This window comes from Monodelphis domestica, chromosome 1 (genome assembly GCF_027887165.1).
Source record: "Monodelphis domestica isolate mMonDom1 chromosome 1, mMonDom1.pri, whole genome shotgun sequence".
NCBI classification, from domain to species: Eukaryota; Metazoa; Chordata; class Mammalia; order Didelphimorphia; family Didelphidae; genus Monodelphis; species Monodelphis domestica.
In genome coordinates, this window is record NC_077227.1 from 157,986,684 (window position 1) to 158,058,185 (window position 71,502).

General features: G+C 41.4%; 1 long non-coding RNA gene across 1 annotated transcript; it reads right to left on the reverse strand.

Moving 5' to 3' along the window:
- Positions 1 to 28,676: 28,676 nt before the first annotated feature.
- Positions 28,677 to 57,357, reverse strand: LOC103106124 (uncharacterized). Its single transcript, XR_008914339.1, has 2 exons — positions 56,976 to 57,357; positions 28,677 to 28,836 (listed from the first exon to the last, which is right to left on the reverse strand). It is a non-coding gene; the product is annotated as an uncharacterized LOC103106124 (long non-coding RNA).
- Positions 57,358 to 71,502: the final 14,145 nt, after the last annotated feature.

The window sequence follows — 71,502 nt, forward strand, 5'->3', positions numbered from 1 at the left end:
CAAGATTTTCTGAACTCATCTTGTTCATCATTTCTTATGGCACAATAGTTTTTCATTCCAATAATATACCACAGCTTGTTCAGCCATTTCCCAGTTGATGGACACCCCTCAGTTTCTAATTCTTTGCCACTACAAAAAAGAGCTGCTAACAACATTTTCGTACTGGCAGGTCCTTTTATGCTTATCTCTGATATCTTTGAGACATAGACCCATTAGTGGTTTTGCTGGGTCAAAGGGTATGCATGGCTTTATGACCTTTTGGACACGGTTCCAGATTGCTTTCCAGATTGGTTGTATCAGTTCATAATTCTACCAACAGTGAGTTAGTGTTTCAGTTTTCTCACATCCCCTCCAACACTTATCATTTTGGGGGGGTCATATTAACCACTCTGATAGGTGTGAGGTACTAGGTTATATAAGAAAAAGAAAAGTCCTTTGTCCTCAAGAGGCTTCCTATCAATTTAGAAAGATGAGATATACACGAAACAATTTGAAAGCAATACAAGGTCATCAAGAAGAGTACAGACAAGAAGTTTAATGAGCCATCGGTGGAGAGAGGGATCACAGGTGGCCCTTAGGCATTATGTCACAGAGGAAGTGGAATGGAAAGCAGAACTTGAGGTATCAGTGATAGGTAGGATTTGGGTAGGGGTAGAAGAGAGAGGGCAGAATTCCAGTCATGTGTCATATGAGTAAAAGAGGTAGAAATGTCTATGGCACCTTCAAGAGACAGTGAGTAAGCAAAACTAATTTTGGCTTAAGACCTGGTTCAAGTCTCACCTTTTGAAGAAATTCTTCCCCAGAAATTCCAGCCCACATTGACCTCTCCCATGCCTGAAAGACTCCAGACCGTTTTCTGTACCTCCCATGAAGATATTGATCATGCACTAGGTATTGTTCATCCACTAGAAACCTTTCCCATTCAATGTTGGGGCCACTGAGTCTTCTCTGGGCTTTTCCTGAAGCATAATGTGCTTTGATGGCTCATTTGGGCCAGTTAGGAAGAGCAGTAGATAGAGGAGGGCCATATGCTCATGACTTCATGTGGACCCGAGTGGGAAGATGAATGCCGCTGATACCACCTCTCTCAGCAACAGCAGGGCCATGAGGTTGTGGTTTCACACTTTCAGGCTTCGAGAAAGGGTCCAAAGCCTCTCCCCTACAGGAGGACCATAATACTCCATCCTCCTTCCTGGACACCAGGGGAGCAAGAGGGCCTGAGGTATGCTACCCCCCCTCCCCCAACGTTTTGTATGTACTTCTAGTTCTGACTTAGTAATTAATCACAGATTTATTTTTTCACAACATAATCAGAGGACCAGAAGTAGTTACATCTGTATATGTACAATGAAGTAGACTTCATCACATGCCTAGGTAGAAGAACTCTGTTACACGTCATTATCATTATCAATGGACGTCCAGAAACAGGGTCTTGAAGCCTCTCCCCTATTTTGGTAGCAGGCAGAACATGGCGCAAAGGCTCTGAGGACTCTGTTGCCATTGTCCCTCTTGCATTATACTGTTATTCTTTGGTCCCAAGATCCTGTTCCAGCCTAGGTATGGCAAATGGTTCTCAAGAAAGCAATGGTCATCAAATTAAATAAAAGCTAAGTAGTGGGGGCTTGTATATCGTTCTCATAATTTTCCTCTTTCCACTCCTCCCTGAATTTCTTTTTTTCTTCTTTAACTCTTAGTTTCTGTTTTAGAATTGATACTGTGTCAATTCTAAGGCAGAAGAGTGGTAAGGACTAGGCCACTGGGGTTAAGTGACTTGTCCAGGGTCACCCAGCTAGGAAGTATCTGAGGCTGCATTTGAACCCAAACCCTCCCAACTCCAGGCCTGGATCTCTCTCCACTGTGTTACCTAGCTAGCTCTTCTCTCTGATTTCCAAGGAACTATGTTTATGAAGAATTACCTTTATGAATTATGAAGAAATACCTTTTTTTCTCTGGGTACAAAAATCAGAAGTCAGCAACGTGGCACAGGAGATAGAGTGCCTATCCTGAAGTCAGGAAGACCCATCTTCTTGAGTACAAATCCAGCCCCAGACAGTAATCAGCTATGTGACTCCAGGTAAGTTGCTTCACCCTATTGGCCTCAGTTTCCTTATTTATAAAATGAGCTGGAGAAGAAAAAAACAAACCACTCTTCTATCTTCTTTGCCAAGAAAATCCCAAATGGGGTCAGGAAGAGTCAGACATAACTGAAAACAACTCTAAAACCAAGGTCTGGGGAAGAGAAAAGATTTGAAGTCAAATGGCTACTTGAGGATAGAGCTGGGACTGGAAGTAGGGATTCTGGCATTTTTTTACAGTTTGTGCACATTCCATGGGCCAAGGGATGTTGGGAAATTATTCATAATGCTGCTGTATCCCAAGTTCTGGCAGATCTTACCAATCAGGAAAGGCTCTGAGGATGGGCTCAGGAATAGACCAAACACCTGCCATCTGAGCACTAGCCTGGCTCCATTTAAAGAGGCGAATCACCAGGCTGGCCACAGTGATGAAAGACTCTGGACACAGCAGCTCTCAAAGGCAGTCGCCAAGCCAAAGGGAGGTGGTGAGCTGCGCTGGTAGAGGGAGCGCCCATGCTAATTATATGACAGATGCTTGAAATAGTGGAATATAAAGCAACGCTGATTCAGGAATGACATCTGAAAAGTCAAGGGGCCTCCGCTGCGTAGCTCTTAGCTGGAGGACACTGCATATCCCTTCCTACCTGCTCATCTACTCTTTCTCCTGATCATAGGGGAGACTGGATGGTAGGAGAATGGGATGGTCCAATGCTTAGGGAGCCATGGAAGGCTGCAGGTCAGAGTGCTGGTAAGGGTCGCTCAATCAACCAATATTTTTAGTTCTTTGAACAGTAGTTCTTTACCTTTTGGGGTCACCTCTTTGGAAGTTTGGTGAAATCTATAAGATTCTGGTCGATTAAGAAGTGATTCCATGATTAATCCAGGATATGTATCCAACAGATAGCCTGATCAGATAAATTTAGGGTTAGGAATGCAAGTTTGTTGTTATTTAGTCACTTCAGTCATGTCCAACTTTTCTTGATGCCATTTGGGGGTTTTCCTGGAAAAATACCAGAGTGGTTTGCTACTTCCTTTTCCAGCTTATTTACAGATGAGGAAACTGAGGCAAACAAGGTTAAGTGACTTACTCAGGGTCACATAACTAGTAAATGTCTGAGGCTAGGTTTGAACTTAAATCTTCCTAGTTCTAGGCTTGGCATCCAGTGTGCCAGCTAGCAGTTCCCAGAATGCAATTTTAGCAAACTTCATCTAATCCAGGCATGCAATATTAGGCAACTATTCTTTACAATGACCTGTGATAGGTAAGGGGAGAGGTGGGCATGAGAGGGTCACAGACCAGCCAGACCACCTACAGACTGACTATCCCTGAGGCTCTCCTTTCCACTGAGCCCCTATGAATCTGCTTAGCCACAAGAGCCAGGTATAAGGGAGACCCCGGAGTCCTGAGCTCTCAGATGGGGTCCGCATGTCCCCCGTATGTGTGAGCCGCTGTCGTGTAGGACGTGGGAGCCACATCTATGCATTCCTGACTCATCATCCTTTGAGTGCTTCTGTTCCTTCTTGGCACCTCCTCACCCACAGGACCCCACCCCCACCCCCCCATACTGTAGGCATTGCTATTCTCATTTACAGAAGAGGTTTGGGCTGAGACAGACGTGCTCATGATCACACAGCTAGTAAGTGTTGGAGTTGGGATCAGAACCCAAGTATGGAGAAGCTATAAAAAGGAGATGAACTCCCTAACTCTATTGTCCAAAAGTGTAATGGGCTACTTTGTGAAATAATGAGTTTTCCACAACAAGGACAAATGATCCCTTGGCGGGGATGTTGTAGAAAGTATTCCTATAAATTGGCTAGACTAGGATGACCCTGTAATCTGTTATAGCTCCGAGAGTCTAGGTTGCCATCATTCTAGGATTCTACGTAAATTTTAAAACATATGACATATACATGCATGCATTTATGAATAACACAATGCATATGTGTCTCTTTACTCACACCACACACACAAACATAGATACAGCTTAGTTGAGAAAAAAATGAATTTACTTGTTTTCAAGTCATTTTTATGGAAGATTCTCCTCTGGGAGATCTGAAAAGCATTAACCGGTAGTTGGATTTGAATTTGCTTCCTGCAAAGAGTAGAAATGACTTAGAGGCATCTGGATTCCAAAATACCTTAGTCACTTATATTCTTCAATGAAACCTCAATTATTCCTAGAGTTTTGTATATGAGGAGCTAATATGGAAAGATCACTGGATATGAAGCTCACAGAAAGAATTCAAGTCATTTCTTCCATTCACTCAATTGTTGAGTCTGTTTTCTAATCTACAAAATGGAGCTGCTAATATTTGAACTCTGTGTGAGTGTGTTTTAAAATAAAGGTCTTTACGCTAGAGAGCAGCTTAGTATCATAAAAAGAATTGTACAATGTTTCAACTACAATCCAAGGACAATTCAGCCCACTTGCTTTCTCTGATTAAACTCAGAGTCTAGATCACTTCCTATCTGCAGTGACTGAATCTAGATTTTGATATATCAGGCCAATAGACTGACCCTCCAACTGTATGTTAGTCTGGACAATTGGCCTCTTTTCATCCATTTAGTTTGTCCTATATGGACTTTTAGGTTTTTCTCTTTCCAGGAATATTTTCTGGGGCCTGATATAATCAACATAATGTCTTCCACCAGTAAGAACATCTGCAGGGATCTCTCTTCCATTTGTCCTCTGCACAGCCTGTCCTTTAAGTGAAAGTCTTTGGTAAGCACATGCTTTCCTACTTTATTCTTCATTTGATGTTAAAAGTCATTGACTAGTGATATATCTGTGGTTGAATCTTATAGCATCTTGGCATATAACTTGCCAGTAGATATTCTTCAAAGCTTTATTTTATCCTATTGAGTAAAAAAAATTTTGGTAGACATCCAACAGGCCAGCTAAGGGCTCAGGAGATAGAATGCCAGGCCTGGAATCAGGAACATTCATCCTACTGAGTTCAAATCTGGCCTCAGAAATTTGTTATCTGGGTGGCTCTGGTCAAGTCACTTAACCCTGTTTGCCTCAGTTTCCTCATTTGGAAAATAAGTTGGAGAAGGAAATATCAAACCACTCAACAAACACTTATTTAATCAATCAACAAGCAAGAATCAAGTCACCTTCTCTCTATCCCAGTTTTCACTTACATAAAATAAGAAATTGAACCTCGAGCATCCTTTCTACTTCTCTGTAGTATAATCTTTGTTTTATGGAAAGCTTCTTATGGCTTCCAGTGTCATATGTTGACTCCTCAGAATAATTACTTTTTGGATCGGATAGACTTGGATTTCTTGCCTGAATTGGGGTGGGGGGAGGAGTCACATTCACTTTGAGTTTTGAAAGAAACTGTATAAGGTTAATTCTTAAAATATCATGACTAAGAAGTCTGTAGCCTAGGAAACACTGCCTGGCTCTCTCTCTCCCTGCTTTTCTCTCCATAACTTTGCCATTCGGAGCCCCTTGTGCATCCTTTCCCTCAGCCCTACCTCTGCCCCATACACAAACCCCCAAACATTTGTACTAAGGGAGCCAGGCTATTAGAGTAATTTACATAGTAATTAACAAGGTTCCACTTGCTTCCTCCCGCAGCCAAAAAATAAATCTGTCTGCATCCCTTAAGATTTTTCCAGTCCCCCAGGCCTTGCTTCAAAGAGTGGGAAGGGGAGGCATTTTGGGGCCCTTCCCCTTCCAAAGTCTCAGTTATGCTTCCTCAGGGCATGGGAAAACAACAAACATCTCTACAATCCCAGCTGGGAAGTATAATGAGGTTTGGGGGCAGGAGGATGCTTTTTGTGTGGTGTTGAGATCCTAGATCCAGGGATGGAAGGAATCTGAGTCTTAGGGGTGTTCAGCCTGGTCACCCTGGGCACAAAGAGGGGAGAGTTAGGGAACTAGGGAAATGTGTTCAGTCTGCCATCCTTGAGTCCAAAGCTCACAAGAGCCTTTCTTAGAGGAAGCTCCGAAAGAAGGCTTTGATACCTTTTGATGCTACTAAAAAGGGGTACCAGTGTCACATCCATCATCATTATCGAAGTCTGACAGATTTTTGCCCTTGATCTTCTTACCTGGACTTGGTAAAAAATAAAGTTGTGCCTTCTTCTCTAGGCCCTGGTCCAAGGGGTTCCATTGTACCTTCAGGATCCCGGGGACTCTCCATCTGACTCCTTGCTAAAACCGTTCTGAGTTGTTTTCCCCATTAAAATATGAGCTCCTACAGAGCAGAAACCCTCATTTTTCTATGCTAGCACTTAGTATATATATAGTGATATACTGATATACAGTAAGAGCTTAATTAAGTAATTTTTCATTCATTTATTTCATTCTACTTGGATCTCAGCTTGGACATGGAATTTGACCTCTTACAAGTTCAAGAAGAGGCCAAGAAGACAAAGAAAGCATCTATCCCAGTCTGTCTGGAACTGCCCAGTGGCTTCCCCAGTCATGTCTCCCAACCATGGTTCCCATATCCCTCCTCATGGTTCTTTGGCAATGTACTCTGGTTCCTAAAGTTTTAGATGCATCACCTTTTAGAACTGGAAAGAGCCTCCAGATTGCCCAGTCCAACACCCTCCCATTGTTGGTGAAGAAAGAGAACAGAGGAGGAGAGTGACTTCTTTAAGATAACATAACCAATGGAATAGGATTATGCTACGAGAAATGACAAAGGGGATGGGTTCAGAGAAACCAGGAAGCCCTATCTGAACTGATGCAAAGTGAGATGTGCAGAACCAGGAGAACAATGCATTCAATTGCAATTATATGAATCGCATGCTAAAAACTAACATTAAAAAACTTAAGACTTTGGATAAATGCAATGACCAATCAAGATTTGGGGGGACACAGGATGAAGCATGCTGCCAACCTGTTGACAGAAGAGTTGATGGATTCAAGGTATAGAAGGAGATATGCATTTTTGGACATGGACAATTTAGAAATGTGTCTAATTTCTTCTTTTTTATCTTTTATATAAAGGGTAGGTAAGAGAAAGAGAAAAATGCTTATTAATTGAAAAATAAAATAAACTTAAAATAAGTGCATAGTTATTTGAAGAGCAAGGATAAAAATTCCAGGATTCCTCTTTCATTTGGTGTCTTTCTTCCATTCCACCATATGCTGTATAAGACCTGAAATCCTCTGCTTGATACTTCTACAAAGCACTCCAACACTAATTAGCAAAACTTTGCTACTACTCTCTAGTATATATTTTCCACTACAGTTAGACTCCACATACAGTAATCAATTAACAAACATTTATTAAATAGCTAAGTGGTACAGTGGCACACTGGGCCTGGAGTCAAGAGGACTCATCTTGGTGAGTTCAAATCTGCCTACTAGTTGTATGATCCTGGGCAAGTCACTTAACCTTCTTTGCCTTAATTTTCTCATCTGAAAAATGAGTGGAGAAGGAAATGGTGAACCACTTCAGTATCTTTGCCAAGAAAACCTCAAATGGGGTCACAAAGAGTCAGACATGATTGGAATGACTGATCAATAATAACGAGCATCTACTATCTCCTCGGCACAACATGCTAACTGCTATTCCTCTCCTTTGGGAGGCATTGTGGTAAAATGATTAAAGTTATAGCTTTGACATCAAGAAGAGAAAAGAGCAACAAATGTTGGCAGGGATGTGGTAAAATGATGACATTAATACGCTGTTGGCTGAACTATGGAACTGATCCAACCATTTTGAAGAGCAATCTGGAATTTTGCCCCAAATGTTATAAAACTGTGTAATGCTTTTGACCCATCAATACCACTATTGGGTTTATTTCCTAAAATGATTAGGGAAAAAAGAAAAGAACTCGTATGTTCTAAAATATTTATATAAATTTTGGCGGCAAAGAAGTGGAAATTGAGGGGATGCCCATCAGTTGGGAAATGGCTAAACATGTTATGGCATATGATTGTGAAGGGATTCTATTGCACCACAAGAAATGACAAGTAGGTTAATTTTGGAAAAAACATGAAAAGACCTACATGAAATTATGAAGAACAAAACATGCAAAACCAAGAGAACATTATACAAATATTGTTTAATATTGTAATATTGTTTAAATAATGATATATGTCCATCTCCAGAGAATGAACTGATAAGTGGAAATAAGCAAGACATAGTTTTATAGATACATATATCTTTTTGTCAGATGATGTTTTCTGTAGGATGAAGAGGGGAGGGAAGGAGAGTTTCCTGGGAATTTTAATGTAACAAACAAATTAATTTATATACTACAACAACATTTCTATCACCTTTCAGACTAAGAACACTTGAAAGAAGGTCCTTGTAATTTTTTATTTAATAAACCAATGTTGACTCAAAAAAAAAAAAAGACCTGTGTTCCAAGTTTACTTCTAATACCTACTAGGCTGGGAAGATAGACAAGTCACTGCCTCTCTAAACATCACTTCCCTCGTGTAAAATGGAAATGATATTATGAGGCAGCAAATGGTTCAAAGTACATAAAATAGATAAGGAGACCAGAGATAAAACTGGGCTTTCACAGGGATGAGGAACTCCTACATTAGAAAATTCCCCTTCTTACCATTGTGGGTCAGCTACTTCTTACCAACTTATAGTCTCAGAGAGATACCTGAGACATTGAGTGAAATGTCCAGATCACACAGCCAGAATGTGATTGATGTAGGACTTGACCCCAGATCTTCCTGATTCCAGGGTTGGCTTTCCATCCATTGGCATTTATATAGTAGTTTAGGAGAGGTGGAGAGGTAAGATGGATAGAGGGTGATCCCAATTGCCAGAAAAACTTGAGTTCAAGTCTGTCCTCTGACACATAGTAGCTGTGTGACCCTGGACAAGTCACTTGACTATTCAGTGCCCTTGGCACTTCTCTAAGACTATAAGATGCATCTGCAGATTGGGTATATATGTATATGCAGATGTTGTTTTTTTCTTTCATTCTGTTTTTCTTTAACTTCTGAGTGAGGCTTGGGATGGAGGAAATGCTGGGAGAAGAAAAAGAGTGTGCAAAGTGATTATCTTGGGCACAGTACACATACATATGTGTGACAAAAATTCTGAAAGATTCAGTTCTGGGTAAAAAATCAGTTTTTTGAACAGGCTAGCAATAACCAATACATTAATTGGTCAGTGATCTCTTGGTGATCAATGACAAAGACATACAGCACCATGAGTCATTAAATACAATTTATTCCATTATATGAAAAATAATTAGCCTCCTCATAGATAGCCCAGGACATCTCTAATTGGTGAATGTCTAATGAGGAGGAAGAATACTTTTCTCTCAGCCCCTCACTGATTCCTGTATCGGTAGTGGGGGAGTCATACCTGGTCATAAAAGTCTTTGCTTTTTTTTTTAAACTTTACCTTCTGTCTTAGAATCACTACTAAGGATTGGTTCCAAGCAGAAGAGCAATAAAGGCTAGGCAATGGGGGTTAAGTGACTTGGACAGGATCATACAGCTAAGAAGTGTCTGATGCCAGATCTGAACCAAGCATCTCCCATCTCTAGACTGGCTTTCTATCCACTGAGCCACCATTTGCCCCACTGGTCATAAGATTCTAATAGCCCTTTGTGACCTGGATGGGAATTGAGTTAGGTCTGGTTAAGTTTTGACCCCAGTGGGCAACCCAAGGATGCTGTCCTGCTGCCCACAGACATACTCAGCTTGCGCCAGTTCTTACTTCCTGGACAAGAGAGAACTCACAATCTCTATCCCAGTGCAGAAGATGCTCTGGGGTAGAGAATGAGAAGAACATCCTCTGGATTTATTAGGAACAAAAGAATGAGGTTTGAAAGAGAAACCTGAGCCTCAATTTGAAACTTCAAAATAAAAACAATACAATATTAGAAATATCTTTGGATCTAGGACAAGTCACTGGACCCCCATTGCCCAGACCTCACCACTCTTCTTTTATATATATATATATATATATATATATATATATATATATATATATATATATATATATATATATATATATATATATATATACACACACACATACATACACACATATGCCACCCCTATGTGTGTAATATGTATTTTATATTTAAACTGACCTGGAATGGCTAACTTCATATGTATTCTCTTATTGTATACTTACCACAAGCCTGGGATGTATCATCCCCATTTTGTAGACAAGGTAATAGTTGAGTGACTTGCCCAAGATCACACAGCTACGAGGGGCCAACTCTGAAACTGATTTTTCTCTTAGATATTCCTGACCTCAAGCCTACGACTCCCTTCACCACACCAACCATCTAGTGGAATACTATGTCCTCCCCAACCGGTTATGCTCTGCCTTTCGATTTGTCTGGAAGGGGATAGTTCATATGAATAAAACAAAAGTATAATAAGCATGCCCTGTGAGCAGACCAGGCCATACTAGAAAGCAGAGAGGAGATGGACATGCTTCTGAGATAGATCTCAATAGTACGATTCATCCCAACGGATTCATTCCCTTCAGAATCACCAAAGGTCAGAAATGGAAAGCGCCTTATGGATGGATCACTTAGTCCCTTGGTGGCCCATTGGGTAAGAGCACTGGACCTGGAGGCAAGAAGACATGAGTTCAAATCCATCCTCAGACACTTCTGGGATGTGTGATTCCCAGAAAAACCAATCAATCTCTGCCTACCTCATCTTCCTCAACTATAAGACAGGGATAATTATAGTACTTCCCTTCCAGCGTTGTTATGAGGCTCAAATAAGATGATAGTTGTAAAGCATTTAGCACTGTGCCTGGAATAGAGTAGGTGCTTAATAAATGCTTGTTTCCTTCTTTCCATTCCTTTTTACAGTAAGGAGAAACTGAACCCAAACAGGGGAAATGCCTTGCCAAGGTTACATAGCTACTAGAAGACAGTCATGACTCAAACCCACCTCTTATAGCTCCAGGCTCAGAATTCTTTCTACTGTATCATGGAGATTTCAAGCATTAAAATAGTATTTCTGGGAAAGAGAAGAGAAGATAGACCACAGAGAAGACACTGACCCTCCTTTCCAGCTAAATTTAAGTAGAATAATACATATGATGGTACCTACTATTTCTCCTCACACACTTTTTTGCTCTCCTTCAAGTAACTCATAGAATCCTTGATCATAATATCTTTGAAATCCACTAATTCAAGTCAACCATTTTATAGCTAAGAAAACTGAGTCCCAGAGAAGTACAATGAGTTGCCCAAAGGCACAAAGCTAGTCACTAGTGCAACTGAGAATAGAAACCAGGATTTATGACTTCCAGCCCCATGCATGGTAAGGTTACTTGCCTAGCTCAAAGTGCTATTGTAAGAAAAATGAAACAATGGATGCAAAAGTGCTTTGAAAAAGAAGGAATTACCAAGCCAGGGGTAATTATTATGAGGAAGGTGTAGCAACTTCTCTGGGGTTCTTAAATCGGGATTTCACTTCATCCTTTTAAATGGGATCTACATCCCCAGTGTTCATGAGTCATGCTTTCCAGCTCCTGCTATTTCAACATATCACTTTCAGCCAACCTATTTTGCAGACCAAACTCCATAATGACAGATTATTTTCTTCCAGCCCTCAACTTGCAAAACCAAGAAAAGTATTTTAAACACGTAGCTCAGAATTATTCACAAGCTTAAACGTGTGGTTGCTTGGCAGAGAAAGTGGATTTCTCAGCCAAGACTTGGGACTGAGATTTCTTCTGCTCTAGTTTCTGCCAAGCTTTGTTAGCTGAAGTTTTCCAACAGTATTAATATCCTTAAAAAAAATAATCGCTCCAAAACTCATTTCTGGGTCATGCAATTCCCCATAATTCCACTTCTTTGGCTGTTAGAAGATGGTCGTTTATCTGGCAGATTCAGTAGTGTTTACATTGTGTCTCCTGCTTAGCAGGGTTTTTTCAATGTGCCAAGAGATCTCAGAAATAAGGATTTCTCAGCTGAAAGGGTCTTTCAAAGGCCATCTAGAGAATTTCCAAGCTTTCAGAAAAATACTTTTTTAATGACTACTTTTATTCTGAATTTAACAGACACCAAATAGAATGAATATTCATAAGTATATAAGCATTGAAAAAGAGAATTATATATATAGAAATGGCAGGTTTCTATTGTATACAGTTTGCTTTTCTTTTAAAGTATATAAAAATCAACCTTTAGCTTTCAAAGCTATCCTGCTTGTCTATTCTTAATTCTTATCTCCCTTCTCTTCTGCTCTGCATTGAAAAAAGATACCTCAATGATGTTTTTCCCTTTGCTCTCCTTTGCTCTCCTTTGCTCTCCTTTGCTCTCCTTTCCTTTGCTCTCCTTTCCTTTGCTCTCCTTTGCTCTCCTTTGCTCTCCTTTGCTCTCCTTTGCTCTCCTTTGCTCTCCTTTGCTCTCCTTTCCTTTCCTTTCCTTTCCTTTCCTTTCCTTTCCTTTCCTTTCCTTTCCTTTCCTTTCCTTTCCTTTCCTTTCCTTTCCTTTCCTTTCCTTTCCTTTCCTTTCCTTTCCTTTCCTTTCCTTTCCTTTCCTTTCCTGTCCTTTCCTTTCCTTTCCTTTCCTTTCCTTTCCTTTCCTTTCCTTTCTTTTCCTTTCCTTTCTTTTCTTCTCTTCTCTTTTCTTTACTTTCCTCCTCTCTCTTTCTTTCCTTCCTTCCTTACACTGGAAGTTCCATTTAAAAAAAAGAAGGAAAGAAAGAAAGATCATAAAAAATATTGTAACAAATATACACAGACAAGCAAAACAAGTTCCCATATTGACCATGCCCAAAAGGGTATGTCTGGTTCCTTATCTTGAGTCCATCACTTCTCTGTCAAGTGGTCTTCTGGGAAGACCTAAGTTTAACCCACTCCAGGTTAGTCAGAACTTTCCCATTTTTAAATATTTTCTCACAGAACAGACTATTCCCTCATCTGTCTTAGTCATCTATTTCAAAATCTCAATAGTCCTTTTCACAAGAAGAAAATGTTCCTTATTTCAACTGGAATCCCTCTTGCACTTACTTAAGCTCATTCCTTCTGGGTTTTTTTCTTCTCTAGAGATCAAGTAGTCACCTATTCTCCTCTATATCAACCATAAGTATAGATACAATATCCTATGTACAAGACCTGAAACAACCCAGGGAGCAGGCTTAATGGAGATCAGGCAACAAGCCTGAAATGAACCAAATTTTCTATATTTTTCCTTTCACTCTATTTTTCTAAAACTTCCATATGATGCTGGGAATGAAGGAAGCAGAAGGGCTTCTGAGTGAGCAATGCGATTATCTTGGAATGATGGGTGGTACCAGGGGAAAAAGTATGACTGTACTTGGAGTGAGAAACTGAGTTTGCTGGTGAACCTAACAGCTGATGTTTCTTTCTTTATTTGAAGATATTTTATTTTCCCAATTATATGTCATAACAATTTTCAACATAGGTTTTCCAAAAATATAAAATCCAAATCATCTCCCTCTCTTTCTTCCTTCCCCCTCTTAGAGATGGTAAGCAATTGGATCTGGGTTATTCATGCGAAGCATACTTCCATGTTGGTCATTATTGTAAGAGAATACTCATATAAAGCCAAAACCCCAAAATAAAACCTTAAATAAACTAATGTGAAAGACAGGATGCTTTGATATGCATCTGATTCCATTGATTCTTTCCCTGGAGGTAGATAGCATTCTTTGTCATAAGGCCTTGGGGGGAACAGCTGAGTGGCTCAGTGGATTGAGAGCCAGGCCCAGAGATAGGAGGTCCTAGGTTCAAATTTGGCCTCAGACACTTCCCAGCTATGTGACCCTGGGCAAGTCACACAACCTCCACTGCCTAACCCTTACCACTCTTGTGCCTTGGAACCAATGCACAGTATTGGTTCTATGGTGGAAGATAAGGGTAAGAAAAGAAAAGAAAGGAAAGGAAAAGAAAAGAAAAAAGGAAAGAAAAGAAAAGGAAAAAGGAAAGGAAAAGAAAAGAAAAAAGGAAAGGAAAGGATCTTTCAGAATTGTCCTAGATTGTTGTATTAACAGCTGACATTTATATAATGTTTTAGTATTTCTCTCTGGGCTCACTTTCTCAATCCTACCTTCCACTAGTTCAACATCCCAGACATCTGCCTACTTCTTCCCTCAGAATTCTAGGCATAAGTAACCCTGAGTGATTAGGGATGGTATTCCAGTACTCCCACCCCTGAGCCCCCATCTGGCGTGCTTTCCCACTCATACACGTTGATTATCACTTATCCAGTCAGAGTTAACTAGCTTTTGGATGGTGATATTTACTTGGATGGTATAGTAAGGCCAATTGGTATAAAGCATTTTCCCCAAACCAGGATGTACCCTCCTATGAACAAGATCCCTGGGAAAGATGGGCTCAACATTAGCCTATCTGGCCAAAAGGAAACTTGTGGGTCCTGATAACTGGATAGAGGTTCTCGTTTTCTAACCCTTCCCCCCTCCTTCTAGTCCTATACAGACCTATCTTTTCTTTTCAAAGGTTTTGGAAAGACTCCATTAACTCTAGGGATTAAAGACTTGAGCTACTGACATTCCTTCCTGGTTGGCTGAGTACAAAATAGCCACAAGGAGTTTCCAGGTGCTGTCTGCTGCTCAGTCATCTTTTACAGCTCAGAGCTGGGGGTGGGCTTTGCTCAGCTCAGTCGACTTGTGGTATCCTCAGCACATAACAAGCACATATAGGTATTAAATGTCCTCCTACTTTGGCTAAGTAGATTTTCTTTATAAACTGCTGAGTGACCCAGAAGTTTCTCATTTCTTTCTCCCGGTGCTGAGGGTTGGTGCCATAGCTGTACTTTTTCTAACCCAAAGAGGCTATACTCTCTGAAGTTGCCTGTCTAGCCTGTCATCAGCCCACTGCTTCCCTTGGGATACTGCCACAAGTCCAGCTCTTTTGGCTTCTTGAATTGTACAAGATTATCCTCTAGTTGGGGCAGCTAAGTATTAGAGTGGATAGAGCACCCTGGAGCCAGGGAGTCAGGAAGGTGTCAACATCTTTCAAATCTGGCCTCAGACACTTTCTAGCTGTGTGACCCTGGGCAAGTCACTTAACCCCCATTGCCTAGCCCTTAATGCTCTTCTGCCTTGGAATCAACATCCAGTATTGATTGTTTCTAAGATGGAAGGTAAGGGTTTGTTGGTTTGGTGCTTTTTTTTTTTTAAGTTCCTGCTCAAATCTCTTCTCTGATATACATAAATCCAAGAGGATTTCTAATTCTTTGAACTAATCCCAATACATTTCTAGTATGTCATCACCTGATTTCGTCTAATGCCTCAAAAGTACTTCACTGCTCCCAAATGATTAAGGACTTTTTCACTCATGCCTAGTGTATACTTCTGATTGATTGGATGATTCAATAGTGGTGTCTAGGAATTGTTCACAGCTAATTAATATCTTTGATTTCAAAATTCAGTTAAAGAGGTGTTCTCCCAGGAGAACCTTATACACAGAGACGGATACACTGTGGCACAATCGAATGTAGTGGACTTCTCTACTAGCAGCAGTGCAGTGATCCAGGACAATTCTGAGGGACTGATGAGAAAGAGCACCATCCACATCCAGAGAAAGAACTGTGGGAGCAGAAACACAGAAGAAAAACAGCTGCTTGATCACATGAGTCGAAGGGGATATGATTGGGGATGTAGACTCTAACTGATCACTCTATTGCAAATATTAATAATATGGAAATAGGGCTTGATCAATGTCACATGTAAAACCCAGTGGAATTGCTCATTGGCTATGGGGGTGGGATGGAAAGGAGGGGAGGGAAAGAAATAAATCATGTAACTATGGAAAAAATAGTCTAAATTAATTAATTAAATAAAAATTTTCAATAAAAAAATAAAGAGGTGTTCTTACCTAATAAAAGTATCTGGGCATAAAGGGTCTTCTTAGTTACTTTCATCGTGGTTGTAGGGGTAGAATAGTTCATATCTGTATGTTTATAATTCCATTTGATCTACATTTGATTTGTGAGATAAGTGCTACTTTCAAATCTGCCACTTGCTTCCTATGCCATTTATCTGTTTTTCCTCTTAAATTTTGTATTGTCGGTTCAGTCACAACTAACTCTTCGCAACCCCATTTGGGTTTTCTTGGCAAAGATACTAGAATGGTTTGCCATTTCCTTTTCCAGTTCATTTGACAGATAAGAATCTGAGATAGAGAAGGTTAAGTGACTTGCCCAGAGACACGTAACTAGCTAATAACTAGCTAATAAGTGTCTGAGACTGGATTTGAACTCAGCTCTTACTGACTCCAGATCCACTGTGCTACCTAGCTGCCCTGCAGGGTTTGTGAAGATCAAGTAAAACAGCAACCCAGAAGAGGAATAGGATGCCTCAAAAGGTGGCTAGTCTCCACTTTGGAGAGCTCTAAACAGAGGATGGATGCTCACTTGAGGGGGAAACTGCAGAACAGATTCTGTTTTGTTGCATTTTGTTTTGTTTTAAATAAAACCCTTACCTTCCATCTTAGAATCAATGCTGCATATAGGTTCCAAGGCAGAAGAGAAGTAAGGGATTGGAGATGGAGGTTAAGTGACTTGCCCAGGGTCACACAGCTAGGAAGTGTCTGTGGCCATAGTTGAACCCAAGAGCTCCCATCTCTGGGCCTGACCCTCAATTAACTGAGCCATCTAGTTGTCTCCCCCTGCAGAAAGGATTCTTAGGCAGGTACAGGTCGGACTGGCTGGTCACCCTTCCAGCTCTGATTCTATGAAGATAATGAATCTGATCTTTGTTTCTGAGAATGCTTCTAAAGGGGAGGGAAGAAGAAGGGAAATGTTTGGAAATAATGGTGACATCAAGAGAAAAGATATTTCGTTTTTACCAAATTTACAAAAAAAATATGTAACTGCTACATAAAAATCATCTTAAACTTGCAGGATTGAGATCATCATGAAATGTCAAGAAACATGGAAGAAAAGAGGCATCTAGAGGCAGTTAGATGGCTCAGGGCTGGATCCAGCATCAGGAAGTCCCAAGTTTAAATCTGGCCTCGGACATTTACTAGTTGTGTGACTCTGGGCAAGTCACTTGCGTTCTGTTTGCCTGTAATCCACTGGAGAAGGAAATGGCGACCCACTCCAGTGTCTGCCAAGAAAACTCCATGGACAACACCGGTGTGGCTGTGCTCTCATCCACAGGGTCACAAAGCTGACCTAATGAAACAACAATAGAATAAAAAGGGGTTTTAGTTTGGGTTTGGGTTTTGTTTTTGGTTTTTTTGCTGTTGTTTTTTAATGGAACTTTTGAAAAAGAAAACATGGAATCCTTTCCTTCTTCAAGATTTATCTTAGCTGCCACCTCCTACAGGAAGAAGTCCCCCCTGCCTTGTGAGAGCCCTCGATTTCTTGAAATTATAACTTGCTTATTTGTCTGTGCAGAAGTTTTATCTACCCTACAAGACTGTAAACCCCCTAAGGGCAGAGACTTTTTTTTTCACTGCCTTTGTATCTCCACAACTAGCTCAGTACCTTGTGTCTGGCAGGAACTTAGCAGGAGTTTATTGAATTAAATATTAAAGCCCTTTGGAAACTGTAAAGTGCTAAGCAAATATAGAAGATTATTAAGGTATTCATCAGGTCTTCATGTTGGGGCAGCTGGGTGGGGCAGTGGATAGAGCACTGGGTCTGGCTCATCAAATCTGGCCTCAGACATTTACTAGCTGTGTGACCTTGGGCGAGTCACTTAATCTTGTTTGCCTCAATTTCCTCATCTGTCAAATGAGCTGGAGAAGGAAATGGCAAACCACTCTCGTATCTTTGCCAAGAAAACCCTAAATGGGATCACAAAGAGTCTGACACAGCTAAAATGACTGTACATAAGTAAAGAACATGATTCTTGTAACCAAGGGAAAATATTCTAAATTGACTAATTAACTAAAATTTTCAAAAACAAAAACAAACCCCCAAAATGGAGATTACAAACTGGAACTGATTCCTGTGTATAATAAGCCCTCTTAAGTAATATGAATCCAAATTAAAATAATCTGACTACAAAAACATAAAATAAAATGACTGCACATCAAAATAGGTCCTCATAGGTCTATATGATTATGTATAGCTATCCATGTATACCTGTATGTATATATGTGAAGGTTCAAAGAACAAAACTTGGTGCTAGATGTGGTGCACACAAAGATGACCAATAGCAATCGGCACAGGGAGCCTTTTGTTATTAACATCAACAGTCATAGTGGCTGGCATTTATGCAGTCCTTTAAGGTTTGCAAATGCCATTACCTTGGTTAGTTTATTTGAGCCACAAGACAACCCTGAAGTGAAGCAAAGTAGGTGCTATTTATATAACATGGCTCAGTCAATCAAATACCAGGTCAGGAGGTACAGGATTCAAATCTGGCCTCAGATGTTCCTGAATTGTGTGACTCTGGGCAAGTCACATAACCTTGATTGTCTAACCCTTGCCCTTCTGTCTTAGGGTTGTTACCAAGCCAGAAGGTTGTTGTTTTTTGAATGTTATTTTACGGATAAAAAAACTGAAGCCCAGAAAAATCAAATGATTTGTCCAAGGTCACATAAGTAGTAATCATCTGAGGCAGAATTTGAATTCAGCTCTGCCTGACTCAGAGTCCTGTGCTCTTCATAATAACCCTTATAATAATACCAATAATCCATAATAACCATAATAATTCATAATAAATAATATTAGATAGGAACTAGAAGCATCTTTATCCTTATTTTACAAATGGGCAAACTGAGGCTCTTAGAGGTTAAGTGACCTATCCATGGCCACATAGCTAGCAAGGATCAGCGATAGGATTTGAACGCAGATCTTTCCTCACTCCAGATCCGTCCACTCTGCCAGCTGGACTCTTAAGAAGCCAGACCCACTAGCAGTCCTCAAAGAGTTAAGGAGAAGCTCAGAGGCGACCGTAGAGAGAAGACATCCCAAGCCTACAGTTGCCAGGAGCCCCCGAGGCCATCTAGCCCAACCCTCTCATTGGGCAAAGATGGAAAGCGGGAGAAACGTCACTGGAGGCGAGATCTGACCTCAGACGTCTTCATCCCAAGCCTCGCTCTCAGAGAGCTCATTCCCAGTGGAGGGGCGCCCATGAGAAACGCCACAGGGGCTCCAAGAAAAGGGGGACCAGTGGATCAGAGCGGGGCATCGAGCCATCCTCAACCAAGGGGAATGGGGACACGGCCGGAAAAACATGGCGGAGAGGTCTGTCCTCTGGTGCGTTTAGAAAACTCTTTGCATTGTGGACTCAGAGAGCAGCGACTCCCCCAGCCGTCCTGGGGCTCTGCCTCTGCTGGAGGAATCCTGCTGTCCAGGAACTAGGGAACCCGAGCTCTGAGGGGGACCCAACAAATGCAAGGCGGAGCAGTCACAGAATAAAGGCAAATAGGGAGGGGAGCTCAAAACAAGGTTGCTTGGGAGGGAGGAAACCAGGAGTTGGAGGGGCCACCAGGAAAACCGTTAGCAGAATTCCTGGCCCCTATTTGGGGTTAATACATGTTGGTTGTTGTTGAGTTGTTTTGCAGTCGTTGAGTGACTCTCCATGACCCCATGTGGGATTTTCTTGGCAAAGATACTGGAGTGGTGTGCCATTTCTTTCTCCTTCTTTTTTTACGGATGGGGAAACTGAGGGAAACAGGGTGAAGTGACTTGCCCAGGGTCACGCAGCCAGTGTCTGAGATCAGATTTGAACCTAGGACCTCCCATCTCTAGGCCTGGCTCTCAATCCACTGAGCTACCCAGCTGCCCCCAAAATTCATCTTTAAGGAGGCAGCTGAGTGACTCAGTGGATTGAGACCAGGCCCAGAGAAGAGAGGCCCTGGGTTCAAATTTGGCTTCAGACATTTCCTAGCTGAGTGACCCTGGACAAGTCACTTAACCCCCACTGACCAGCCCTTACCACTCTTCCACCTTAGAACCAACATGTATTATTGATTCTAAGGTGGGGGGGTAACAGTTTCGTTGAAATAGGATCTGATCAAGGACACAAGTAATACCCAATGAAATTGTACGTCTGCTGCAGAAAGGGTGGGTAGAGGGGAGGGAGGGAAATAAAATATTGTATCCAAAAAAAATTTTTTTTAAATAAGAGAGATGGCAAAAAAATTCATATTTAAAAAAATCTAAGTAAGGGAACCATGGATATTGCTGTAAGGGCTCCAGGCAGCTAGGTGCATCAACAGATTGAGAGCCAGACTTGGAGACAGGCGGTCCTGGAAGCAAATCTGTCCTCAGTCACTTCCCAGCTGAATGACCCTGGGCAGGTCACAACCCTCGTTGCCTAGCCCTGACTACTCTTCTGCCTTGAAATTGATGCCTACTATCAATCTAAGACACAAGGTAAAGGCTAAAAAAAATATGCAACGTCTCTCTTCAGAGAGCTTCCATGTTTCCAGAAAGCACTGTGGCAACATGGAAGTCCTTCAGAGACTTTGCTGATGGAGACGATGCGTATTTTATTTAATTATTTCAATAGCGTCCAGCTCTTTCATGACCCCATTTGGGGTTTTCTTGGCAAAGATGCAAGAGTGGTTGGCCATTTCCTTCTCTGACTCATTTTACAGATGAGGAAACTGAGGCCGAAACAGTGAAGCTTCTTGTCCGGGGTCCCCCAACTAGGCAGTGTCTGAGGCCAGACTTAAACTCAGGTCTCCACGACTCCAGGTCCTGCCCCTGGCTGCCCCAGAGGAGAGTCGCTGCCGCTCCGATGACGTTCTGACAGATGTGGCCTGGCGCAGATACCTTGGCTGTGACCTTTGCTGCCTCCTCCAAATCAAAGCGAAATGCAGCTATAGGAGACGCTCATCTTCAAGTCACCAAGAAATCCCCTTCTCCATCTCCATCAAGCTTCTCTGGCCTGCCCTCTTCCAGGGCTCTGCCCTCTTGCTGGTTTCAGACCAGCACCGCTTCACTAAGGTCCACAGGGCTCGGGGAACAGAGCTCTGAAGCAGGCGCCGGCCCGGCTCCCGTCCCAGGGGTGCCGCCAACTTGTTCATTACCCAGGAGACCTTGGGCTGGCCTCTTCGTCTCTCCTGAGATCAAGCGAAAAGTGGGACGGGTGAATAGCGACGGAAACTCACCACTGAGAAACGCCAAGGACAAATCTTTCCCAGATGGAGAAGAGAGGGGAGACGCTGGAGCTGTGAGCAGGGGAGAAGTCAGGCGCAGAGGGGAAAGCAGAAAGACGAGGGGCTCCGAAGCCCCGCGCCCAGCATCCTACATTTGCTGACAGCTCTCCCTTCCTATTAAAGCAGGAATCTTAGTCTTTTATGTCATGGACCACTTTGGAACTCCTTTCAAGAGTGTTTTTAAATGCGTAAAATAAATTACTTAGGATTGCCAAGGATCCCAATGGTACTGAAATAGTTATCAAATTTTTGAGAGAAAATAAACTACAATTTTCAGATTCAGAACTCGCTTAAGATAAGAACTAAATCACAACCACACTAGGTGATAAGAATCACAAACCCTGGATGCTTCTTTTTCCCTTTTTTAAACCCTTAGCTTCCTTCTAAGAACCAATACTGTGCACTGGTACCAAGGCAGAAGAATGGTAAGGTCTAGGCAATGGAGGTTAAGTGACTTGCCCAGGGTCACACAGCCAGGAAGTGTCTGAGACCAGATTGGAACCCAGGACCTCCCATCTGGAGTCCTGGTTCTCAATCCACAGTGCCACCCAGCTAGCCCACCCCAAGTTGTATTCTTACATGCCTAGTTACTGTCCTCTGGCTCTGGGGCTGGCTCCATCCTACATAACTCCAGTCCTTTGGCATGGATGTGGGCATCTCACCTGACGCTATAGAACCCAGAGAGCTGGACATCCCTGGTAGATGCCCAGTTCCTTTTCTTTGGAAGGTAGAAGTCCTTTGATGCTGGCCTTGTGCATTATTTTCCGTCTTAATTTATATTAAATGTGAATACATCACTCAAATCGTGGCCCCTTCCTCTGTTTGTGCAGGTAATGATGATATAGACTCATTTATGCAAGATTATCCTTTTATCACATTTCCAGACTCATTTATGAGGCTCATGTTTTCCCCCGAGGGCATCATCAAGCAAGTTAAGTTGTACTATTTGCCTCCCGCCGTGAACTGGCGGGAGCCTCCTCCATTGACTGATGAGGGCTGCTGCCTTCGCCAAATAGGGTCTGCGTGATGGATCTTTTCCTCGTGAATATTATAGCTGGAAATTAGCATGTTTATTGAGGTAGAATGTGTTTGTTTACATTCCACTACCCATGGCATTACCTCTTATGACCTGAGTTATTTAGTTGAGGATAAGCATAAATGATCCGCATTTTGGCACACACAAAAAAATTAATGAACTCCCAGATATAGCATTCAGCCTTAAGTAAATCCGCCAGAGGGACGGGGTAGGGGTGGGAGCCGGGGCAGGGGGCAGGCCCATTTCTGGGTGCGCAGGGGCCTCGGCCATGCTATACTGTGACCGTGGAGGGCTCTCAAAGAGGGCAGCTGGCACAGAGGGCGGCGTGAGAGGGAGGGCACGGGCTGGGCCATCTCCTCTCCAGGTACTTTCCCCATGCCAAAGAGGCTGTTCAAATACGGCACCTACAGCCAGGCCTTGGAAGCAGGAATAGAGGAGCTCCTTCCCGTAGAATGGACTAGCTGGCCTGGCAGCCAGAGATACAGGTGGGCCAGGATGGGAGCAAGCCTGGCTAACTAAATCAGAAACTCTAGAATACTGGAGATGGAACAGGACGCCCGAGCTCCTCTGGGCAAGCTCTGATTTTGCAAATGAGGAAAATGAAGGCTAAAGAAGGGACTTATTCAGGGTCCCACAGACCCTGCATGAAGCACTGAAGCTTTGTAAATCACTTGGGTTAGGGAATTGGCCCCATTTTACCAACAAGAAAACTAAAGCTTGAAGGAAAGTTTTTAATGGCAGAACCAAGACTAATAGACGTGAGTTGCCCGGATCTCTTATCCCTGGTTTAATAAAATTATAGGTGCAATTCTAAAAAAAAAAAAGGCAGACTTAAAACTAGAACCCGGGTCTCTGGACTCCCAAGTCCAAAGCTCTCTCCTCTATCTCACACTGATTCCCAAGCCCCAGGGTCAATTGGCTCTTTCTGCAACGCATGGCCACTGTTCTATCCTCTGGAGCTAACCCCTAGGAAGACTGTTAGATCTGAAAGAGCTATCTGTGGTTATCAGGGCCCAATCCTTTCTTTTATGAGAAGCTATTTAGGAATAACAAAGTGAACTCTTAAAAGTGACCACTCCAACATAAGGGAGGCCCTCCTTACTCCTTCAGCGTACTGATTCATCCTCTCCGTCCTAGTCCCAACTTCATCCTTTGATCACTTCATATCTTTGACAATTGAATTAAAAAGTCCTTCATCTCTTTAGTCACCTTTTGATGATCTTTCCTCCCCATTCCCTGGGTGATTAGAGTTGGATTCTGTCTCTGAGAGGTAGCATGGGATATAGAGTGCATAGAGCACTGGACTTTGAGTCAGGGATGCCTTGGTTCGAATCCCACCTCAGCTGTGTGACTGCAAACAAGATTCTTACTCTTTCTGGGTCTGTTTCCTTATGGGCTAGACTCAATGATCTGTACGGTCCCTTCCCACCCTAGACCGACAATCTTATGACCCCTTTTAAGATAAATGGAAGCCAACTTATGGTTTTGTCTTAAGGGTGGAATCTTGACTTCAAAGTATCAGAGTATGATGGAATTTTAGTGCTGTGAAGTCTATGAAAGTCAGTGTCTCGGGATCACTTGATCTTTTGGTCACTGAAGAACCATTGGTCCTTTCCTAAAAAGTCATGGGGTGTGGGGCAGCTAGGTGATTCAGTGCATAGAGTACCAGGCCTGGAGTGGGGGAGTCCTGGGTTTGAATCTGGCCTCATACTTCCCAGCTATGTGATCCTGGGCAAGTCACATAACCCTAATTGCCAGCCCCTACCACTCTTCTGTCATGGAAAGAATATAGAGTATTAAATCTAAGGTGGAAAGTAAAGGTCTAAAAATAGAAGTCATGGAGTGGGGGTCGGGACCCTTTCCAGGTCAATAACACAGTACTCCTCTTTGCAGAGTTGACATTCCAGCAAGCCAATGTACTTCGAGTTCCAATATCCCCCATTCTATCTCCTTTTTGTCTCTTCTGTCCCAACGCCCACTGATGTGGGATTCTCTCCTGTTGGTGATGAAGACCCTGCCCCCTGTGAGGGGTGGAATGGAATTAATGAGATGTGAGAGAACTCCAGCCTTTACCAGTCCTCTTTAGAACCCCCCAAAGGCCAGTCCCCTTTCACGACTCAAGAGTCTTCTTCAACACTTTTCAAGACACCTCAAGCTTTAAGTCCTTGAGTTGCTGCAGACATTTTGGGTTTCTAGCTTAGAGAGAGAAGATGCAAGAGACCAACTGGACTTTAGGCTGCTGAAGGAAAATATTCTAGGAAGACATATAAGGAGCTGGGAGTCTCCACCATCTTTATCCCCATATAACTATACGAGAGACAGGCAGAGAGAGTTACTTCCCCTGGAATGAGGTCCAAGACCTTCTCTAGTTTGAGCCAAGTTATCCTGCTTCCAGTGGAAGAACTCTTTCACTTTGTACTGTTCGGTATATATTGTCCAATGTATTTTTTCCTAATTTCTGTTTTGCTACAATTTGGACTTCTTTGCTATTTATTATGTATGTTCATTGTGGATCTGATATTTGATAAAGAAGGAATCAAACCTTGGCTATAGAGCTTGTAATCCCCTTATTCCCCCCAAATAATGACAAAGATGGAAACCAGAAGTACTCAAATCAATTTGAAGTAGATTTGAAGCTTGAGGAGTCCCAAAGGGGACTCCCCCTTTAAAAGCGTTAAAAACTCCTTTCTTTTTTTCTTTTAAGTTTATTTATTTAATTAATTAATTTAGAATACTTTCCATGGTTACATGATTCATATTCTTTCCCTCCTCTCCTCCCACCCCCATCCAATAGCCAATGAGCAATTCCACTGGGTTTTACATGTGAAAGATTCCTTTCTTGAAGAATCCCCAAAATGGACCTAGCCTTTGAAGCCTCTAAGCTCTCTTGCCTCTCACCAGCTCTATCTTGTCCTGACAAAGGGCAAGGCCTTCATCATCACCAATAATGAGAGAGTCCTTGGGGCAGGGATTTCTTAATTGCGTTTTTTCAAATTAATAGAAATTTATTTTCTTTCCTTCCTCCCTTGCAATTGGAAAAAGAAAAGACAAACAAATTCCTTGTTAAAAAAATGTATATATATATATAGTAAAACAAAGCAAATTCTTGTTTTTCTTTCTGTTCTGAGAAAGAGGGATAGAGGTCTCAGTCGAGGCTTATGCTTGTCACAGTGCTTCAAAGGGTAGCTCACCTTTGGGGGAAGAGAGACCCAAGTCCCATAGAGTCTCTGCCTCAGTTTACAATATGTGTGTGTGTGTGTGTGTACACATATTCGCAAATGTGTGTGTTGTTTTCTCCAATAGAATGTAAGCTCACTAAGGGCAGAAGCTTTTGTCACCCAGCACCATAAGTTCTTAATCAATGGCTGCTATTGATTAACTCAGCAAACACTTACTGATCACTAAGCCCGATGCTGTGAGGGATACAAAGATGGGCAAAGTACCAATCCTTCCTTATAGGAATTTAGTTGAATTCAAATGCTTGGGAGCATGGGTCAAGCACTCTGCTACACATGACACATATAAAGACAAAACAGAAAAGCATGCCTGCCTTCAAGGAATTTACACTTAAACGTCCTGGCTGTGTGAACATAAGCAAGTCACTTAGCCCCTTTAAGCTTCAGCTGATCACCTGTCAAATGGGTATAATAATTATTATGCTACCTGATTGCACATGTAAAATCTATATCAGATTGTTTATCATCTTACAGAGAGGGAAGAGGAGAGAGGAAGAGAATTTGGAACTCAAAATGTTTAGAAATTAATGTTAAAAACTGCTTTCACATGTCATTGGGGAAAATATTATTTTTTTAAGTAATAATAGTTGTACTACCTACCTTACAGGTCATTGTGGAGGAAAGCACATTGGAAACCTGAAAGTACTATGAAAATGTGAGTCAATTAATAATAGTTGAATCTGGGGCAGCTGAAAGGCCCAGTGGATAGAGTTCTGGGCTTGGAATTGGGGAAGATTCGTGTCTCTGACTTCAAATCTGACTTTAGACACTTACTACCCGTGTGACCCTGGACAAGTCACTTAACCCTGTTTGCCTTAGTTTCCTCATCTTAAAATGAACCAAAGAAGGAAATGACAGACCACTCCAGTACCTTTGCCAAGAAAAACTCAAATGGAGTCATGAAAAGTCAGACAGTACTGAAAATGACAATAAGATACTTACATTCTCCCACTAAAAATGTAATAATCTCCCTAGCTGGTATTGGCTCCAGCATAGCTGGGTCATCTGCCCTGTTAGTAGCAATGAGGAGAGCCGTTTTCCATCTGTAACCAGATTCATGCTTTTAGGCTAGAGATATTGGAAGCAGATAGTTATAATTCTGTTCTGTTGCCCCTCTTGGACATGAGAGATCTCTCAGCTTTTGGTCATCCTAGACATGGCCAGCCCTTCCCCCAATTAAGCTTTTGCAGGGCTGGTTTAGCTTTCTACTAGTCTCTAGAGATGGAAAAGACCAGATCATATCTAACCAAGTCATCCTCAAGCCATCTATATATTTACACAGCCCACATATAATAAGTGAGCCTTGGAGATCCATTGGTAGCTTCCAATGAATGATGGCGGATTCTTGATATTGTCAGAAGAGTAGTATGGGGGAAGACATCTAGGTGGCACAGTGGATAGAGCAGTGGGCTTGGTTCAGAAGGTTCATGAGTTCCAATTTAGCCATAAGCCCTTACTAGCTATATGACCCTAGACAAGTCATTTAACCCTGATTGCCTCAATTTCCTCAACTGTAAAATGAGCTGGAGAAGAAAATGACAAACCACTCCAGGATCTTTGCCAAGAACATGGGGTCAGGAAGAGTCAGACATTATAGAAAAGATTCAACAACAAACAACAAGGATGGAGGAATTATGCCTGGATTTAAAGTCAGGACACCTTGCCATGAAGCCTCGCTTTGCTAATTACTGTAGGAGCCCAAGTTTCTCATCTGTAAAATGAAGAGGTTGGAGTAGATGATGTCTTAGAGCCCTTCTCCTTCATCCTATGACCCTATGATGTTATAGGTGAAGAGCTCTATTGTCCCCATTTTATGGATGAAGGAATGGAGATCCAAAGAAATAAAGTCTCTTCCCCAAAGTCATAGTTTGTGGTAGGTCTGGGATTAGACCCCAAACAGCCACTGTCTTTAGGAAGGGGAAGAGAAAAATCCACATTAGCCTCAACTTTTTAGACTTGTTGCTGGTACCATCCTAATTCAGCTTTAAGGATCATCTGTCTCAGTAGCTGCGCCCGGTCGGGAGTGCCTTACAGACAGGCACCGAAATGGGGTGAACAGGGAGCCAAGGCAAGCAGCCCCCATGTGGCCCACTGCGAGGGCACTTTCAGCTTGGCGCACCTGTACTGTCTCCCTGAGCTGTGCGGTGCCTCATTTCAGCCAATTACTCCTAATAGAGTGATATGAAATGTAACTAACTTGGGGAAATATCGAGTATACTTTAATTAAATCAGCTCGCAATTAGCCATCTGAGTAATGAGGCTAAGGTGTTTTATCTCTGTGTGAGCTAGCAAGGAGGCGAGCCAAAGTCAGTGTTTGGGGGAAACAGGACGGTTGGATCAGAGAAGCAACTGAGACCTGGGGGATGAGAGGTAGAGGGGGACTCACGAGGAGGGGACGGGGGGAGCAGGAAGGAGAAAACACCTTGCCTTTATTCCAGAAAATTAGGAGGCAATGCTGATAAATGAAATCTGGATCTGAAGTATTGATTTTTTAAAGAGCTATTTTGTGGCAATGGATAGAGCACTCGGGGCTTGGAAAGAGGAAGACTCATCTTCATGTGTTCAAATCCAACCTCAGACTGGGTGACCCTGGGCAAGTCACTTAACCCTGTTTGTCTCAGTTTCCTCATCTGTAAAATGAGCCAGAAAATGTCAAAATATTCCAGTATCTTTGGCAAAAAAATCCTCAACCCCGAACTTCACAAAGAGCTGGATTCAACTGAAATGGCTCAACAATAACAAACATCTTCATAAATGTAGACGTTTATATGTACTTGTGTACACAAATATATATGAACTTATTAAAGGCTAAAACTGCTTTTGGAATACCTCATTACATATAGAAAGAGAGAGACAGGGAAGCTAGGTAGCACATGTAGAACACAAATATTTTGGTACACACCTATTATTTCATGGCACAGAGAGACCCCAGACCAGAAGCTATTCACCAATTCCGCTCTAGGAATTGCTGACATTTATAATCATACATGATTGCCTGAGGCACTGTGAGTTTAAACAACTTGGTCATTCAGGTAGGTAAGTCAGAGATAGTCCTTAAGCCCAGGTCTTTCTCACTCCCTCTATCCACCTTTAGGGCTGACCAAAGTCTAGAAGACTTGGCTTCAAATTCTGCCTCTGTGTCAGAGAGCAAGTCTGTGTCTCAGTTTCTTCATCTGCAAAATAGGGACAACAATGTTTGTAGTACCCAATTCATAGGGCTGCTTGGACAGAAGGTAAGGGTTTAAAAAAAAGTCTCAGTATAGTTTTGAGCTTTAATAGCTATTAAAGTTATTAATGTTTAATATCGAAATGTTAAGTATTATTTATTTAAAAGATTTTAAAGCATAAAACTGCATTAAAATTTTGGGGATAACTTGTATCCATGTCCATTCTCATTATTATCACCTTTGTGTCCTTGGGCGAGTCACTTCATTTCCCTGAACCTCAGTTTCCTCATCTGTAAAATAAAAGGCTTGTATTAGATGATTTATTAAAGACCCTTCTTAAAACTCTACGATTCATTATTTTGTCCTAGTTAGATTATTCGTTACTGTCATTAAAGTCAGTCATTATTTCTGTGACGGTGGGGAACTCTGTGAGGTTGTCAAGAGAGCATTTCCTATACAACTACAGGAAATAAATCAAAAGTCATTACACCATTGCTCTTGATTCCAAAATGGAGCAGGCTTTTAAGAAAGCAAAATGAATGGGTTTGGTGCACCAGATTCCATTAACTGGCTACCCGAACTAATCAACAGGAATTCAAGCAAATTGCAAGAGCAAATTGAGAAGCCAAATTATTTGGGTATCTTGATTGAGATTAGAAGAATAATTATTTGTGGACTCCATGTAATAAGAGACAAATTTCATTCACTGAGGTTATAGTTCCTATTTGACCATTTCTGACCCCATTATTAGTAAGTTATTTACTATTACTTATATTATTATACTAATGTTAGTACATTATTTTTTAAATAAAATCATGAATTGCAATAAAGCAAAAACAAATGCAATAAAGCTCTTAAAAAAAAAAAAAGACATACCAGAGGCAGCTGGATGGCTCAGTGGATTGAGAGCCAGATCTAGAGATGGGAGGTCCTAGATTCAAATCTGGCTTCAGACACTTCCCAGCTGTGTGACCCTGGGCAAGTCACTTAACCCCCATTGCCTAGTCCTTCCCTCTCTTCTGCCTTGGAACCAATACAATATTGATTCTAAGATGGAAAGTTAAGGGTTTACAAAAAATACTACTATTCTTCCAGTGATGTTCTGTGGCTGCCAATTATAAACACTAGTGTCCAAAGAGTTAAAATTGTGGGTGACATAAAAAGTTGTAGGATGCTATATTAAAGGAGTAAGTAGGTTGCAATAGAGAAGGTAGAGTACAGTGGAAAGAATGCTGACATTGGGGTCAGGGAGATGTGGATTCAAATGTTGGCTCTTCTATTTAATAACTGCATAATTCCTCAGGGCCTCAGTTTCCTCAACTGCAAAATGAAGGACTTGGCCTAGATGACACTAAATTTTCAAACTCTAAATCTATGATCCTATGAATTCTGATTCACCTAGTTTCCCTGTGGGATTGTGAGCAAGTAACTTCATTTCTTTGGGCCTCAGTTTCCTCATCTGTAAAATGAAAGGGTTGAACAAGGTGACCTCTAAGCTCCCTTCTAGCTCTAAATCTGTATTCCTTTTTTTATTGTGCTCTTGTCTCACAAGAAATGATATAAGAGGGGGGAACTGGGTAGTTCAGTGGATTGAGAGCCAGATCTAGAGATGGGAGGTCCTAGGTTCAAATCTGGCCTCAGACACTTTCCAGCTGTATGACCCTGGGCAAGTCACTTAACCCCCATTACCTAGCCCTTACCACTCTTCTGCCTTGGAACCAATACACAGTATTGATTCCAAGATGGAAGGTAAGGGTTTTTAAAAAGTGATATAAGAGATATCATCCAGGGGGAGGAATAATCAGAAAAGAAAGTAAGCTGCTCAAATATGGAGACCAAAGGGTAGCAGATGGACAATCTGAGTCCTGCATTGGTACCCACATAATGTTGAGAGACTTAGATAGAGGTAGACCTTCACTCGGTGGGCATTCCACCCATAGTGGGTTTATAGATACAGCAGAATTATATAGAAAAAAACAGTACAGAAGTGGTCTTAGACCTGCCCTAGTGGAAGAAATCCTCACATCCATGGGATCCACTGAAGCACTAAGGATCGAAGGATTAAGAGCAACATAGACTTTTAGTGAGGAAAGGGTTTTGAGGGCTTATTTGGTCTAAACTGAGGCCAAGAGAAGCAATATGATGCCTGAAAGTCATGCAGTGAATTAATATCCTTGTTTCCATTACCAGTGCTCATTTAGCTTTATGTAAAACTAAAATATGATCTAGATTTAGGAATCCCAGAATGCCCCATTTCATGATAGATACTACCATTCGCTCTTGGAATGGCCAAAGGAACTACGTTCATTAGGTAAGACTATATCTGTGCCAGCACAACAGGGCTGCAATTATTCCTCTCCAAAATCTTTGGGTCTTCCTTTGGATATAAAATTGACTGAGTTAGATTATCCCTTGACCTGAAAGACTTATGATGGGGAATGTGATCCACCTCCAGAGGAAGAACTGGTGGAGTCATCTTTCACATCAGTGAATCTTTGGTTTTATTTTGGGATTTGGCTTCTGTATGACTTTGCTCTTACAACGATGACCAATATGGAATTGTTTTTTGCATAACAATCAGAAAAGAGATTATCCCTTGACCCTTTCCTGCTCCCTTTTACTTTGAGGTCTTGAGAATAGCCTTACTCTAGCTGGCAGGTGTCACACTGGCATGGATAGAAATGATTATGGATTCTAGAGAGCAGCCATCAACAGATGTGTAACTTGATTAAACCTTCCATGGATTCCAAGGTAAACCTTTCATGAATGAGATGGAGGTCCTACTTGGGGGTCACTGGGCATCCCTATAACATCTTGTTCCCTGGACCACAGTGGAACCCAGACAAAATGTTCTAGCCACCCAAGATTGAATTCTTTAAAAAGTAACAACAAATAATGCGCTAATAATGGAACCAGAAATGGCCATTCCTTTTGTCGGTCCCCTCTCCCCTTCTCAACTACCCTGCTTAGGGACTACAACCATGATTGCACATTCACGTCTCCTAGGAATTCGGTGTCCTGGTATTCTGCCTACCCAAGCTTGCCCATTTCAAGCCTATCCCCAGGCCACTCATGCATTCATACTCTTCATGAGACGTGTCCGTCCATCATCACATTTACTGAGTGTCTACAGGTTGTCCAGGCCTCTGCTGGGGCATTAAAGAAGCATATGAAGAAGTTTCTGCCCTCAAAGACCTTGCGGTAAACTTGGAAAAATCAGACGTACATAGATTAAAGATTAACAAATGTAGCCTGTTCGGGAGTGCTTTCCCGCTAGGCTGAGCAGATGCACACTGAGTGTGAGTAGGAGATTCAGAACTCTGCATAGGTGCCACCCACTGTGGATGGAATAAGAAGAGACATCTCAGAGTGCTATATTTAGAAAACTCCAGATGATTTACATCAAGAGACCTAACTAGAAATCCTTGTGCTCTGGGCAAGTTGGATTGAGCGGCTGAGGTGGGCAGGATAAAGATATTCTACTATGGTTGTCCCAGCAGAGGAATCCAGCTTGAGTCCTTGTGGCACAGCTGGTAACCCCAGTCCTCAACCCCCCAAAGAAGATGGAAGGCAAGCAACAAGCACGGAGTGTAGGGATTGAATAAAGGCAGACCCAGAGAGAAGCGCTACTGCCATGGGATCTCTGGTGTGTGGCAGGAAGGGAGGATGTGAGGGAAATTGAGGCCAGAGGAGGCTGAGTAAGGGAGTAGGGAGAAGCAAGATGGCAGGACCATTGTGGCAAAGGATGACCACAAGGAGGAAGTATACTTTCCCTTCCTTCCCTTCTCTCCCCACACCAACAATGTTGGCTACCCCTGGTACCTTGGGGCAAAGTCATGCCTTTATGGTTATAGCCCTGTTTACAAAATCCTGCCCAGTGGCTGGGGTGTAAGTTGGGAAACAGTTGAGATATTTGGGGGTCCCCAAACAAGCATCTCATGGCACATTCAAGCAAGAAAGCCAGGGTAAGAAAAATCCCCAAGTGAGAGGGGTTATATGCCAAAAGATGAGATTATACCCTGCCCTTAAGAGAGGTTTTTATTAAGAGTTTCTCAGTCAGGGGGAAAGGGATGTCCTCTTTCTGGAGGGAAAAATCCCCAGAAATCAAAGAGTAGTATTGAGAAGGTACCAGAGAAGAGAGACAAAGGCAACAGAAATGGGAAGCATAATGGAAAGAGTCATGGAAGGCTTTGACTAGAAGAACTTTGAAACTTGGGATTGGGACTCTGGGAAGTATAACCTCTCAGATCCAAAGGGTTGAGGAGGTGACCATAATGGAGTGCAACTAATGGGCCAGTTAGTTAACATCTATCAGAAAAGTGACAGCTTTGACCACCTACAGCAGGAACAAGGAGCTCCCTCTGGCTCTAGCTTCTCAGCAAGACCCTTCATCCCAACCTGCAATCCAAAGAGACTCAGTTTACTCCCTCTTCATCTTCTTGGCATCCTTCTTCTTTACATACATTGACAGGTCCATCTAAGGAGATCCTGAAGGGTTATTGACCTACATGGAATGATTTCAGGAATTCTGAGGTCTCTTTGCCTTAAAAATACTTATTTGACAACTTCTTATAAAAGTAGACAAAGTCTTCCCATTTCCCAGGGAGATAGATTGAAACTGGATAATGGCATCATAGATTTTTTTTTTAATTACCTTCTATTCTATTCTAGTAACAACTCTAAGACAGAAGGGCAAGAGCTAGGCAATCAGGGTTAAGTGACTTGTCCAGGGTCACACAGGTAGAAAGTGTCTGTGGTCATATTTGAACCCAGAACTTTCATCTTTAGGCCTAGTTGTTTATCCACTGAGTCACCTAGCTTCCCTAGTCCAAGACTTGAGAGATCATCTAGTCTGACCCTTGGAATTTTTTTTAATTGGGGTACAGAGGAGTGCCTAAACGTGCCTAAAGTCATAGAAACAGGATTAGAACTCAGGTTCTTGGATTCCAAATTCAACATTTTCCCCACTGTAACTGATACCTGAGTGTCTGGATAAGTATGGTCTAGAGAGGGCCCAGAAAAAGAAGTTTGAAGATAAGGAAAGAGACTTTACCAGCTTAAAATTTCCCCACCCTATCTGAACAGAGAAGACAAATTATAGAAGATTTTGTAAGTCTAGTGGGTAGTCATTAAAGATGTGAGGAACAAATTAAAAGGAACAGAATTTGTTCTTTAGGAAAATTATATTGGCAATGTGTAGTCAGGATAGATCTAGTTCAAATCTAGCCCCAGATACTACCTGGGTAACCCTGGGCAAGTCACTTAACCCTGTTTACCTCAGTTTTCTCAGCTGTAAAATGAATCAAAGAAGGATGTGGCAGGCCATTATAGTATCTTTAGCAAGAAAACTCCCAAAAAGGGTATAGGAAAAGTCTGATATGATTGAAAAACAACTGAACAACAATGTTGGCATTGGCCAAGGTATCTCATGCTTAGGCCTAAATTCAGATGAGCATAACTTTCTAGTACCTTGAATTAAAAAATACGAATTGCATTGGCAGCAAAGTGAAGGGCAGCCTAGATCCGTTAAGAGTGGAACAAGACGGACCACTTGGAGACAATTAGAAAAGTCTGAATGAGAGAAACTGAGAATCCGACCTAGGATGCAATGGACATGGAGAGAAAGGGAGAAGTCAAGAGACAGAAATTAGAGAGCATAGTATGATAAGAGTCACATTTTGAATCTTTAAAGTGATGGCCTACTGTGACCAAGAATATGGTGCTATCGTTGACCAACATAGGGGAAATGCAAGAGGGATGGTGGAAGAATGGTGGAACTCGCACTAAGGTACGAATGACTACTATCATATTTCTGAGAGGATGGATCTTCCTGAGTAATCTGGAGAAGCATGGTACAGAAAGGGCCCAGAAAAAGAAGTCAGAGGTCTAGAAATAGACTCCACCAGCTTAAAATGTTTTTGGCAGGCTAGCTCTCTGGGAAATGGGCTAGTATTGGAGAATCCACTATTCTCATTCAGTCCCTTTATTTAGCTTAAGGTTTTTCTCCTTTTTTAATCACTCAAGTCACTGGCTATTAATATAAAAGTGTGAACTGGTTTATCAAATCTTTCCAAGTAATGATTAGCTAAGGGAGTATATTTTGATTAGGAAGAAGGTATTCAGTCTAGAATGTGAGCATGGACTGGGCAGGCAGCCCTGGTTACAACCCTTTCTTTGGTCATTGAAAGTCAATATGAGAGCAGGGGCAGAACAGGAGCAAGTGTGGGAATGCTAAAAGGAGAGATGGAAGGAAGCAAAGGACAAACTCCTTCCTGGTGTTTTGCTAGCACCTGACTGTAAAAGGCCTCTACGAATTCAGGATAGATTGTATTGGGTACTAATTCAGGCTATTAACCTCTATTATGTTGATGATAGGAGTTCTCTATTACAAACAGGAATAGGCATTCTACTTGGGCAACTAGGTGGTAAAGTTGATGAGAGTGTTGGATTCTCAGTAAAGAAACCTTTCTCAGATAATTACTATTTGTGTGACCTTGGGTAAGTTGCATAACCCTATTTGGCCTCATTTTCCTTATCTGTAAAAAAAAAGCCAGAGAAGGAAATGTCAAACAACTCCAGTATCTTCCCTATGAAAATCTCAAATAGTATCACAAAGAGTGGGACATGACTAAAATGCTAAATATAACAAAAGGTCCCATTAGTTCTTTTGGGAATTGTTATCACCTTGTTAGCTCATTATGAGCCCTAATTAAATTAAAATTCCCATATCTTTTAAAATATGTGTTGTTTATCTACTCCTTTTGATCATATACTTTTGGAATTGATTTTTTGAACCTCAATAGAGGATTTTACATTGAGCCCTGTTAAATTTTCTTGTACTGGTTTGCCCCCATCAGCCTGTGAAGAGATCTTTTCATGTCCTGACTTTACCATCCATTCTATTAACTATCTTTCCCAGCATTGTGTCAGTTCTGAATTTGCTCATGTTTTTACTGAAGTCATTAAAAAATTACTGAATAAAGCAGAAATGAAACTATTGCACTGGAACCACCCCCTCACTACCAACAAATACACATTTCATTCTGGCTTTCAAGTTAAAAGGGACCTTGGTGAGCATTGACTAGGTAGATAATGGATAGAGTTCTAGTCTTAAATCAGAAAGAACTGAGTTCAAATTCAGCCTCATGTGTTTACTAGTTGTGGGGCCCTAGCCAAGTCACTTGACCTCTTTACCTCAGTTTCCTCATCTATAAAATTGTAATGATAATAAGAGTGCCTACCTCTCAGGATTGTGAGGATCAAGTGAGATAATACTTGTAAAGTATTTAGTACTATGTCTGGCATGTAGTAGGTACTTAATAAATGCTTGTTTCCGTTCTCCTTGCTTTAGTCCATTTTACAGATTCAGAAGATGAGACTCAGAACAGTGAAATGACTTATCCAAAGTCATACAATAGTAACTGCAAAGGCAAATTCTCATCCACATCCTTTGAAATCAAATCAGTCACTCTTAGTAACTATTTAAGGATGGTTGTTCAGTCACCAAGAATCCATTGAACTCTGCTCTCATCCAGCCCACATTTCTTTATCTTATCAGCAAAAATGTTTGTTATTGTTGTTCAGTGATTTTTCAGTCTTGTCCTACTCTTTGTGACTCCATTTGGGATTTCCTTGGCAAAGATCCTGGAGTAGTTTGTCATTTCCTTCTCCAGCACATTTTACAGATGAGGAAACTGAGGCAAGCAGGGTTAAGTGACTTGCCTAACATCACAAAAGCATTGAGTGTCTAAGGTCAAATTTGAACTCAAGTCTTCCTGACTCCAGGCCTGGTACTCTATCCACTGCATTACCTAGATGCCCAAGGGTTCTGAGAAAGTCAAATGCTTTTCTGACCCTTCAAGATATATCGTGTCTACAACCATTCCAAAGCCAAACACTATACCAATACAATAATCTCATCACAAAAGGAAGTTTGTCCTTCTAAGTGAATCCATACTGGTTGTTAGTGATCACTGTCCTCTTTCTCAATCACCTGCAAATCATTTCTTTAGTAATCTAGCGTTTCACAGGATGTCAACATCCCACTTACTGATTCCATGATGGAAAAATAAATGTCTTCCAAAGGAGACAACAGCTGCATTGGAAAAAACCACGTGGCCAACTGCAGGAGGCCCAGCTCCTGCCAAAGCCTGCTACAAGGGAGCAAAGAAACAAGGTCAGGGAGTGCCTGTGACCATGATAAGCCTTGAAGGTTTACAGTCAGAGAAAGATTTTTAAACTAGACCCAGAATACAGAGATGCGAAGCTGCATGAGATGCCAGCTAATCCAATCTCCTCATTTTGCATATGAAGAAACTGAGGCACAGAGTTCATTGGCCATGCCCAAGGTCACTTAGGCAGTAAGCACGAGTCTAGGCCCTCAAATTCCAATGTTCTTTCCACTGGGACTCTTGGTCAGGACCTGGACTGTAGCAGAGGAGGAATTGGCTTGCTTTCTCCACATTGGAATCTGAAGATAGGGGTTCAGGGAAGATCCTCACAACTCTGGAAGGCACGTGCTATGATAATCCCTATTTTACAGATGAGGAAACAGAAGCAGGCAGCAGTTAAATGACTTGTCCAGGGTTATACAGCTACTGCATGTCTAAGGCTGAATTTGAACTCAGGTTTTCTGGATTGTAGTCCCAGACTTATAACCATTGTACCACCTAGCTACCACAAGTAGGAGCTAAGAGTTGAGAAGGGGGTGAAAAGAGACAAACCTGACAAGATCGGTTCAAATGGGGTAACAAAGAGTTGGACACAACTAAAATGACTGAACAACAACTCTGAAGAATAGACACGAGGAAAGGACTAAAGCTCTGTAGGTCATAAATATCTCAGTTATCTTAGTTATTGGCCTTTTTCCTCTCTCCTCTTAAAAAGTCAAGAGGGGACTGAAAGATGAACCAAAGGGCATCAAAAGTGTTCCTTTTCTTTCTCTCCAGGGCAATATGCACAAAAGGATATCAGAAGTAGAGGCTGTCCTTCCTGTGGTCCTCCTCAAAGGTTAGGGTCATAGAGTCATATAATCTAGAAAGGAACTTCAAGATTATGTAGTACAATTCTCTTATTTCATAGAGGAGTAATCCAAGGCTGAGAGGTGACTTAATTTGTCCAAGGTCAAACAAGAAGAAGACCTAGGATTTGAATTTGGGTCTTTTGACCTGGTAATATTTCCACTAGACCAGTTTAACTTCTCAAAATGCGCTTTACATCATCCCTGCTTCACATAAGGGCCCATTGTTGACTCTGTCATCCAATAAATTTATTGAAACTCTTTAATGAACCTCTTTCTGTTGTCCTACTATACCAAGAATGGTGAACCTTTTAAAGATTGCATGCCATACCCTGCTCCTCAGAGACCACACTCTGTGCCCTGCCCCTCTACTGAGTGCCAGGCACTCCCTGCCCCACCCCACTTTACCTCACATAGGGGAGGGAGGAAGTGCTTCCTTTGCCTAGTAGGTGGTGAAGTGAGGAATGTCCTCAGCGAGTATAGAGAGAGGGAGGGGAGTGGCACAAACATCTGCTCCCCTCCAGCTCTGCCACCTGTGAACTGCCCAACTTACCCCTTGTGGGCTTCCACTGGGCTGCTGGGCAGAGAGGTAGATGATGTGAAAAAAATGTTGTCAGGCATGGTAGAGAGAGGAAGGGGAACAGCTCTACCTGAGTCCCTCTGCCTTTCTAGTAACAAACTTGGGGGGGGGGTGCACATGCCCACAGAGAACGCTCTGTATGGCATCTTTGGCATGTGTGCCATAGGTTTACCATAACAGTACTATACTATCACTTAAGGAATAAGCTTTATTAACATTATTGAGTTTTTCCACTTTGGGGAAGTAAAGCTTCCTTTTATTTGCCCCAAATCAACCGCCTTCAAGCTTACAGAGATAATAAGATGCATGGGTTATAGATAGATAGATAGATAGATAGATAGATAGATAGATAGATAGATAGATAGATAGATAGATAGATGGATGGATAGATGAATAAATAGATGGATGGATGGGTGAATAGCTAGATGGTTAAATGGATAAAAAGATGGATGGATAGATAAATGTATAGATGGGTCAATGGATAAATGGATGAATAGATAGATGGATAGAGATAGATAGGTGAATAGATAAATGGATAGATGGATGGAGAGATAGATGGAGAGATAGAAAGAGAGAGAATGAATTAGTGAGCAAATGGTTAATAAGTGCTTACCATGTGCTAGGCAGTGGGCTAAGCACTGGGGATACTTATCCTCAAGGAATTTATATTCTATTATGAGAAGACAATTTGTGAAGTGATCTGAAAAGTGGGGAGGCCAGTAAAGGAGAGGATACTTGACAGATAAATAGAGGGTATCCACGTGGGATATTAGAAATCTAGGGCAAGTCTAGAATGTGAAGTGAGCATGCCTGGGGCCCTTTGGGAAACAGTGGTCCAGGTGAGGGATTCACAAATAAGAGAGGCTACCTAATTCTAGTATAAGGATTTGGTGAATAATCCCTTAGTTCTCTTTTCTTCTCTCTGTATTCTCTCTTAGTAATTTTGTCAGCTCCCATGGATTCAATTGTTGCTGTTGTTGTTCAATCATATCTGATTCTTCATGACCTCATTTGGGATTTTCTTTGACTGCAGTGGTTTGCTATTTTCTTCTCCAACTCACTTTACAGATGAGAAAAATGAAACAAAAGGGTTAAATGACTTGCCCAGGATCATACAGTTAGTATCTGAGGCCAGATTTGAACTCAGGAAAATGAATCTCCCTGACTCAAGCTCCAGCACTCTCTCCACTGACCTAGCTCTCTTATCCAGTTGCCCCAGATTCAATTATCATCTCTGTACAAGTAACTCCCAAGTCAATATCTCTAATTTAAGTCTCTCCTAAAACTCTAGTCCTTTATCTCCAATTACTTGTTCGAACTCTCCACCTGGATGTCCCATAGCCACCATCCTTGTCAGACTCTAGACCTGTGTTGCTGAACCTATGGCACATGTGCCGGAGGGGCTGCTCCCTTCCCCCTCTCCACACATGTCTGAGGACATTTCTTACTTTGCCCACCCCTCTGCCTAGTAGCCCAATGGGAATGCTTCCTTGTCTGGGGGCTAAGATGAGGCATGAGAGTTACAGTTTGAACATTTGGTCTCTAAAAGGTTCTGCTCTAGGCTATTGCAGTAGTCTCTCATCTGTCCTCAGATATGTCCTTCAAAGCACTACCAAAGAGATCTGCCTGTATCTGAAATTCTTTCATACTTTCATATCTCTCATGATCACTATTTTTTGAGCAAGAAGGTCCAATAATTTCCCATTGCTTGTAGCAAAAAATAGAAATTCTTCAGTTAAGCTTTTAAAGCCCTTCACATCTAACTCTAGCCTCTATATAACATTGCATCTCCTGTCACCATTTGTACCTTTGCACATGTTTTCCTCCCCCCCAAGTCATGTGATGTCTCCCCTCTACTTCTTGGAACCTTTGGAACTCCCTTCAGAATTCAACTCAAGGACCATCTCCAAGTAACCATTGCAGATTCCCTTCATCTTTCTACCCCTGCTCCCCAGATTGCTTGGTATCTATTATTTTCTAGCGCTTTTATTTACTTTTCTGTGAATGTGTAGTATCCTCCATTTGAATGTAAGTTCCTTGAGGGCAGGGACTATCTCATTATTAAATTAATATTCCCCAGCCATTGGCCCAGTGTTTGGCACCTAATAAAGGTTTAATAAATGCTTGGTAATTGATTCCTTGATTTCCAACTCATTTTATAAGCTTTGGTCTTATAGCAATAGCAGCTAGGTGGTATAGTACATAGAGTACTGGGTGTGGAGACTGGAAGACCTGAATTCAAATCCAACAACAAACACCTAACTAGCTATGTGACCCTGGACAAGTCACTTAACACTGTTTGCTTTTGTTTCCTTATCTGCAAAATGACCTGGGGAAGGAAAATGGTAAACCACTCCAGTATCTTTGCCAAGAAAATCCTAAATAGGCTCACAAAGTGTCTAATATAACTAAACAACTAACAATAATGATGATGGTGGTGATAATAGCAGCTTATATTTAAACAGTATCCAGTAACAAAAAGGACACCTGCCATTCATGATCTCATTTAATTCTCACAAAAATGCTGTCATCTCCATTTTAGTAATGAGTCAGCTGAACCAGAGAGGAAATGACTTGTCCAAAGTCCTTTCTCCTCAATCTCGAAAGCAGAATCCTGTGGTTATCAGGTAAATTCATAGGATCCTAACTTTAGAGCAAAAAAGAAAACTTCAGAAAACCTTTGTACAGATTGTAACCAGGTTTAGAATGTTCTTCTTCCTTCCTTCTTTCTTTTGGAATCCTACCTTTCTTCTGACAATAAACATTTCCATATTCCCCTGACTGTTAATACTTTCTTCTTCCCTCCTCCAACCCCATGAAAGTATTCTTTGGCATACCGGTAATCCCCTCTACCCAGGAGGTAGCTGCACATCTGGCAACAACACCGGGATTGGGCCGGGGAGGGGACCAGATTATCTAAGGAGGGGGAAACCAGTCAGAAATTAAACAAGTCAAAACACCTGTGCCAGTTAATAGTGGGATCCACCTGTGAGTAGCCCCTGAATTTCTTCTGTCTCAAAAAGAAAGGAGAATATGTTGTATTTATTTGATAAATATTTTGTATTTCTTTTCAGTGCATTTGCCATTCCTACTTAGTAGAATGTAAACTCCTTGAAGACAAGAACCATTTTGTTTTTGTCTCAATGTTCCCAGTACATAAGTGACAAAGCTAGTGGAACCAAATTGAGTCACAGGATGACAGCTTTAGACTACAAGGGACTTCGGAGGTCACCTAAGTGACTCCATTTTACAAATTTTACATTTTTTTCTTACAAATTTTTCCCTTTTACAAATGAGGAAACTGAGGCCCGGAGAAGTTCCATGACTTTCCCCAAGGTCACACAGGTCCTTGGAGGGTCAGTTGGCTTTATTCCATCTCCATTGTGTCCTGCTTCCCTTCTCACTGCACCCCGTCCAACAGAGGGAATACCAGGCTGCAATAAACAGCTCCCGATCCCATCTCCCAATCCAGCTGCCACTGGCACTCGAAGCTGGGCCCCCTGAGAGGAGAGGATGTGGGAGGCCAGGCGTGCCAACCTGCCTAGGCACACCAGGACACAGGCTCCCTCCGTCCCTGCCTCCCTCCTTCCCTCAGCTTTTGTGAGTTCCTGTTATAACCTCTGTGTTACTTAAGCGTACAAGGGTGGGGGGGGGGGGGGCGGGTGTTAATTGCGATTTGTGATAGATGCCTTTGGGGTCCACACATTCAATAACACCACCAAGAAAGAAAGAAAGAAAGAAAAAGAAAAAAAGAAAAAAAGAAAAAAAAACACCACGCCACCCCACCAAAAAAAAAACCAACAAAAAAAACGGCATTTTTATGGGAGATAACATAACTGCTTGCAATTTGGCCATTCATTGTATCTTTGGCGTTTTATGTACTGCATTAGCTGAGGCAATTTCATGCATATGGATATAATGCATTAAGTGGAGGCATTTAAATATAGTGAAACTAATTTTATGATGATTAGTTGAAGGAAAACATTGCCTTCGTATCATCTATATAGGAGCCAATTTGCATGAAAATGCCCAAAGTTGCTATGCCAACATTTTCTGTGTTGTCGGTCGGGGTCGTCTCTGTGTCAAGACTTTGTATTAAAAATCGGTCTCCAGTGCCCATGTCTTTTAATTCATTGCAAGCTGTAGGCCATTTGCTCGCAAAGCTCTTGCAGTAAAACAAATGAATAGCTAAAATACTCATTTGCATGATTCCCATTTGAAAACGATTCCCCTGAAATTAAAAAAGCGTGTTACTCGGTTGTGAAGATGGATGGGCCGATGAGGCACGCAATTAATATTTTCGGCATTCTCTTTTAAAGCCCTCTGAAGACGGAGAGCAGCACATGCCAGACAAATTGGGCCCCGCAACAGTTCCAAAGCTTCCATGGCAGCAGCTTGCTTTCACTGTCTCCCCTTTATTGTCTCACTTACATTATGCAGTAATTAAAACTATTTACCATTCCTACTTATCAGCCATCTGCTCCCATTGAAGGTTCTTCTTCTTTAGAAAGCCTTCTTAAATAGCAACAAGGAAAGTACCAGACTGGGGCTGATTGCACGGTGGGGCTGGGCTGGGCTGGGCTGGGCTGGGGGCTTTCCCCCCTTCTTGCCCTGGCTCTTCTGCCCTCTTCCTCAGATTCTGGAGCCCCTTCAAGGAGAGGGAGGAGAGAGCCCATCAGAATCCACCTGTCCTTGCCGACCCTTGGCTCCCAATGGAAGAGACGGCCACATTCTCCCCGGTGGCATGGAACACAGGGCTCTCTCCATCATTCTGGGCTTGAGTGTGGATGCCAGGTTACATGCCAGGGTTGAGTGCATGGAGGGATGCGACCATGGAAGGACCACTAAGAAGGTCTGGGCTCTTTGACTCCTCGGCTCAGAGGAAAGGAAGAATGGAATGGAAATGCCAACCCCATCTTCCCCTTCCTGCTCCTCTGTGGTGCCCATGCAGGGCGGCTGGATTTGGCATAGAGCCTGTGCCCTCATCCCAAGTTGGATAGCAAATTTGAAGTCTGATGCTGTGAATGTTTACCATCTCTGTTTCATAACAGCCCTGGCAGATAGCCATAGACTGGTATTTTTGTTTGTTTTTATTTCTTTATACCCTTACCTTCCAGCTTAGAATCAATAGTAAGTATTAGAAGAATGAGATGGGTGCTGGGTGCTTCAGTGGCTTCAGAGTAAGGCTTAAAGATGAAAGTTCTCGGTTCAAATTTGACCCCACACACTTTCTGGCTATGTGACCCTAGGCAAGTCTCTTAACTGGATTGTTTAGCCCTTACTTCTCTTCTGCCTTGGAACCAATACACAGGATGGATTCTAAGATGGAAGATAAGGGTTTAAAAAAAAAAGAGCAGTAAGGACTAGGCAATTGGGGTTAAGTGACTTGCTCAGAGCCATACAGCTAGGAAGTGTCTGAGGCCACATTTGAATCCAGGACTTCCTATCTTCAGGACTAGTCCTTTATCCACTGAACTACCTTAGCTGCTCCTAAACACTTAGCTTCTGTCTTAGTATCATTTATAAGGCAGAAGAGAAGTAAGGGCTAGCCACTGAGGGCTAAGTGACTTGCTCAGTGTCATACAGCTAGGAAGTATCTGAGGTCACATTTGAACCCAGGTCCTCCTAAGACCAGGCCTGGTGCTCTATCCACTGTGCCACCTACCTGCTGGCCTGGTACACCGTAAGTGCTTAATTAATGCTTGTTCCCCTTCTGCTTGCCCCATGGCTACACTCAAAACCTCTAATTCTATGATTAAAATAAATATGAAACAGAAAAAAGCAAATATCTCTGCCATGGAATAAAGCTCTGCTGTTGCTATTCTGTTTGTCTGTCTGTCATCCTGAATGCTGGACCTCATCAGGGTACTGAGCTACCAATCTCTGCCATGTCCAACTTCTCTGACCTTGTTCTCTTGGCTGAAAAGCCCTGCCATATCCATCATATCTCATCAGCTTGATTCTGGTCCTGGCTCTCTAGACAGTAGTTTTATTGCTCCAGTTCAACTCATCCCAACCCCCATGTTGATATTCTGAAAGAACAGGTCTGACTCTTTTACTCCCCTGCTCAAGAAACACTAATGGCTCCCTCTTACCTCCAAGTGGAAAATACAAACTCTTCCATTTGGTATTCAGACTTTTTACAACTTGTCCCAAACCTCTTTCCAGCCCTATAAATGGCACCCTTTCTTGCCTTCTACGGTCAAGTCATACTGTTCTTCTTGCCCCTCCTCACACATCATAGTCTATCTTCCTTCTCCAATGCCTTTGCCCAGTCTTTCTCTCATGCCTGGAACACTCACCCTTCCCATCTCTGCTTCTTAGAATCCCGAGCTTCCTTCAAAGCTCAGCCCAAAAGCTTCCTCCTTCTCTTGGTTTTCTTCCACCCCTTGGCTACAGCTGCCTTCCCAAATAACTTTGTGCTTATTTTGCATATGCTCCATATATATTTATTTTACATGTGGACATATATCCGTATATACACACATAAATATACATATATACATACAACCAGACATTCACAGGCCACCTAGCAATCCATACATATGTGTGTATGCGTGTTTGTAAATATATTTATATATATATATATATATATATATATATACACACACACACACACACATATACACATGTGTAGGTATCTGTGTGTATGACAGCTGGGTGGTACAGTGGGTAGAGAGTTGGGCCCGTATGCAGGAGGACTTGAGTTCAAATCTGGTCTCAAACACTTACTAGCTGACCCAAAGCAAGTCACTTAACCCTGTTCCTTGTCTACAAAATAAATAATCCACTGAAGAAGGAAATGGCAAACCATGCCAAGTATCCTTGCCAAGAAAACCCAAATGGGTTCACAAAGAGTTGGATGTGACAAAGGACTGAAAAACAATGAATGTAAACATATATATATGCTATTTTTTAAATCCCTAAAGATCTATGTAATGCCAGGTATGTCTTCTGTTAAAAAGCAAGCTCTTTGAGGACTGAGATTTTTTTTCATTGTATTTGTAGGATCTAAGACAGTACCTGCACATAGTAGACACTTACTAATTGCTTGTTGATTATTTGATTGTCTGTGTCCTGTCATGACAAGCATTCATTCATTCATTCATTTATTCATTCATTCAGTAAATGTTTATTTAGTCCTTACAAGATGGCCCATATGGGTTAGGATCATCCAGTACCATCTTTGATGGGGTGACCAAATGATGAGAGAGGTGGCAGAGGATACCCTAAAGCATTGTTCCTAATGATAAATAAGCCTAGTAACATTGTTCTTGAGAAAAGGATATGAACTTCTTGAAGTATAGAGTTGTTTCATTCATTGAACTTGTATCCATTGCCTAGAACTGTGCTTGGTACATAGTTATTATTGTTTCTGAGACTTCTCAGACTCTTTCTGACTCCCTGGCAAAGATACTGAAATAGTTTGCCATTTCCTTCCTCAGTAGATTAAGATCAACAGGGTTAAGTGACTTGCCCAGGGTCATATAGCTAGTAAGTGTCTGAGGCACATTTGAACTGAGGAAGATGAATCTTTCTGACTGAGATGCAACATTTTATCCACCAGGCCATCTAGCTGCCTCCTCGGAACATAGTTAGGGATTAATAAATATCAACTAATTGCCAGTTCTAGGGGTAAATTCTCTAAAAAAACCCAGGGTGAGAAACTCATTATGAAACTTATTTATGTTGGTGGGTATGGTATATTGATACAAATCAAAGAATGACTAATATGCATTTTAATAACTCCCACATGATGCCCTACTTTTATAATAATGCATATTTATGTATAAAACTAGGTGGTGCGGCGATTAGTGCTAGGCCTAGAGTCAGGAAGACTGGAGCTCAAATCTTCATATAATTTGTTGGCATATACCACTACCATTTTCTTTGTATGTGTGCAAATTGTATACACACACATATATACATATACAGATATATACACATAAATATGTGTAAAATAAATATGTATATATGTATATGTGCCTGTATATATATTTATATCTATCTATCTCTTTCCATCTATCCTTCTATCTATCTATCTATCTATCTATCTATCTATCTCTCTGTCTGTATATCCATCCATCCATCCATCTATCCTTCTATCTATCTGTCTGCCTATCCATCCATCCATTCATCCATCTATCCATCTATCTATCTATCCATCCATCTATCTATCTATCTATCTATCTATCTGTCTGTCTGTCTGTCTGTCCATCCGTCCATCCGTCCATCCATCTGCCAATTCTTCTATCTGTCTATCTATCTGTCTGACTGTCTGTCTGTGTCTATATATAAGCTAAGTGGCACAGTGGATGGAGAACCAGACCTGGAGTCAGGAAAGACTCATCCTCATAAGTTCAAATCTTCAGAAACTTACTAACTGTGTGACTTCAGGCAAGTCATTTAACTTCTGCCTCAGTTTCCTCACATGTAAAATGGGAGTAATAATAGCACCGACCTTACAAGATCATTGTAAAGATTAAATGAAATAATATTTGTAAAGCTCTTAGCACAGTGCTTGGCACATAGTAGGTGTTTAATAAATGCTTATTCTCTTCTGCTTTCCCCCCTCCCAACATTTATCATGGTTTCTTATACATCATAATGATTGAAGAAGTATTTGAGAAATGAATGAATGAGAGCTTCCAGTCAGAGCACTAGCTGAGGAGTCAAGAGACTTGAGTTCAAATATTGCATCTGTCACTTTCTTTCTTGGTGATCTTGGACAAGTAATTTCACCTCTCTAGACCTTAGTTTATTTCCTTTATAAAAATAAAAGGGTTGGACTTGATGACTTCTAACACTCTGCCTCCCACCCTCTAAATCTGTGATGACTTATGATATTAATCAAATTCATTAGATGGAATCATTCCTACTGAGTTGCCTTCTCTGGGTCCCCTGGCAGTTCAACCAGACACTCACAGGTCACACAGCAGCCAGTAGAGATAGAAGATTCTTCAGCTATAGATGGAGGAAGGATGCAAACCTGGTCCTTGGGTCCTTACCCCTTGTCCTTTCTCCTCCAAACCCTTCATATCTAATAATACCAATAATAATAATTAACAATTTACATAGATCTTTAAAATTTGTAAACATTTTTATAAATTATCTAGCAACCTTATGTAACACATGTTTTTATTATCCCCATTTTACAGATGTGGGAATTGAGACTCGGGGATCTTAAATCACTTGTCCATGGTGACACAGCTACTAAGATCCAAGGCCTTAATCAAATTCAGATCTTCCCAATTCCAAGAGCATCCTTCTTTCCTCTGTACCAAACTGCCTCAGGACTGAAAATCTGAACTCAGAATCAAGAAGATCTGGGTTCAAGTAAGACCTTGGAACTTATTAGCTATGTGACCATGAGCAAGTGACTTAAATTCTCTGAGCCTCAGTATCCTCATATATAAAATTGGGATAATATTATCTATTTCACTTCCTTTAGAAGATTTCTGTGAGGCTTAAGTGAGAAAAATAGAACAGTGCCTTCCAAACTTTAAATTATATATGACAAATGTTGTTACATTTAATAATAATAATAATATCTGGCATTCATCTAGCCCTTTATGGTTTGCAAAGCACTTTACAAGTGTGGTATTATTTTAGCCTCACAACAACTCTGAAAGGTAGGTGCTATTTTTATCCTCATTTTCCATATGAGGAAGCTGAAGCAGCTTGCCTGGGGAGGCACAACTAGTGAATGTTTGGGGCTGGATTGGAGGTCAGATATTCCCGAGCCCTGCCCCACTCCGCCATCTTTCTGTCTTCTTATAATTCTTCCTATGGAGAGTCAGGGATGGGGAAGAAACATTCCAATGTGGGTACAGTGGCTTTATGTGGAATAGGGGAGGGACCATGGAGGAAACTGGGAATAAACCCACTGAGCATATTCAGGAACAAACTGACAGAACGTTATGATTAAAACTCTTCTGAGACACTGGATTGGGGTAAGAATATCACTTTCTTGATTTAGGCTAGCATTATAACCAATAAGTTGATAAGTCAGTGGCCTTTTCAAGTGAACAAAGATCCTGAAACTCCAACAGGCAGATTTAGAAAGAGAGTTTTAGGAGCTGATTGTTTAGCTCCTCCCTTGAACATCCCAAGACATCTCCAATGTAGATGGATAATTAGGAGAGAGTCCAGCAAACAATCTACTCCTCCTCATCCCCATGTGATGAGGATCACCTCACAAGAAGAGAATCCTTGTATCACATTCTATTAACCCAATTTTGTTAAAAAGGAAGACATTCAGGGGGCAGATGGGTGACTCAGGAGATTGAGAGCCAGACCTAGAGATGGGAAGCCCTGGGTTCAAATGTGGCCTCAGACACTTCCCAACTGTGTGACCCTGGGCAAGTCACTTAACCCCAATTGCCTAGTCCTTACTGCTCTTCTGTCTTGGAACCAACACAGAGTATTGATTCTAAGGCAGGAGAAAAGGGTTTAAAAAGAAAAAAGAATTGATACTAAGAAGATATGGGTTAAAAAAAAATCTTAGACTTACAGTCAACTAAAGGAACCCCAGAGAGAAAAGAAAGTGGGATGGATAGCTAATCGGCTATTAGATAGGTAGGGCTACCTATTAGGTAGGTGGCACCGTCTGCATGGACCAAGGTTACCAAGAGACTCCAAGTCTGCATCACTCTAATTCTTCCTCCTTGATTGTGAGGCTCCAGGCTTCCTGTAAATCATTAATTTTATTAAGAGAAGGACTTTGGAGAAAGAGAAAGAAATAGCACAGTCGCTGAATAAGACATTAGTAAAAGTGAACTTAGAAGGCAAAGAAATAAGGCTGAAATGCAAATTTGGCCTCATCCAGACATATACTGGCTTCTCCTTAGGTGGAGTCCAAAAGAAAAGAAGGGAAAAAAATGACTAACCACCCACTAACCAAGGCTCTGAGATCTTGACTGTACCAAAATAGAATCCCCTTTAGTAAATGATCTTGCATCACAGCCCTGGGAAAAAAAAAAGAAAAAGAAGGAGAAGAAGACTTAACATAGGGAAGCCATTTAAAGCAGAAAAATATTTGTATGTAAAAGGAAATATTTTAGGTGGGAGTTGAATACCAAATGATTTTGGGTCTCTGTGGGGAGTAATGAGGCATAGCAAACACACAATTCTATATGCATGTAATATTATGCCATGCCTCAGAAAGCTTTTAAATCACATAAATGCAGTTATGGGCCATTGTACAAAATAAACATTCCGCTTTAGTTTAGACTGTTCTTAGTTCTTTGATCTAGAGCAACGCCGCTCACAGATTTTTACGGCTTCGTAAATTAAAGTGGCTCTGATTTGATTGAGCTAAATTAATAAGACTTGTGCTTTGTTGCAAAATAACTATTACAGTATATTTTGGACGTGCTGCCAATAAGAGAATTGCCTTCTTTAACAATTCCACTGAAGCTTCATGGAGGATTTCAAAACCTATTTTAATTAAAACAAAAGCCGATGTGTGGCAATAATGTTTGTGTTAAAGAGAGAAAATGCAAAATGTCTTTTTAAATCCATTTTAATATGTCTTAAGGACTGGATGATAAATGTTGTAAAAGCCAATGGATGACACGACTCTTGGAGGCTTTCCCGGTTGAGTTTCTCACACACCTCAAGGGCTCCCAGAGCTCTGGCTCCTTCTTCTGGTGAGATTTCCTGCCTCGTGACTGATCATCATCTTGTAGAGATGAGACTAATTTGGAAGATGCTTTCCTTATCACTTTGATTCCTGTAAATGCTAGGTTCTCCTATCCACTCAACTAAAGCAAAGTTCCATGGTACCCAAGAGTCCTCTGCCCAGAAAACCAAAGTGAGGACTGGTGAACCATTAGCCTGCAGTCCAAAGGTCTGATTTCAGAATCTGTCCAGAGTCTCCTTTAAGGACTAATGCTATCTCTTTTGGAGGAAAACAGAGCTCTAGTTGACATGTTAACTGATGGTTATCTATGCTGTTGAATAGTTAATATCTACCTTTCAAATGGTAGGCTTTGATATGGATTGAGATTGACACATTAAGTAGAGAAAAGAAGCCATTCTACCCTGTTTGGTCCCTGATTAGGCCCCAGAGAAAAGGATTTCCTTCTGTGCCCTGGAATCCCCATTTAAACTGAGCAGATGACCAAAGAATCAGAGAGAATTTGGGAACTGTGAAGAGAGGGAGGAAAGGAGCCCCCATAAAACAAGAAAGGCAGAAGAAGTAAAGTAACAAAGAAGGGTGAAGGGAGAGGAGCACATTCAATCTCTGGAAGACTTTAGGGAAGCACAGTAATTGTCTACATAGCCCAAAAGGGCCAGTTATTAAGAGCTTGAGACCAATTATCCTCATTAGTCAATGAAGAGAAAACAGAAAGGCAGGGGCAGTAGTTAAAACAGGGAGAATCGCACTTAGCTTGAAAGGAGCTTGCTAACTGGGAGCCCTGCTATGGAAGAAATCCTATGTCCCAAGACCCCTAAATGCATTCCAGAATATAAATAGGAGAATACTCTAAAAACTCATGAGACTGGTATCTATATGAGTAGGTGGGAGGATTGCTGGAATGTCATCCTTTGCTTCAAAGGCTCATAAATTCAGATCTGGAAGAAACCTTAGAGCCCACCTAGTCTAACCCCTCTCCTTTTACAGTCAAGGAAACTGAGACTCAAAGAGTTTAAATGCCCCAACCCACTTCCTAGTTAAGTGTCAGAGGTGGGATTTGAACTTAGGGTTTCCTAACTGGTAGGTCAGCACTCTTTGTTATGCTGCATTTTCCCCATCTTTTCATGCTTATTATATCTCATTTAATTTTTATAACAACCCTGTATGTATGTATTATTATTATCTTATTGATGGAGAAACCAGGAAGGTTAAATGTTTTGCCCAAGCCACCCATTAGCAGGAGAGTCAGACCTAGAACTTCCAGGCTTCCTGATTCCAGTCTCAGCACTCCTTCCATTTCCCTCATCGTTACCTCCAGTGTTCTCTACTTTCCTTGCCTGGAGAATGTCCAAGGCTGATGTTTTTCCTTCTTTAGTTTCATGGATGATAAGTAAAGATGGATTGTGATCTTTATCAGCAGAAGAATGTCATCATCAGTGAAAGACCAGTGGAGGACTGAATTTTCATTCATCTTATTTTTATGGATCTTTTGTTTACTCTCATTTCTGAATATATACCTCCTACCTCTCCACTCCTCATAATAGAGATTAAAATAGGAAAGGGGGGGGGGAGCAGTTCAGCAAAAGCAACCAACATATCCATTCAATTTGACTGTATATGCAACATTCCAAAGCCCAAGTTTCCTACCTCTGCAAAGAAGGGAGGGGAGGTAGATTTTCTCAACTCTAAGCACTAATTTTAAGATGAATAAATTGTTGGCAGTTTTTCTCCCAAAGCAACCACCATTCCCCCAGTTTCTATCCACTGAAAAAGAAACCACCAGAGCAGGTAAGTGGCTCAGTGGATAGAGAGCCTGGACTGGAGACATGAGATCCTGGGTTCAAATCTGATCTCAGATACTTCTTAGCTATGTGGCCATAGTCAAGTCATTTAATCCCAAACTTGTCTGTACCACTCTTCTGTCTTGGAACCAATATTTAGTATTGATTCTAAAACAAAAGGAAAGATTTTTGTTTGTTTTGTTTTGCTTTTTAAGAGCAAACTGCCATCCAAAGTACCATAATTTTTAAACTTGGGGAAGTGGAAAAACCATTAGTTTTGGCATCAGGAGACCAGGGTCCAAATCCATTTGGTGGATGCTGCTATGTGATTTTAGACAAATCATATACCCTCTCTGTGCTTTAGCTTCAGATCCTTCACCTGTAAAATTGTCATTGAACTAGTTGACTTCAAAGGTCCTTTCCAGATAGAAACTGCCTGACTCTTTGAGAAGTTTCAGTCTCTGATAATATTCTTTAGTCTCGCTTTCCAATTTCCCATTCCTTCCCACTTCCCAATCCAACCTACTTGCTACCATCTATCCTGGGAAATGATATCTAGTCCTGGGTCTGGTTTGATTTGATTTTTTCACTAGAGCACTCCTGAGCCCCCCCACCCCCAGATTCCCTGAGGGGAAATCCACTTGTTAGACACAATTCAAATGGATGGAGAGAAGGGAGCAAGAAGGAGAAGCAAAGCATTCCAAAAGGAAAGAAAATAACAAGGAAGGATACAGGATTACCTTACTTCAAAGTTATCATCTTCAGAGAAACCCCTGTTCTTGAAAATAAGTCACTAAAGGCCACCTCAGACAGAATAATGGTCTTCCAGAGCCAGAATAAGACATTTTAGGTACTTGGGCAAAGTCTGAGAATGTGTCTTTGGAGAAGGTAAGTTGTTCAGTGGATAGAGAGCCAGACCTAGAGATAGGAGATTCTGAATTCAAATCTGGCCTCAGACACATCCTACTTGTGTGACCCTAGGCAAGTCACTTAAGCACAATTGTCTAGCCCAGAGATGGTGAACCTTTTAGAGACATGGATGATGTGAGAAATGTTATCAGGCAAGGAGGATTAGAACAGCCCAGCCCCATGTCTCTCTGACTTTCTAGCAATGAACTCTGTACTAAGGTAATAGCATGCTTGCCCACAGAGAGGGCTCTGAGTTCCCCCCTTATGCATGTGTGCCATAGTTTCACCACTAGGGATCTAGCCCTTGCCTTCTGTCTTAGAACCAGTACATAGTAATGACTCTAAGATAGAAAGTAAGGGAAGGAAGGAAGGAAGGAAGGAAGGAAGGAAGGAAGGAAGGAAGGAAGGAAGGAAGGAAGGAAGGAAGGAAGGAAGGAAGGAAGGAAGGAAGGAAGGAAGGAAGGAAGGAAGGAAGGAAAGAAGGAAAGAAGGAGGAAAGAAAGAAAGAAAGAAAGAAAGAAAGAAAGAAAGAAAGAAAGAAAGAAAGAAAGAAAGAAAGAAAGAAAGAAAGAAAGAAAGAAAGAAAGAAAGAAAGAAAGAAAGAAAGAAAGAAAGAAAGAAAGAAAGAAAGAAAGAAAGAAAGAAAGAAAGAAAGAAAGAAAGAAAGAAAGAAAGAAAGAGAGAGGAGGGAGGAAGGAAGGAAAATGCACCTTTATGGGGCAGCTAGGTCAGCTAGGTGCTCAGTGGATAGAGAGCCAGGCCTAGAGTTGGAAGGAACTGGGTTCAAATCTGACCACTGATACTTCCTAGTTATGTGGCCCTCCTCAAGTCACTTAACCCTCATTGCCTACCTCTTGTCCTTCTGTCTTAGAGTTGTTACTAAAAAAAAAAAAAAGTTTTTTTTTAAACACTTATTTGCTTTATCTCACTTCACACTCTAAGCATCTATGTGACCCTGGATAAAAAAAGGATAACATCAGCACCACTCTATATGGTTTTCTCTCTCCTCCACCCCAAACACCACCACTATTCCTTCCCCCAGGATGATTACCTCCATAGTCACAAACCCTGTGGGTATCCAACTTCCTTTACTTACCAGGTTAGTTCTGGAACAGGGGCACCAGAGACTCTCTATCCTACCATGGGTTAAAGAGAATAAAATCTGTCTACCCTGGGATCAATAGATCACAAGCAACTTTATTAGTTTATTTAAACACATTTTAATTACGTTGGTCCAATGAACACAAATCTATTTTGTTTCCCTTCCACCTCTTCCCCTTTGAAAAAGAAAGGGAAAAACAAAATCCTTGTAATGAATATAGTCATGTAAAAAAAAATTTCAATCTATAACCAGTCTATCACCTCTCTATCATTAGGTACATGAAATATGACTTCTCTGGAATTATGGCTAGTCATTGAGTTGAGAGAGTTCTGAAGTCTTTTGAAATTTGTCTGGTTTTAGAATGTTAATTAGATAAATTATTCTTCTGGTTCTATTCACTTTACTCTATCAATTCATAAGTCTATCCAGGTTTCTTTAAAAACTACTTCTATATTTCTTATAACAAAACTATTCCATGATTTTTATATAAAACCATTTGTTTAGTCACACTCCAGTTGATGGACAACTCTTTAATTTCCAGTTCTTTGCCACACCACAAAAATCAAATAATTAACAGAATTAGGCACAGTGGAATTTGACGTCAGGAGAGAAATGGAAAGTTTAGGACTCTGGGCCTCTCTAGGCCTGCCTCTGTGCCAGAGGCTATGCTGTTGGGTAAGAACCTTCTGTTCAATCAACAAACACTTTATTAAGCAGTGTGTGCTATGTGCAGAGCCCTGGGCTAGAGATTAAGAGTTTTTCATTTCTGATCCTTCCTACATTTCCAACTGCTCTTGGCCTTCACTTGCTTCATCTATAGACTAGAAATATACCTGCTTGACAGGTATTAGTTGCCCTTCAGGCTGATAATTTTTTTTATTAATTTCTTTTCAATTACATGTAGAAACAATTTTTGACAATTGCTTTCTGACATTTTGTGATTCAGATTTTCTCTTTCCTCAGGGGAAAAATAATCTGATATAGGTTATACCAGTGCTTTTGTGCAATACATATTTCTATTTTCCCCATGTCATGACATATCATATATACAATAAGAAATTAATGAAGGAAATAAAGTGAAAAATGGCATGCTTTGATCTGCAGTCAGATTCCAACAGTTCCTTCTTTGGCAGTGGATAGCTTTTGTTTTTTTAATCATGAACCCCTTGGAGTTATCTTAGAACCTTGTTTTTCTAGTGTTATGCAAATTAAAACAACTCTGAGATACCATCTCAAACCTACTGGAGTGGCTAACATGACCAAAAATGAAAATGATAAGTGTTGGAAGGAATGTGGGAAAATTGGGACACTATGGCAAGCAATATGGAACCACAGGCCAAGGGCCATAAAACTATGCACATTCTTAGACTTAGCAATACCACAACTGGGTCCATATTTCAAAGAGGTCAGAGATAGGGGAAGAAGATCTATTTGTACAAAAATATTTTTAGCAGCCCTTTTTGTAGTGCCAAAGAATTAGAAATTGAAAGATTAGCCATCAATTGGGGATTGGCTGAACAAGCTGTGATTGTAAAGGAATGCTACTGTTCCATAAGAAATGATGAACAAGATGAGTTCAGAAAAACATGAAAAGACATATGAACTGATGCAAAGTGAAGTGAGAACTAGAACATTATATACAGTAACAGAAATATTATAAGATGATCAGCTGTGAAGCACTAAACCATTAAAAGCAAAGTAGAGTTCCAAAAATAACCTCAAGGCTAATAATTGGGCTCTTTGAATGAAAGTTTCATCCTCAAGGAATTTTTTAAAGGAACTCCCCCCTCACCTATTGTTTTTTGGTGAAGGAAGAGCACAAAGAGTCTAAGATATAGTGTTGGCCTTTGAGAAACTTGCAAATGAGACAGGCTATTGATAATCCAAGGGGTGAGTCTAGGGGTCAAATGCTAATTTGGCAAGCATTTCACCTAACCAGTGGGCTTCAAACAAAGAGTAGATAACTCCATGTTGGGGAACTTGTTCAATTTCCACTTGGATTAGAGCAGGAGTTCTTAACAAAGGATCCATGAACTCTTTTTAAAATATTTCAATATAATTTATTTCCTTTGTGATCTTTGTTTTTTATTTTAGGCTTTTGAGAACATTGTTATAAGGAGTCCATACCTGCTAAGGGGTCCAGGCCACAATAATGATGAAGAAGAGCTGAACTAGATTTTTTTTAAACTAGATTTTTTTCTGAGGACCCTGAGATTGGATTATAGGACTGTAGGAATTGGGAGGAGGAAGCCAGCAAACCTGGCCTTGGAGTAATTAATCATCAGGAAATGCTGCAAGGAGGAGATTGCATTTGAACTGTTGTTTGTTGGATAGATGGGTTTGGTCCATAGAAAGAGCTATAGAAATATTAGCTATCGTTATTGTTATTATTATTCTCATAGGTGGAGGTTCACAGGGTCACAAACCACAAATCCTTAGGATGCCAGAGCTGGAAAAAAACCTTAGACTCTCAGAGTTGGGAGGACCCTCAGATTTAGAGTTGAAAGGGGTCCTAGAACTCAGAATGGTAAGTTTAATGGTCATTAAGCCAACCTCTTCTTTGTCAAATACCAGCTCCAGTTTCAATAGACCTTAAAGGTTCACAATTTTGTTTTTTTTAAGGTGAGGGTGGGAGAGGAGCAGCTAGATGGCACAGTGGATAGAGTGCTTGGCCTGGAGTCAGGAAGTCATGTCCTTGAGATCCAATCTGGCCTCAGATACACACTATGTGACCCTAGACGAGTCACTTAACCCTGTTTGCTTCAGTTTCCTCAGCTGTAAAGTGATCTGGAGAGGGAAATGGTAAACCATTCTAGGATCTTTGCCAAGAAAATCCTAAATGGGGTCACAAGTAATAAGATATGACAGAAAAGAGGAACAAGAAGGGCAACTTTCATGGAGATTTCTACAGTCTGTTTAAATACTGACAAATAGATCCTCCAGCTGCTTGAGAGCCAGGTGGCCTGTGAGAAAGGGAAGGTCTTGTGCCTGTCTAGCTGTGGCCTCATAGATCAGGGTCAAACAAACTGCCCCGAACCAGATGCCCAGCCTTTCCTCAAAGAGCTTACATTCTCTCTCAGTTGGACTTCCTCACTCCAAAAAAGGTCCTAACTATCTCTTCTTGCCCTCCCTCCAGCTCCAAGCACCAGGAATACTGGTGATGTGCTCCTGTGCCTCTGGGTCCTCTAGTTCCCCAGTAGCCAGCCCATTCTTCTCTACCCGCCTTCTCCGTTATGAGTATTTCTCTTTGCCACTGTGAGGGAGGCAGAAGATGGTTTAATCCCTCTCCTCCTCGACCTATTATGTAGAGGCTGCTCTGGGTATCCCATCGGATGCCCCTTGCCCGCCCCAAATAGTTATCCAATAATCCTAACGAGCAGTCACCTCTAAAACTCACCATCCTCCTCTCCTCCTTGCCCTGCCCCCTTTCATTTCATTTCCTCAGCTTCAGTTCCTGTCCTTAATCTTCTTTGCTCTTTTTCCTGAAGAGGAGAAAGGACCCCCAACCAGGAAATCCAGGGGAGCTCATTTTGCTCCAGAATCCGTTTCCAGGCTCCCCGCTGCACAGTTGCTAGGCGATCCTGTCCCAAGCCCCGGCCCCTCAGTGGTTCTAGGGTTCAGCACCCTCTGACTATGTCCGCAAAGATGGGCTTCCTCCGAACCTTAGCTCATTACGGAGCAGAAGGTCCCGGGAGGAGGGAGGGGCGGGTGTTGGCATTTAGATATTACATTACCCCCCGCTGATTGCTGGCTGAGGAAGAGAGAGCTCCAGGGGCCGGGGTCGGAAGGGTCACCCCGAGACAAACGGAAGACAAGCAGTGGCCAATGAAAACCCCAGCTGCAATCTCCTTAACCATAATGAGCTCTGGCTGGGCTCTTGGAGAGGGGCCAACCATTCACTGGCCACAAATCTTCTGTAAATGATTACATTACCTTCCCGTTCCTTCCCGTGGCACCCCCAACTGTTCCCTTCCGAAGCAAGCTCCCCGTCAAGAGGGCTGCCATTTTCCAGGAATTATTTACTCGCCCTGACCCCCAGCCTGAAGTTGAGTTCACAACAAAGGCACAGGAGGTACCAGTTCTCACCATTGTTCACGGACTTATTAAACACAACAGCCACAGCACAGTCGAGGAGAGCAGACAAGGGGATTGGTCAAAAATAGTTTGTTTTCCAAAATAATCTCCCGCCCCCCCCCACCCCCCCCACCCCCGCCCACCTTATTACTCTGGGTCTGTTCTTCACCCACACCTTATCTGGGGAAAACAGCAAAAAGGAAAGCCTAGGGGGCAGCCCTGGGCGCAGTGGATTGAGAGCCTATCCCTTACCACTCTTCTGCCTTAGAATCAATACTGAGCCTAACATGGAAGGTAAGAGTTTACAGAGGAAAAGAAAAGAAAAAGAAAAAAAAAGGAAAGCCCACAATCTGGAAGAGCCTTCACAACACCCAAACAGAGGACCAATGAAATAGGTGGCTACCCTCTTGGACCACCAAAACACCCTTGTTTGGTCACCAAAATCTCATGTCTCTTGCTGATGGTTTAGAGCTTCTAGCTCTAAATGAATAACCCTCTGCTTAAGTTATTACCTTATCTTGTAGTTTCCAATCCTATCCCCTAAGGATGGGGATGCAGGAAGAGTAGTTGGTAAGGTCACAGAGAACAAAGACAGGAAGGAGATGGTATAGTATAAGGTTATACTGCAATAGAGTTCACTCAAAGTCCAGCCATATGCCTGGGGTTCCAAATCCAAGGTAATAGATACAGAAAGTGGGAGAAGGGGAAGGGAATTCACAGCAATGGTTCAAAGCTGAGTCAGGCTCAGAATAAAGAGGAAACTCTTTATTAAGGGGAGCAGCCTTTTATATATGTATATGTATAAACATATTACATATATAATATATATATATACAAATATAGATTACATTTTAACCCTTATTTCCATCTTAGAATCAATACTGTTTATTGGTTCAAGGCAGAAAGTAGTAAGGATTAGATAATTAGGGTTAAGTGACTTGCTCAGAGTCATACAGCTAGGAAGGGTCTGAGGCCAGGTTTGACCCCTGACTCCTGGCCTGGCTCTCTATCCACTGAGCTATCTTGCTACCCCCAGACTTTTATATTTATATTGTATATTTTTAAAAATCTAACTTTGTGGTCTCCTCTAAGAATGTAAGCACCTTAGAGGTTGGTATTGTTTCATTCTTAGCTTTTCCTAGGGCTGAGCATAGTGCTGCACATAATAGCCGTGTAATACATATTTGTTGATTGGTTAACTGATTCTTCCATTGGGGTAAGATATTAGCTCTGCCATCTCCACATATGTCCCCTGGTTGACATCCGGGACATACGGAAGACCTAAACTCTTCATACAAGCACACAAATAATTTCAATACCAGGAAATGTGTGATAAGGACCATTTAGAGGTACAAGTAGTCATACAAAGGAGGGGGGGATTGCTTCCAGCTAGGACAATCAGGGGAGGCATCAGCATTTCAGCTGAATCTTGAAGGGGAAGGACCTCAATAAGCAAACATATTTAGCAGGGCATGGTCAGGAGGGAAGAGAGGAAGGGAATACAGAAAGAAAGGAACCAGTGTGGACAAATACATCAAGGCAGGAAAGTATTTTTAAAAAAGGCAAGAGTAAGTAGTACAACTCACCCATAAACAACATTCTTTTTTATTGACTAGACTGGCAATAATCAATAAATTAATGGCCAAAGATTTCTCCTAGTGATCAGAAACAAATCTTAAATCATTTAAATACACTTCTGGGAGGCAGCTGGGTAACTCAGTACACTGAGAGCCAAACTAGAGGCAGGAGGTCCTGGGTTCAAATCTAAACTTAGATACTTCCTAGCTGTGTGACCCTGGGCAAGTCACTTAACCCACATTACCTATCTCTTACTGCTTTCTGCCTTGGAACCAATACACTGTATTGATTCTGAGGCAGAAGGTAAGGATCTAAAATAAATAAAGTTCTGAAAGCTCATTATTCAGCCCTCCCCTGAATAAAAAAAGACATCTTTAATTGATGAATACCTAATGAGGAGGTGAGTTACTATTTTCCATCACCTTCCTGATCCTTCCATGGGGGTGAGAGGGAGAATCATATGCCTGGTCACAGAGTCTAATATCCTTGGTGACCTAGCTGGCAAGATCCACTCAGGTCTGGTTAAGTTTTTAACTCCATAATTCATTTTATTGGAGGAGGCCAAGGATGCAGACATAGGGCATATTGCTAAAACTTTAAATTTATCTGAAGTCAGTTCTGAATAAACAACATCCTTAAAGAGGGATAATTAAAGACCAGGCTGGAATGGCAGTTGAGAGTCAAGCCTGAGGAGACCTGAATGCCAGACTAAAGAGTTTACATTTTATTCCATGGGCAGTAGGAAGCTTTTGGAACAAGGAAATGGCATGGGCAGGGGTAGCATTTTAAGAAGATTCAGTGTGGAGACAGTGTGAAAGGGCACACTGGACAAGACAGAGGCTAGAGGTGAGGGAGCTATCACCATGAAGTAAACTGGAGGCGCTAAGCACCTGGACCAGGGTATTAACAGGGAGAATAGAAAGGAAGTAGCAATTCAAGAGACCTTTTAAGCCTGGAGACCTGGGAGAATAGCAGCACTTTTGACAGATATTGAGAGGTCAACAGGAAGGGCTGATTTGCAAATATGGAAAGTTTTTAGATTCATTGAGCCTAGGATCTAGAGGATGTCTAAGTGGAAATGTCTGGCAGGCAATGGGGAGCTTAGAAGAGAGTTCAGGAATGGATAGATAGCTATAGGGTCACTAGCAATAAGGGCAATAGTTGCAATTATAAAAATGGATGAGATCTAAAAGAGATAAGCAGGAGGAATATAGACAAAGAGAGGGAGAGAGAAACAGAAAGGGAGGAGAGAAGGGGGAAGATGGGAAAGATCTAAATGAGAAATAAAATAATCAGAAACCAAACCAATACTAGTACAAAAATATTTATAGCAGCTCTTTTTGTGGTGGCAAAAAATTGGATTGAGGGATATGTCCATCAATTAGGGAATGACTGAACAAGTTGTGGTATGCGGTCATAATGAAATACTATTATGCTATAAGAAATGATGACTAGGATGGATTCAGAAAAACCTGGGAAGACTTATCTGAAATAATATAAAGGAGGAAGCAAAAACAGAAGAACATTGCACCTGGAAATAGCAATATTGTAAGGATGATCAACTGTGAAAGACTTAACTGACAAAAAGTACCATCCACCTCATGGGAAAGAATTGAGGAACTTTGAGTACAGATTTCACTTTTATTTTTCTTTTTTTTATTTGTGTGTGTGTTTTGCAACATGGCTATCATGGAAATCTGTCCCTGCATGACTTCACATATATAATTGATATCAAATCACTTGCCCTCTCAAATGGGGAGGGAATGGGAGGGGAAGAGAGGGAAAGGATTTGAAACTCAAAATCTTTAAAAAATGAATGTTTAAGGGGGTAGCTGGGTGGCTCAGAGGATTGAGAGTCAGCCCCAGAGATGGGAGGTCCTGGGTCCAAATCTAGCCTCAGACACTTCCTAGCTGTGTGACCCCTGGGCAAGTCACTTAACTCCCATTGCCTAGCCCTTACCACTCTTCTGCCTTAGAACCAATGCCCAGTATTGATTCTAAGATGGAAGGTAAGGGTTTAAAAAATAAATGTTTAAGAATTTTTAATATAATCAAGAAATATTTATAAATATTATAAATATGTTATGTTTATTCTGTATTATATACATATACACACACACACACACACACACATATATAACACGCCCAGACAGTTCGCGCATTTTACAACGTGAGTCGTCTTAGAGATCCATCTTATTTGCAAACAATCCAGTCCTGCCTGGACAACAAGCTGTCTGCCAAGGGACCACTCACTGGAAGCTCAACTGAGAAATGGAACCAGTTCAGAGATGCAGTGAAGGAAACATCAAAGGCAGTCCTAGGCCCAAAACAACCACTAGGACTGGTTCGAGGAGAACAACACTGCTATTGAAGACCTGTTGAGCAAGAAGAACAAAGCCTTTATGGAGTGTCAAAATAACCCAAACTCTGCTCCTAAAAAGGACAGATTCAAGTCTCTCCAAGCCACGCGCAGTGTGAGATCAGGAAGATGCAAGACCGATGAAAAAAGGAAGAAGAAATTCAGAGTTTTGCTGATACAAAAAACTACAAACAATTTTTCAGTGCCTTAAGACTGTCTATGGGCCATTAAAACCCACCACCACTCCCTTGCTATCCTCTGACGATGACACTCTCATAAATGTAAACCTCAAATTTCCTTAGACTTATAATTGTTGAAAATTTCACCATTGGGATATTTCATACTTGGAAAAATTTCTTACTGACAGTCTATTGGAATGGGAACCCCATTGGCATGGGAGGTTCTTTCTCTTCCCTTCTTAAGATTACTTTAGGACAGAAACCCTTTGCTGAACAATGGAAAGGACTTTGACCTATGCTTAAGCATAGAACAGGAATTTCTTTGAGTCTTGATTGATTTTAGAATTGATACAATGGAGATACTAGGAATAAATCTCCACCCTATTCAGTCCTATAGGATGAGTAAGGGCTGCAGCCTAGATCAAAATTTAATTATTCCAATCTCTACCATACTCAAGTTAACAGGATTTAGAAAGGGCTGTAACAAAGGAGTAAAGATTTAATCATTTGAAAAATATGACCTTCAACAGACATGTGCAAAAGCCAGAAACCTCTGGGCGGTCCTGGGTTAAGCGAGAGCCTCCATTGACAGGGAAATTGATGAAGAGTGATTGGTAGATGTGAGGACTGAGGGGAGGCAACTTGGATGGTGTCCTTAAAGATAGGAGGGTCTGGAGACTGGAGAAGGTTGAGTTTGGAGCGGTGTGGTTCCTGGGCTCTGAGGAAGCTTGCTCTGAAGGAAGCTGAAGGTGGGGGCCTCTGAGACTGTTTCTCCATTTTGGACCATGAGTGAAAGGGGACTGATCTCTTTCTTTGCCCCAGCTATCTAAGGGCTTGGGCCTTTTGGCCCAGCCTAAACAGAAGGGGTATTTAAGCCCTATTCCCTTCTCTCCCCTTTCTCTCTCTCTCTATATCTCTAATTCCTTTCTTACTCCTATTGTAATTAAACTCCAAAAAAAGCTGACGGCTGACTTGAGTTTTTCATTTAGGAATTACATAGCTGATTCCTTGGCGACCTTAAATTAATATATATCAGTCTTTTAAAATGATTCCCTTGTTACATAAAAGATAAAAAAGGCATCAGCAACAGGTGGAAAGAACACTTCAGTCAGCTTCTCAACCGACCCTCTTCAGTTGACCAAAGCGCCCTTGACCAGATCCCCCAAAACAGCACCACTGAACAACTTGATGTCCCTCCTTCAATAGAGGAAGTCCAAAAAGCCATTAAACAAATGAGTGCAGGCAAGGCACCCGGTAAAGACGGGATCCCAACCGAGGTGTACATGGCCTTAAATGGAAAGGCGCTCCAGGCATTCCACATAGTGCTGACCAGCATATGGGAAGAGGAAGACATGCCCCCAGAACTCAGAGATGCCTCCATCATAGCCCTATACAAGAACAAAGGCGCACAAGCAGCCTGTGACAACTACAGAGGCATCTCACTACTCTCCACTGCCGGAAAGATCCTCGCCTGTGTTATACTCAACAGACTCCTGTCATCTGTTTCAGAGCAGAACCTGCCTGAATCACAATGTGGCTTCCGACCAGATGGCAGCACCATCAACATGGTCTTCACGGTGAGGCAAATGCAGGAAAAATGCCTTGAGCAGAATCTGAGTCTCTACATTGTCTTCATAGACCTGACAAAGGCATTCGAACACAGTGAACAGGGACGCATTGTGGGTGATCCTCAGCAAGCTCAGTTGCCCAGCAAAATTCATCAAACTGATCCAGCTCTTTCATGTCGACATGTCAGGGGAAGTCCTATCTGGTGGAGAGACTTCCGATCGCTTCAACATCTCCAATGGCGTGAAACAAGACTGTGTCCTCGCTCCAGTACTATTCAACCTATTTTTCACCCAAGTATTATGACATTCTGTGATGGATCTAGACCTGGGCGTCTACATCAAATACCAACTGGATGGCTCACTATTCAACCTTCGCTGCCTGACTGCAAAAACAAAGACAGCAGAGAGACTCATCCTGGAAGCTCTCTTTGCAGATGACTGTGCTCTCATGGCCCACCAAGAAAATCATCTCCAAACCATTGTGAACAGGTTCTCCATCGCAACAAAACTGTTTGGCCTGACTATCAGCCTCAGTAAAACAGAGGTGCTGTTCCAACCTGCACCAGGAGGCCAATTAACCAGCATGCATTACAATCGACGGCACGCAGCTTTCTAACGCCAACACTTTCAAGTACCTGGGCAGCACCATCGCCAACGACGGGTCCTAGACCACAAGATTAATGCCAGGATCCAAAAGACCAGCCAGGCACTTGGGTGGCTGCGCTGCAAAGTCCTCCAACACAGAGGTGTAAGCACTGCCAAGAAGCTCAAAGTGTGTAACGCAGTGGTCCCCAGCTCGCTCCTGTATGGTTGCGAGACATGGACACTGTACCGGAAGCACATGAAACAGCTGGAGCAATTCCACCAACGCTCCCTCCGGTCAATCATGAGGATCCGATGGCAGGACCGAATCACCAATCAGGAAGTCCTCGACAGAGCCAACTCCACCAGCATTGAAGTCATGGTCCTCAAAACCCAGCTACGATGGTCTGGACACGTCATCCGCATGGACCCACAGCGAATACCAAGACGGTGAACTGTTAGCTGGACTCAGGAAACAAGGCTGACCAAAGAAAAGATTCAAGGATCAGCTAAAGTCCAACTTGAAGTGGGCTGGCATGACACCAAAGCAAGTAGAACTCACTGCCTCTGACAGAAGCAGCTGGCGAACCCACATTAACCATGCCGCCGCCACCTTTGAAGATGAGCAACGTCAACGTCTTGCCGCTGTGCGTGAACGCCAACACCAGGCCACAACTGCACCTCCCATAACAACTGGCGTCCCAGGCCCCATGTGCCACAAACTCTGCTCCTCAGTCTTTGGACTTCAAAGCCACATGAGGGTACATCAATAGATGATAATGCACAAAGATAATAGTCATTCTCGGTCACCAAAAGACTACCACTAAGGCAAAGATTTAAATCTAAAATGACAACAGGTGGCAGAGATGGTTTATAGGGAATAAAAAGATTTTTAAGAGGTAGAAAGGGAAAAGTTTTCATATAGTGGCATAATCTGCCCCCCATTCAGGGGCCTAAAGAGAGAAAGAATACTAATCAGATGTAGGAGGAAAGACTAGGACAATGTAGTACCAAAGAAACCGAAGGAAGGAATGACAGATTACTGTCAAATCCTGCAAAGGTTGAGGCCTGAAATGAAGCCACTGAACTTTGTGATTAGGAGATCATTGGTGATCACTGGTGCATAAGCCAGTTATTCTTCAGATCCAGGCTAGAGGCAGATGTGAGTGCAAGAAGTGGAGAATGATGGATTGGCAGAAATTGTATTAGCTGGATAAGGTTGAAGAGATTCCCAACCCCAAGATTCCAAGAGGAATATCATGGTGGTAGTCTCAGCAACTTGCTTTCCCTGTGAGCTATGCTGTGCTGGACCTGGGTGATGAGTGTTGCCCCTTCTTCCAGCTCACAATTAGGCATGAAGCGTTAAATGCAAGAAAAGGGCACACATAAATTAGATTTAAGTGAGGCAGAATTAAACAAAGTCATCAGCCTTACTCTCTCTTCCAGAGTCATCAACGTCCAGTGTTAAGACAAAAGTCAAGATGACCCTCGATGGCCCTCAACATGCAGTGGATTACCTTGGCTTCTTCAATGTCTAACCAAGCTCTAGTACTCCATAATGCCTGCTTCAGCTGCTACCTCTTGTCCGTTGGAACAAATTATTCTCATCTGCCCATCTACTGGGGGAAGTCTTTACATGCCTTGGGTAGACACCCCACTAGCTCATCAATGAGTCTGAGGCCAGTAGGTTACCCTCAATCTGGTTTAGCCCATCCGTCAAGATGGTTTACTAAACTGTGGCCACTGCACATGCTACAGCTTCCAGGAGCCACAGGTGAGAGTTGGGGAGCAGATGGACACCAAAGGAGGATGAGCAGCTCTGAAATAGTCTTGTCAAGCTCTCACTCCAAAGGTCCTCATCCTCCCAGAATACTCCAGACACCAATGCTCCACAAACTGTGTTAGGCAATGCCTAGAGATACAAGGACAGAGAATGAAACAATCCTACTCTCAAATTACTTACATTCTAATGAAAATCAACATAATTGTTCCCATCATTTGGTGCTGATTCCAACATAGCTATGTCTTCTCAGACTCTGTAGTTCTTGTCTACTTTCTTCCATTGATTGTCCGTTCCCTGTGCTAGAGGCTTTTATAGAGACGTCAAGTTAGATATAGACCTTAGAGACCATCATGTCCAACAAAGTGATTTGTTTAAAGTCATACAGGAAAGAAAGTAGCAGAACCAATTGGGAGCATAGATCCTCTGACTCTAAATCCATCACTCTTTCCACGGCACCATACTCTCTTCAAGTGCCTTCCTTTAGGGTTTAAAAAAAAAAAACATTTCTTGGCTACCAATGAATCATTTGGGCAGTTTACAGTCATCCCTAGTTCTTGACACATGATTGAACCACCTTGTTTTTAGAACATACACATTCTCAGTCATATCCTATATACCAATGGTGTCAAACTCACAGAATGGCCCCCCAAAAGGTTAACAAAATAAATATAAATACAACATAGATGGTTAATTTCTGGTTTTCTAAATCAATCTGCAGCCAGCAGGGACCCATTTCTACTTGAGCTTGACGCCACTCTTTATATGACTTTTTGCCACTGGATCACCATTAGAAATATGCAAGATTCTCCTCATGCCCACCCAGCATTTCTCTGTTTTCTTCTGTCATCTGCAACTATTTCAGATATGATGGTGTTCCAGAATTTACAAGTATATGCAATTGTTAGGAAAAATTGTTCATTAAAAGATGGGAAGCAAAACTAAGCAATTTCCCAAATTCAATGTGGCCTGATCTCTTCTTATCAACTCTAGGCCTATCTCAGTGTACATTTTTAGTTCCTATCCCAAATGTATACACTAATGTACTAATTCAATCAACTGGATATCTAGATGTGATAGTCTGGACCAAAGATGTTTTTTTCATCCACTTTATTTTTCTTGTATAAGTTGTTAAGGTTAGAATTTGGATAACTATGAATTTTATTTTAAAAGGAGATATAATGTTCTGGAGCTTGATATAAATGAATAATATCTTCTGCAAACAGGAGCATCTGGAATACCTTATCCTCTAGGTAGAATCCCACTTCGATTGGAACCTCCTATTGAACAGTTACCTCATTTGCATTTATCAAGTAATCTCATTCAATATAAAATATGTGAAAGAATCCTCATTAGAGAAGAATCTTCAAATGAATAAATAAACACTTATTAAGGACCTACTATGTGCCAGGTACTGTGCTCAGTACTGGGAATACAAAAGGACAAAAGATAGTCTCTACCTTCATGGAGCTTATACTATAGTGGAGGGAGCTTTATGGATATATCTTTTTCTAGGGAGTCTTCTTTTTTTCAATAAATAAATAAATGCAGAAGAACATCTTTTATCCTTTACTCTTTTCAGTCAGTTATGTGACTGTAAAGATATTCATTGTACAGAATTGTTTACAAAAGTCTTTTTGTTTTTTTCTCATATTTTTATAACCATTTTTCAGAATTGCCAAGAGTTGAGAGATGCCTCCTAAGAATCTACCAGCACAGACATTGTAGGACCTGAGGATTGTGGGATTGTTTCGTAGAGAATATGAGGAGAAAAAATGTATTGTAGAGAATTTGAGAAAAAAATATGAAGAGAAAAAAAAAGAAGAGAATAAGGAAATCAGAGTCCAGAATCTGTGGTATATCCATCTTGGAAATCATGTGGATGTATAGCATGAAGCATGAACAAATTCTATCCTACCTCTAAGTCAACTAACATACTTCCAGGGCAGCTAGGTAGCATAGTAGATAGAGTGCCAGGCCTCAAGTTAGGAGGTCCTGGATTAAAATCTGGCCTCAGACACTTTTTAACTGTGTGACCCTGGGCAAGTCACTTAACCCCTGACTGCCTAGCCCTTGCCTCCCTTCTGTCTTAGAATTACTATTAAGATATAACATAATTTATGTTGAAAATAATTATTGAGATGGGAGGTCCTGAGTTCAAATATGACATCAGACAAGTCCTAACCGTGTGACCTTGGCAAGTCATTTATTTCCCATTGCCTTGTCCTTACTGCTCTTCTGCCTTGGAACCAATACACAATATTGATTATAAGATGGAAAGTAAGGGTTTTTGAAAAACAACAAAAAGACAAATTAAGGGAAGGGAGGAAGGAAGGAAAGAAGGAAGGGAGGAAGAAAGGAAGGAAGGAAGGAAGGAAGGAAGGAAGGAAGGAAGGAAGGAAGGAAGGAAGGAAGGAAGGAAGGAAGGAAGGAAGGAAGGAAGGAAGGAAGGAAGGAAGGAAGGAAGGAAGGAAGGAAGGGAAAGGAAGAGAAAGAGAAAGAGAGAAAGAGAGGAAGAGAGAAAGAAAGAGAGAGAGAGAGAGAGAGAGAGAGAAAGAGAGAGAGAAAGAAAGAAAGAGAGAAAGAGAGAAAGAGAGAGAGAGAGAGAGAGAAGAGAGAAAGAGAGAAAGAGAGAAAGAGAGAAAGAGAGAAAGAGAGAAAGAGAGAGAGAGAGAGAGAGAGAGAGAGAGAGAGAGAGAGAGAAAGAGAGAAAGAGAGAAGAGGAGAGAAAGAGAGAAAGAGAGAAAAGAGGAAGAGAGAGAGAAAGAGAGAAAGAGAGAAAGGAGAGAAAGAGGAGAAAGAGAGAAAGAGAGAAAGAGAGAAAGAGAGAAAGAGAGAAAGAGAGAAAGAGAGAAAGAGAGAAAGAGAGAAGAGAGAGAGAGAGAGAGAGAGAGAGAGAGAGAGAGAGAGAGAGAGAGAGAGAGAGAAAGAAAGAAAGAAAGAAAGAAAGAAAGAAAGAAAGAAAGAAAGAAAGAAAGAAGAAAGAGAAAGAGATTAAAAAACAAAAAGACAAAATATAAGAGAGGAAGGAAGAAAGGAAGAAACTATCCACCTTTCTGAGAAACTCTTTAAAGTTGGATCACCCACTTCTCCCCATGATAGGGAAAGAATTTAAGCAAAAAAGCGCTTTCTGCTTAGCAGTCAGTACTTAGCACTGGCCTCTTTCTATCCCATGAACTGCACCTCTTCCCTCTTGCCCTTCTTTCTGTTGTGATAGCATCTACTCACCTTTTAAGTAAATGAAATTAATGGTCACCAATCTTTGGTGCATAATCAATACTAGCATTGTAGATAGAGAGTAGAGGTGGATGGAGAAAAGGGGAGACTTTTAAAGGTGTACCATATGGGAGGCAGCAGAGTAATTATTGAGAGATCCCAAAAATATTTTATTCTAAATCACGTTCATTAACTAGCACAAAATTGATTCACAAGAGAGAGGATAAACAGAGAGAGAATATTGGAGGTGAATCTAAAAATTCCCTAGACTAGATGAATTCTTGAATGGCAGGTATGAGCCAGTCCTGGGCATAAGGGAAAAAAGGAGTTGCTTTCTATGGAAATTTATTGGTACTATTTGGATTCTTCACTAGTGCTTATCTAGGATTCACCCTATTTCCTTTTCCAGTGTTTACCAGTGAGTTAGGATACTTAACATGTCAGTTAGATGACTCAATGGCTAGGGCACTTGGTTTGGAATCAGTAAGACTCATCTTTCTGAGTTCAAATGCCACCTCAGACACTTAGTAACTGTGTGACCTTGGGATACCCTATTATCCCTGTTTGTCTTAGTTTCCTCATCTGTTGAATGGGCTAGAGGGGAAAAAAAAGCAAACCACTCCAGGATCTTTACCAAGAAAACCCCAAATGGGGTCACAAAGAATTGGACACGACTGAAAGAACTCAACAACAATAATAAGGACATTTCACAAAGTGTGAAATTCTTTTCATCCCTGTGAGTCATCGCCCACTGACACTCTTGTCCTTTAGAGAGAGGAGAAAGGTTACCTCCCTGGGAGTTTTATAAACATTCCCACCAATGGAAACTCTTCTAATTCCTTATTACATTTTCATCAAAAGATACTCAAGTGGTGTGTAGATCATTCTCATAAAAATTGTATGAAAATTAATAAGTAGGCTTATAAATTGCTGGTTGTTGATGGTCTCCTGACTGCCTTTTTGAGGGTAATAATATCATCCATAATTTTTTCATTCTTTCGGCATCTTTTCCTCCTTGAGATATCTCATAAAATTAGCTCTCAATGTTTTCAATATTGTGTTACCTCCAGCCTGTGTTTGCTTCCTGTGTACGTCCTCTGATCCAACTACTTTTCTTGATTTTATCTTAAGTGTCATTTTAATTTCTTCACACAGATCACCAGGGGCTACATTGGTGAGTTGTGTTAGGCAATTCAAGGAACAGAGACAAAGTTTTATATTCTGTTGCTATACTTACAGGGTTTATTGATGATATACAAATTGATACCTTAGATAAACTCACTTATACAAGAACTGTGTATATTCAAGACCACCTCATCAACATCCATCAATTTTATCTAATTTAAGAAAGCGAAGCTGCACATGTATGTAGCCAAAGCCCAGAAAAATGGCTAGTTTCAGGTGACTCACTAGTTCTGAACAGTTCACAAATGTTAAGAAGCTATTAGGTTTTTATACGGAGGAAGACTGAGGTAGATGGGTGCTCCAATTTAGGGTGGACAAAATCCTGCTGCCTTTGACTATTCCAATTATGAGCAGTTCTTCGTTGTAGTTATTCATCCATTTTCAGTTGGATCCAACTCTTCATGATCCCATGGAGGGGGAGGTTCTATAGCAAAGACACTGGAGTCGTTTGCCATTTCCTTCTCAAGCTCATTGTACAAATGAGGAACTGAGGCAAACATGGTTAAGTGACTTTCTCAGGGTCACTCAGCTAGTAAATGTCTAGGGCCAGATTTGAATTCCAGGAAGATGAATCTTCCTGACACCAGGCTCTATCTGCTTCATCCTCAGTCTTAATTTATAAACCTCAGGACTCTTAAAAAAAAAAACCCAAACTTGAACCATATTTTCTTTAGACTTCCTGTTGATCTCTTCTATAACCACCTTTATATTAAGGTTACCAACTATCAAGATATATGTAGAATCAGTTTAGAGGATTCCATCACTTTTTTAAATAGACTATATCTAAACCTTCATTCTCTATAACAGATGTTAGTGTTTAGGCTATAATTTCTAATATTCATTTTGTTCACGGTCAACATGAGCAATTCAAGATAAGAAAACCAAATATTCCATGAAATTTTATTTCTTATTGCCTTGGAATTCATACTGAAACCAACCCTGACAATTCCTTTGCTAATCTCTCTTTTGTGACCTGTGTTTCCCAAAGAAAAAAAACCTGAAGTTTTTTTCATTTTTTTATTAAAAATATTTTTCCCAATTATATGCAATAACAATTTTTAACATGCATTTTCCAAAATTTTTATCCAAATTCCTTCTCATCTCTTCCCTCTCCCTGAGATGGTAAGCAATCTTATGTAGATTATATGTGTGTGATCATGCAGAATGTATTTCTGCTTTGGTCATGTTGTAAAAGACTCATAAAACAAAAACAAACAAAAATCATGTACACATGAAATGAAGTGAAAAACACTATTCTTTGATGGCATTCAGACTCCATCATATTTTTTCCCTCTGGAGGTGAATAGTATTCTGTATCATAAATTCTTCAGAATTGTCTTGGATCTTTTTATTGTTGAGAAAAGATAAGTCATTCACAACTGATCATCAGAGGATTGCAGTTA